At 49.6% G+C, this 72089-nt stretch overlaps 1 protein-coding gene across 1 annotated transcript; it reads left to right on the forward strand.

Annotated features, from left to right (window-relative positions):
* Positions 1 to 8468: 8468 nt before the first annotated feature.
* glod5 (glyoxalase domain containing 5) lies at positions 8469 to 26408 on the forward strand. Its single transcript, XM_038776014.1, has 4 exons — positions 8469 to 8610; positions 11115 to 11258; positions 23635 to 23790; positions 25502 to 26408. The coding sequence occupies exons 1-4, from the start codon at positions 8551 to 8553 to the stop codon at positions 25628 to 25630; spliced, it is 489 nt and encodes a 162-aa protein (XP_038631942.1). The 5' UTR covers positions 8469 to 8550; the 3' UTR covers positions 25631 to 26408.
* The last annotated feature ends 45681 nt before the right edge of the window (positions 26409 to 72089 follow it).

Below are 72089 nucleotides of genomic sequence, written 5' to 3' on the forward strand. Positions count from 1 at the left end.
TGACCGGAAATGCTGAATGCAGCAGGTGTACGGTTCCTTTAAAAAAAAAATTTTTTTTTAAAAATAATTATTATTCAAATTTTCAAATTTTCACAAAAAAGAAAACAATAACAGAAAATTCTAAGAACAAAAAAAAACAGACCCCCCCCCCCCCCCCACCGTCGTAAATACAAACGAGAAACAATAAATTAACGCCCGTCATTGGCAAAAAACAGATATTCAACCCAAAACAAAAACAAAGAGACAACCCCCCTCCCCCCCGGGTTGCTGCTGCTGCTGACCTTTTGTTTTTACTGTTCTGCCAGGAGATCTAGGAATGGTTGCCATCTCCTGTAAAACCCCTGGACTTACCCCCTTAGGGCAAATTTCACCCTCTCCAATTTAATAAACCCCGTCATATCGTTGACCCAGGCCTCCACGCTTGGGGGCCTCGCATCCTTCCACTGAAGAAGAATCCTCCGCCGCCTCCTGCACTCCTGGCTCCACTGCAACCCCAAATATTGCGAGTCCCCAGCCTGGATTGACCCTGGATCCTACCACCCTCGACACCGTCCTTGCTACACCCTTCCAGAACTCCCCCAGCGCAGGGCATGCCCAAAACATGTGGACATGGTTTGCTGGGCTCCCTGAGCACCTAATACACCTGTCTTCGGTCCCAAAAAACCGGCTCATCCTTGTCCCAGTCATATGAGCCCTATGCAGTACCTTAAACTGTGTGAGGCTAAGCCTCACACACGAAGAGGAGGAGTTCACCCTTTCTAGGGCATCCGCCTATGTCCCCTCCTCAATCTCCTCACCCAGCTCCTCCTCCCATTTATCTTTCAGCTCCTCCACCGAGGTCTCATCTACCTCCTGCATCACCTGGTACACTTCCGAGATCCTCCCCTCTCCAACCCATACCCCTGAGAGCACCCTGTCCTGGACCCCACGCGGCGGCAGCAGGGGAACCCCGCCACCTACCGCCTGACAAACACCCTTACTTGCATGTACCTAAAGGAGTTCCCCAGGGGGAGCCTGAACTTACCTTCCAGCTCACTCAGGCTCGCAAACTTCTCGTCTATGAACAGGTCCCCAGCCTCCTGACACCTGCCCTGTGCCAACTCAGGAACCCGCCATCAATTCTCCCCGGAACAAACCGGTGGTTCCCCCATATCGGGGACCCCATCGAGGCCCCCTACCTCCCCCCTGTGCCGCCTCCATTGCCCCCAAATCTTGAGGGTAGCTGCCACCACTGGGCTCGTGGTATATCTCGTTGGAGGGAGCAGCAGCGGCGCCGTTGCCAGTGCTTCCAGGCTAGTACCCACACAGGATGCCATCTCCAGCCTCTTCCATGCCGCCCCCTCCCCGTCCATTACCCACTTACGCACCATTGCTGCGTTGGCAGCCCAATAATACCCACAGAGGTTGGGCAACACCAGCCCCCCCCCATCCCTGCCCCGCTCCAAGAACACCCGTCTCACCCTTGGAGTCCCGTGTGCCCACACAAACCCTGTAATGCTCCTGTTAACCCCGCCTGAAAAAGGCCTTCCGGATAAGGACAGGGAGGCACTGGAACAGGAACAGAAACCTCGGGAGCACCGTCATCTTGACTGACTGCACCCTACCCGCCAGAGACAGCGGCAGTATGTCCCACCTCTTAAACTCCTCCTCCATTTGCTCCACCAGCCTTGTGAGGTTTAGCTTATGCAAGGCCCACCAGCTCCTGGCCACCTGAACCCCCAAGTACCTGAAGCTCCTCTCCGCCCTTTTCAGTGGGAGCCTCCCAATCCCCCCCTCCTGGTCCCCCGGGTGTACCACAAACAGCTCACTTTTCCCAAAGTTCAGCTTATACCCTGAGAAATACCCAAATTCCCGGAGAATCCCCATCACCACCGGCATTCCCCCCACCGGGTCCACCACATACAACAATAGGTCATCCGCATAGAGCGACACTCGGTGCGCCTCCCCACCCCAGACCAGCCCCCTCCAATCCCCCGACTCCCTCAGCGCCATAGCCAGCGGTTCAATTGTCAGCGCAAAAAGTAGGGGGGACAGGGGACACGCCTGCCTCGTCCCTCGGTATAGTCGAAAATACTCCGACCTCCTCTTATTCGGGGCCACACTCGCCATTGGGGCCTCATACAACAGCCTCACCCAACTGACAAACCCCTCCACAAATCCGAACCTTTCCAGCACCTCCCACAAGTACCCCCACTCGGCCCTATCATAGACCTTCTCCACATCTAGTGCCACCACTATCTCTGCCTCCCCTTCCACCGCCGGCATCATAATAACGTTCAAGAGCCTCCGTATATTAGTGATCAGCTGCCTCCCCTTCACAAACCCGTTTGATCCTCGTGGATAACCTGCGGCACACAATCTTCTATCCTCGTGGCTAAGATCTTTGCCAACAACTTGGCGTCCACATTCAGGAGTGAGATCGGCCTGTATGACCCACACTGCAGGGGATCCTTGTCTCGCTTAAGGATCAAGGAGATCAGCGCCCGAGACATCGTCAGGGGCAAAGCCCCCCCCCCCCCCCCCCCCCCCCCCTCGCCTCGTTGAATGTCCTAACCAACAGGGGGCCCAGCAGGTCTGCATACACCTTGTAAAATTCAACCGGGAACCCATCCGGCTCCGGCGCCTTCCCGACTGCATGATCCCTATCCCTTTAACCAGCTCCTCAAGCTCAACTGGTGCCCCCAGACCCTCCATCCGTCCCTCCTCCACCCTCGGGAATCTCAACCGGTCCAAAAAGCGCCCCATACCCCCCTTCTCCGCCGGAGGTTCGGACCGATATAGTCTCTCATAAAAGTCCCTGAAGACCCCATTAATGTCTACCCCCCCCCCCCGCACCACATTTCCTCCCCGGTCCTTAACTCCACCAATCTCCCTAGCCGCATCCTGCTTACGGAGCTGGTTTGCCAGCATCCTACTCGCCTTCTCCCCATATTCGTACACCGCACCCTGAGCCTTTCTCCATTGAGCCTCCACATTTCTGGTGGTCAACAAGTCGAACTCAGCACGAAGGCTGCGCCGCTCCCTCAGCAATCCCTCCTCCGGGGCCTCCGCGTACCTCTTGTCCACCCTCCCCATCTCCCCCACCAATCTCTCCCTTTCTCTCTGCTCCCCTCGCTCCCTGTGGGCCCGAATGGAGATCAACTCCCCCCTCACCACCGCCTTCAGCACCTCCCAGACAGTCCCCACCCGGATCTCCCCATTATCATTGGCCTCCAGGTACCTCTCGATGCATCCTTGAACCCGCCCCCTCACATCCTTGTCTGCCAGCAGCCCCACATCCAAGCGCCACAACGGGCGCTGGACCCTTTCCTCCCCCAGCTCGAGGTCCACCCAATGCGGGGCATGGTCAGAAATGGCTATCGCCGAGTACTCAGTGTCTACTACACCCGCAATCAGCGCCCTACTCAAAACAAAGAAGTCGACACGGGAGTAGGACTTATGCACATGGGAGAAGTATGAAAATTCCTTGGCCCTCAGCCTCGCAAACCTCCAAGGATCCACCTCTCCCATCTGGTCCATAAACCCCCTCAGCACCTTAGCCGCCGCAGGCCTCCTACCCGTCCTAGAACTGGATCGATCCAGTGCCAGATCCAGCACCGTGTTGAAGTCCCCCCCCATTATCAGGCCCCCCACCTCCAAATCTGGAATCCGGCCCAACATGCGCCGCATGAAACCCGCATCATCCCAATTCGGGGCATATACATTGACCAGCACCACCCGCTCCCCTTGTAGCTTGCCGCTGACCATCACGTACCTCCCGCCGCTGTCTGCCACCACACTCGACGCCTCAAATGACACCCTCTTCCCCACCAGGATCGGCACCCCACGGTTTTTTGCATCCAGCCCCGAATGAAACACTTGGCCCACCCATCCCTTCCTCAACCTGACCTGATCCGCCACCTTCAGGTGCGTCTCCTGAAGCATAGCCACGCCCGCCTTCAGCCCCCTCAGGTGGGCGAACACGCGGGACCGTTTGCCCGGCCCATTCAGTCCCCTCACATTCCAGGTGATCAGCTGGATCGGAGGACTACCTGCCTCCCTCCCCCGTCGACTAGCCATCACCCTTCCGTAGTCCGCCACGTGCCCGCGCCCCCCGCTCAGCCCGTTCCCCACAGCGACAGACCGCCATCCTGATCCCTTCTGCACGCTCCAACTCCTTCTTGGCCATTCCAGCAGCAACCCGGTATCCCCCCCCCTCTTCCCCCCGCCCCCCAACCCTCCCCATCCCCCCCCCCCCAAGCTAGGACCCCCAGCTGCGTAACCCCGGTCATTGTACTTCCGTAAGTCAGCCGACTCCTGCTGACCCCGGCTGCTCCCACCACCCCAATTACCCTCCCCAGTGTTCCTCAAACATTCCTCCAATGCCGACTCCGCCCCCTGCTTCTCCAGCGCGGGAGAGAGGCCCGCGCCCCCATCCCAATCCCCGCCCCGACCCAAAACCCGGGAAGACAGGCACATGACCCAACAGGGCCGCGAACCCCACCCAAACCCGTAACCAGTAAAATAAAAATCCCAACATGATATGATAAAACACCCAAGTAAACAGATAACAGTCCCGAAAAGCAGAAAAGAAAAGGCAAGACAGCGAAAAACAAAAAAATAAACATCGCCCAATAGAACTAAAAAGAGCGAAAGGATATAAAGGAGGACAAAGCCTCCGGGCTGCGTACAACGTTCCCCAGCCCCCAGTCCTCAGTTCAAGTCCAGCTTCTCTGCCTGGACAAAAGTCCAGGCCTCCTCCGGGGAGTCAAAATAAAGTTGGCAGTCTTCATAAGTGACCCACAGGAGTGCCGGCTGTAACAGGCCAAACTTGACCCCCTTCTTGTGGAGCACTGCCTTTGCCCGGTTAAACCCAGCCCTTCTCTTCGCCACCTCCGCACTCCAGTCCTGGTAGATCCTGATCTCCGTATTCTCCCACTTACTACTCCTCTCCCTCTTCGCCCAATGAAGCACACACTCACGGTCGACCGAGCGTTGAAATCGGACCAGCACCGCTCTGGGTGGCTCGATCGGCCCGGGCTTCCGCAGCCGCACCCGATGGGCACTCTCCAGATCCAGGGGTCCCCGGAACGACCCCGCGCCCATCAGCGAGTTCAGCATCATGATCACGTAGGCCCCCAAATCCGAAACTTCCAGCCCCTCCGGGAGGCCCAAAATCCGAAGATTCTTCCGGCGGGAGCAGTTCTCCATCTCCTCCATTCTTGCCAACCATTTCTTGTGAAGCGCCTGGTGCGACTCCTCCTAGGAGTACGGTTCCTTGAGCCTGAATGTAGTGTCACAGGAAGATCAAAGGAGTGGATTTGTTTATTGTCACGTGTATCGAGGTACAGTGAAAAGTAATTTTCTGTGAGCAGCTTAACAGATCATTAAGTACATGAAAAGTAAAGGAAAGAAAAGAAAATACATAATGGCTGTGGTGAACGACTGTACACCTGAATTAGGGGATGTAAAGTGGGACCTGTGTTACAGGTTCGCCGATAGCTCCCGTTGGCTGTCTCCGCCCAGTAGGAGGAGTATAAATATGCGTGTCCTCCATTGATCTGCCATTTCGCCAGCTGCAGCAGGAGGCCACGCATCTGACTGCAATAAAGCCACAGTTGTACCCAACCTTAGTCTCATGCATCAATAGGGCAACTCAAGGTACACAATGTAACTGCATAAACACCGGCATCGGGTGGAGCATACAGGGGTGTAGTGTTAATGAGGTCAGTCCATAAGAGGGTCATTTAAGAGTCTGGTGACAGTGGGGAAGAAGCTGTTATCGAGTCTGTTCGTGCACGTTCTCAGAGCTTTGTATCTCCTGCCAGACTTCTGTACCTCCTGCCCGATGGAAGAAGTTGAACGAGTGAGTAAGCCGGGTGGGAGGGGTCTTTGATTAAGCTGCCTGCTTTTCCCAGGCAGCGGGAGGTGTAGATAGAGTCAGTGGATGGGAGGCAGGTTTGTGTGATGGGCTGGGCTGTGTTCACGACTCTCTGAAGTTTCTTGCGATCTTGGGCCGAGCAGTTGCCATACCAGGCTGTGATGCAGTCAGATAGGATGCTTTCTATGGTGCATCTGTAAAAGTTGGTAAGAGTTAATGTGAACATGCCAAATTTCCTTAATGCCAGCCTCTGATTGGCCAACAGCTCTTGAGGATGGGTTTCTGCTCTTCTGAGGACTTGAGCATGTGAAAGGCCCGACATTGTCCAGGTAATTGCATGATTATTGCATTGGGCCTCTCGAAGATAAGTGATGGGGTGTTCCCATCAGTTCTTCAACTGATGGGCAGGACTCCCATTGCACACATTAAATTACATCCGAAAGGTGTGAATGAGACAGAGGGATTTCTGACTATAGGAATCATTTGTGTTTGGGGGAGTGAGGTGGCCAGTAGTGGATTCAGCATTGCGGTACCAAAAGCTTGACACACTCAGAAAACCTGAACCATGCTAAAATGATTCCACGCAGGTTTCTCTCAGAGCTGGGTGAACTAGTTGTAGGCTCAAGAAGTAAAACACAAGGATCATGTTGGGTTTCTAACTTCATGGGGATGAAATTTAACCCCAAATCCACTCTTCCAATTAAAATGTTGCCTGTATCCACGACCTAGGACTCATAGCCAGCACAAATTAAGGGATGGGCCACGGGAGGCAGAATTCCGTCACCACACCAACATTTATTTCCAATAACGATATTACAGGAGTAGCTACAAATAGTGCTGCTAGCAGTCCAGTCAACTTAAGACTGGCTCACAAAGCCTACACAGGTGCTTATATGCAGGGCCGGCCCAAGGTACCGGCAACTCGGGCAGTCGCCCGGGGCGCCATGTGCTAGGGGGCGCCAGAGACTCGGGTCCCGCGCATGCGCAGTTGGGCCGGTGCCAACCAGCGCATGCGCGGTGGCCGCCCTCCCCCAGGGCGGCCCCTCCCGCCGCCCCTCCCCCTCCGTCCTCCCCTCCGTCCGCTCCCTCGGCCCCGCCCCCGCCCCCCCCTTACCCCCCTCACCCTCGCCCTTGACCCCGCCCCCCCGCCCCCGCCCCCCCCTCGCCTCGGCCCCCCCTCGCCCCTGCCCCCCCCTCACCCTCGCCCCCGCCCCCCTCGCCCCTGCCCCCCCCTCGCCCTCGCCCCCGCCCCCTCGCCCTCCCTCGCCTCGGCCCCGCCCCCCGCCTCAGCTCCCCCCCCGACTCGCCCCCCCCGCCCCCCCCGCCCCGCCTCACCCCGCCCCCCCCCGGCCTGGCCCCGCCTCGGCCCCCCCCCACCCCGCCCTGCCCCCCCCCCACCCCCGCCCCGCCCACCCGACCCCGGTCCTGCCCCGCCTCGCCCCCCCCTGCCTCGGCCCCGCCCTGTCCCCCCTGCCTCGGCCCCGCCCCCACCCTCGGCCCCGCCCCCCCACCTCGGCCCCGCCCCACACCCCCCCGCCTCGGCCCCGCCTCAGCCCCCCCGACACCCCCCCGGCCCCGCCCCCCCACCTCGGCCCCCCCCCCCCCGCCTCGCCCCCCCCCCCGCCTCGGCCCCCCCCGCCTCGGCCCCCCACCCCGCCTCGGCCCCGCCCCCCCTGCCTCGGCCCCCCCCCCGCCTCGCCCCCCCCCCTCCTCGCCCCCCCCCTCCCGCCTCGGCCCCCCCCGCCTCGCCCCCCCCGCCTCACCCCCCCCGCCTCGGTCCCGCCGCCCCCCCGCCTCGGCCCCCCCCCCCCGCCTCGGTCCCCCCCGCCTCGCCACCCCCCGCCTCGGCCCCCCCCGCCTCGCCACCCCCCGCCTCGCCCCCCCGCCTCACCCCCCCCCGCCTTGGCCCCCCCCCCCCCCGCCTCAGCCCCCCTCCGCCTCGGATCCCCCCCGCCTCGGCCCCGGCCCCCGCCTCGGCCCCGCCCCCCCACCTCGGCCCCGCCCCCACCTCAGCCCCGCCCCCCCGCCTCGGCCTCGCCCCCCCCCCCGCCTCAGCCCCCCCCCCCCGCCTCGGCCCCCTCCCGCCTCGGCCCCCCCCGCCGCCTCTGCCCCGCCCCCCCCAGCCCCGCCCCGATCATTTTAAAAAGTCATTAGAAATACAAATGACTGACCACTTCATTTTTCACAGATTGCCAAAGGGCCAGCCACGGGACCCCTTATATTCAGATTGCCCTCAGTATCCAAAAAGGTTAGGTGGGGTTACTGGGATAGGGTGGAGTTGTGGGCTTAAATATGGTGCTCTCCACAGTGTCCGGTACAGACTCGATGGGCTGAATGGCCTCCATCTGCACTGTAAATTCTATGATTTCTCCTGGATGTTCCCTTAATTTTATTTAAAGCCCCTTTTTGATCTGCTTCCAATTAGCATTTATGGCTGATAGAAGAAAGGGGAATCGTGAAGGAGTTGACGAAACAAAGATTTGTGATTGTGAAAGTGCAATCAAAATTGGTAACTGTAAAGTTTCCCTTGACTATTTTGCTGAGCCGTGAGTACTGGGAAATGAATAGCGCGCCTTTGGCCTTGGCACCTGCCCGAGATAGAGAGTTCAGCCGGCTCTTACATTAGAGGAAATACGGTCAGTCACAGCTCAGGAAGTAAGAGCCGAACTGCAGTAGTTTAATGAAGCAAAATGGCGCTTTTAAAGAGTTTGCTTTGTACGGGATTGCGTTGTCATGGCGTTTACCGTCAGGTAATCTTACCTCACATTTATATTCAATAAAATGTTGAGCATAGAAAAGGCCTATCCTTGCTCTGGCGCCGTAACAACACAGTCCCCACTCAGTACACCCCTATCCCGCTGCACATCCTGGGGTTGGGACCACTGGTCTATGGAAAAGGGAGGTTTTGGGCGTGTGGTCTTGGCTGTACAAATCTTGGTTTGAGGACCATTTGTGGATTCTTTTTGTTTTGTTCCCAGGTAATAAAATCAGAAAGTGCTGGAAAAACTCAGCAGACCTGGCAGCATTTGTGGAGGGAGAGACAAACACGTTTGGGATCCAATGGCTCTTCAGTTGCATTGAGAAACTGGAGTAGTTTTCCTTCAGGCAGAGATGGTAAAAGGGAGAATGAATAGATGTGTTCAATATGATGAAGGGTTTTTATAGAGTAAATAAGGAGAAATAGTTTCCAATGGCACCTTAGCCAGAGAACACAGATGTAAGTGTGCAAAATAACTGGCGCAGACTGATCTGGAACGTGCCGACTGAAAGGTTGTGGAAGCAGATTCAACAGTAACTTTCAGAAGCAAATTGAATAAACCCTTGAAATTTGCAGGGATGATCTTATTGAATGGTGGAGCTTAGTGGAGTGTTTGTACATAGTGGATAGCCCTTTCAATGAGCTGGTAGATGCACAATGTGTCAATGGCCTCCTGTGCAGGAAATTAGTTTGCATTGGACACGTTAGTTAGATTATGAAATTGTTTCTTTCAGTAGTTGAGGAAAAAGAAAAAATGCATTTTGAAGTGGGATAGGATCACGATTTGAAAAGGGTTTGTGGAAGGAGCTGTGAAGGATGGGAGGAGATTGTTTCACTTGAAAGTTGTTAGATCGAGCGTCATCGGCCAAACAGCTTCAATTTGTGCTGTCATTTCTATATTGTCAATAGCCCATGTTTGGCTTCATGCGATTGCTCAGTTAATGAGCATGAACCATTGAGATCTTGATCAAAAACCTACATTTGTACAAAGCCTTTAGTCATTTAAAGAAAGGAAGTGGAGAGCCTTGGTGGAGAATTAAGTCAGGTGATAACTATCTTGGTTGAAGAGATAGGCCTTGAGAAGTTTTAAAAATGTAAACCGAGTGGAGAGGTAGTTGGTGAGTTAGTGTAGAGTAGGTCTGTTGTAGTTGAACCAGCCACCGTCGAGGGGAAAGTGCAATATAGATAGAGGAGTATGCTTTTCAGAACTTTAGCCTTTTCCACTATTTGATGATCTGTATAGAATCCCTACAGTGCAGAAGGAGGCCATTCAGCCCATCTGGCCTGCACCGAGCCTCTGAAAGAGCACCCCACCCAAACCCACTTCCCTGCTGCTTTTTGAGTGAATTCTACACTTCTAATTCCCTTTATGTGAAGAGATGTTCCCTCACCTCTTTCCAAAATGGCCTGGCTCTTATTTGAAAGTGATATCCTTGTTTCCTAGATTCTCAATCTTTTTTGAATCAAGGTGGGTAACCTCACCTTTCCCGGCCATGAAATCCATCTGCCACAATTTTAATTTATCAGTGCCTTTTTGTAATTTATGCTTCCATCTGCAGTACTTATAATACATCAATCTTTGTCATCAGCAAGCTTGGATGCATGGCTTTCTGTGTGTTATCTATATCAGTCAGAAATATAGTCAATAGTGAGGCAACAGTACAGATCTTGGTTAGGCATTACGAGTCGCCCCTTTCAAATTCAAGTGCACACCCATTATCTGCTCTTGACACCTTATTGGATAAAAGCAAACTATTGCGGATGCTGGAATCTGAAACCAAAAGAGAAAATGCTGGAAAATCTCAGCAGGTCTGGCAGCATCTGTAGGGTGAGAAAAGAGCTAACGTTTCGAGTCTAGATGACCCTTTGTCAAAGCTCTTATTGAATCCTTTCTGAAAACCCATGTAAATGACATCCATAGGAATTCCTCTTTGTACGACCTTGGTCGTTTACAAAAAATCAGATTTGTTGGACACTATCTCCGATTAGTAAATCGATGCTGGATGTCTCTATTCAACTCCAATTTCTCTAAGTGGTCAATCTCTGAACTCAATTATAGATTCCACTAACTTTCTGAAACAGATGTTAGACTCATAGATTTTAATTCCACGGTTTCTTTCACATTCTTTAAAGTTTCCTTGATATACAATCACCTTTCTTCATGTTGACAAAAATCCCCCAACATTTGTTAGCACAGCTTTTTGTGGAAGTGTTTAACCTGATGATAGCAGCTTGATTTCCGTTATCCACAGCTGAGATTCCCTGCTTCATAGTTAAATCTAGTTCTGTACATCGCTTCATTCAACAACAGTTTGGGCACAGGAACACTGAAGGTATGCATTCCTCAAGATGCATTGTTACAAGGGAACTTTGAATAATTGAATGTAGCTAAGGTGCAGGCCATCTACTGTCCATCTCTAAGGTGAGAAATGATGTACTGAAGCACAGTTTTATCATAGTGTCTTACTTTCTTTCTAATATCCATTTATTACATAGTGTTTGATCCAGTTCAGACAGAAGAACACTACCTCACCAATCCAGATCAAAGGATTGGATCATCTAGTTCTGACAGTAAAAAGCATTGAAGATACTGTGGCATTCTATTCTCAAACCTTAGGGATGGAAGTTGTCACTTTCAAGGTAAAATCACACTTCATGTTTACTTGTTTTATTTTCACGTGTAAGCAATGGACTCTCAACAAGTCTTGATTTTTTTTTTCTAAAGTCAAATATATCCAGAAAGCATTTTCCACATTTAGGAGCTCTTCCACCAGTTCACCCTCACTGTCTTAGAAATGTTTCACATGCTAGGTCATGCTTTGCTACGATTTTGACCATGCAGCTTGGGGGATGGGGGTGGGATGTGGGGGCATAACTTAGCATAAAGGGCATGATGGGCCATGAGGTGGCACAGATGGGGCACGGGCATGTGTGGATGCTGAGGAATGGGGACTAGAGGACGTTTCTGTCTTTACATTAACTGGCACGAGGTGCCACAGCACCATGGCAGGCCTTTCAAACAGGCCGTACTAGCTTCCCTGGTGGCCGACTCCCATCTCTTTTCTGGGTAAACCAATCAGGATACCCTGATTAATCTCCCTGTGGGACCCGTGCAATATGAGCTTCCCCGCTCGTGGGTGGATGCTTAAAAAGGTATAGAGCCGGCCTCGACAGGGACCGGCATGTTGGTTGTCCCAATGGGACTTTACTCTGTATATATATTTGCTGCCATGGGCAGACTTTTCATGACCATAAATAAAACAACGTTCACCCTACCATTCAGCTTCCTGGATCTTAATACGGGGGACAGGGTAAAATACATTTTAATTCTAATTCTGGACATCCCAGCCACTCTGGAATAGTGTCATGCAGCAACATGTTGTACAGACGTTTGAAAAACACTGCTCTTTGGGAAGTTAGTGGCATTTGACGCAGGCCTGGAAGATTGGGCTGAGTGAATGAGGTACTTTTAACAGGCTAACGGCATCAGTGGAGAGAACCGAGAGAAGGTAATCCGCCTGGCTGTCTGTGGGGTCCCAACCTTTGGCAGAATTAAAAGCCTCACATACCCGGCTACACTGGATTCAAAATCTTTTGACGAATTGGTATCTAACCATTATGACCCAAAACCATCCGTGATCATGCAGTGGTGCCGATTCAATACTGCTGTGCGGACTCGGGGAGAGTCACTTATGGATTTCTTGACTTGACTCCAATGGCTGGCTGAGCATTGCGAGTTTTGTCTATCGCTTTTAGAGATGTTGAGGGACCGGCTGGGGTGCAGAATTATTAACATTGGCACACAGAGGTAAGCTGTTGGCGGAGCCTACTCTTGATTTGAAGGGAACCATTGAATTAGAGATGTGTTGCGAGAACATGGAGAAGGGATCTCAGGAACTCCAAGGTTCCATGGACTACAGTTTCCATAGTGTTGCTCGATCTCAGTACTGGAATCTTGCAGCTTCCCAGGGCAGTGCTCAACTGGCCAGGTCACTGCTGACACTCCAACTAAGATTACAACTGCGCGGAGCGCTTCCGGTGGCGGCGATGTCCGAGTGAGCCGCACATTCGGCGGGCTCTCACTCCGGCGGGGCTTAACAGCTGATTCCCCGCGATAGCGGGACCACGGGGGCGGCAAAAAGGCTGCCGGGAACAGAAGAGGAGAGCGGGCTGCAGCAGATGAAAGTGTGGGAGGCCAGCAGGTGAGGAGGAAGGAGAGAGAGAGAAACGGAGACAAGGAGGAAGCTGACCTGAAAGGTAAGATGGCGGACCCACGGACCTTCCTTCCTCCAGGACAAAGAAAAAAAGTTTGGAGTTGCTGAGGAGGGACACCTTGGACCCACTTCAGATGCCCAGGAGGTAAAATTTAAGGAGCTGGGCGAAGGAAGGTGGCAGCGAAGGTGCTGAGGAGCGGGCTGCGGCACATGGAACAGCGGGATTCCAGAAGGCAGAAGAAGAAGGAGAAAAAGGGACAGAGACAAGGACCTGAAGAAAATTACCTGGGACCTAAGATGGCGGACACACGGACCCCGGATTCAGCAATCCAGCTGGCGCTGGATAACATGCTCCAGGTAATGAAGTCCAGTTTTGAAGCGCTGAAGCGAGACAGCTTGGACTCAATCCAGAAAGCGGTGGATCAGCTGAACCAGAGGCTGGACGCCCAGGATGTTAAAGTTAAGGAGCTGGGAGAGGCAGTGGAGGAGCAGGCGGATGCGCAAACGGTTGCAGCGCTAGAAGTGGACGGCCTGAAAGAGCGGCAGAGAAGACTGCTGGACAGAGTGGAGGAGCTGGAGAATAGAGTCCGCAGGAACAATCTGAGGATGGTCGGCCTCCCGGAGGGGGCTGAGGGAGCTGATGCTGCAGTGTTTGTAGCAGACCTGCTGAAGCAGCTGATGGGGGCCGAAGCCTTTCCGCGACCGCTGGAGCTGGAGGGGGCACACAGAGTGCAGGCAAGGCAGGGGCGGCCGGGCGGACCCCCCCCCCCCCCGCCCGATGGTGATTAGGTTCCACAGGTTCGTGGACAAGGAGCGGGTGCTGCAGTGGGCAAAGAGCGCCAGGAGCAGCACGTGGAACAACAGTGTTCTCCGCATTTATCAGGACCTAAGCCAGGAGGTGGCTCGACGGCGAGCAGCCTTTAAGAATGTCAAGGAGGTGCTGTTCAAGAAGCACGTGAAGTTTGGTCTGCTGTTCCCAGCTCGGCTATGGGTCACGCACCAGGGTCAACACCACTACTTCTCCGAGCCCGAAGAAGCGATGGATTTTGTGAGGGACCTGGGGCTGGTCCCGAAAGGAGGCCCCAAGGACGCGAGTTAGGGCCCGAGGATTTCTGTTGGAAGGAACGCCGAATGTGCCTGGACTGCTGCTCAACGGTTTGCTGGGCCAAAGGGGCCAAACGGAACATTTGAGACTCTTTCCTTTGTTCATGGACATTTATGTGCTTTTTCTCTTTTTTCTGTGTTTTTTTTTCTTTTTTTTTCCTGTTTGGGCTGGTTTGTGCTTTTGGTGCAACTCGCGGAAGACACTGGAGCCGGCTTGCCCCAGTGGGTGGGGAGGAGGACGGGGAAACAAGGGGAATGGGACAGGAAGGCGCCGGAGTGTTGAGTCACCGGGCTAGCAGATTGGCTAGTCAAGGAAGTCAGATGGGGGGGGGGGGAAGTTACAGCCAGTAGATGGCAGGGGTGGGGGTATCGGGGGATGGGGTTAGGGGAGGGGGGGGGTTGTTCTGCTGACGGGAGAGGGACTTGAAATAGGCACTGGAAAGGAGGTCGAGGGTGGAGGCAGCCAAAGGGCGGGCCAGGAATGGCGCGACGCACGGGTCAGGGGCCGGCCCGAGAAAGGCTATGGCTGACCGGTGGGGTGGGGGGGGTGGGATGTGCCCCCCGACCAGGCTGATCACCTGGAACGTCAAGGGACTGAATGGGCCGGTTAAGAGGGCGCGGGTGTTCGCGCACTTGCGGGCCCTGAGGGCGGACGTAATTATGTTGCAGGAGACACATCTGAAAGTGTCAGACCAGACCAGGCTAAGGAAGGGCTGGATTAGCCAGATCTTCCACTCGGACTTGGACTCGAAGTCCAGAGGGGTGGCAATCATGATCAACAAGCGCGTGCAATTTGAGGCAGAGGGCATATCCGCAGACAGGGGGGGCAGATACCTGATGGTACGGGGCAGACTGGAGGGGAGAAGAGTGGTGCTGGTGAATATATATGCCCCGAACTGGGATGACGTGGACTTCATTAAAGAGTGCTGGGGAAGATCCCGGACTTGGATTCTCGCAGGCTAATAATGGGAGGGGACTTTAACATGGTCCTTGACCCGACTTTGAATGATCGTGTCCCAGAACGGGTAGACTCTCAGCAATGGCAAGGGAGCTGAAAGGGTTTATGGAGCAAATGGGGGCAGTGGACCCCTGGAGAGAGGGACAGCCAACAGGAAGGGGCTACTCGTTTTACTCGCACGTCCATAAAGTATATTCCAGGATAGATTTCTTTGTACTAAGCAGGGACTGTATGGGGGAGGTAAAGAACACGGAATACTCAGCAATTACCATTTCAGACCATGCCCCGCATTGGGTGGACCTGCAGTTTGGGAGAGCGAGCTATCAACGCCCGCAATGGAGGCTAGATGTGGGACTGCTGTCGGAGGAGGGGGTCTGCGAGAGGCTGCGGAAATGCATAAAAAATTACCTGCAGGTGAATGACATTGGGGAGGTCTCAGCGGCGACCGTGTGGGAGGCGCTAAAGGCAGTAGTGCGGGGGGAGCTGATTTCAATTGGGGCCCACAGAGCCAAGGCAGACCGGGCAGAGATGGATAGATTGGTCAGGGAAATGGGTCGGATAGATGAAGAGCACGCGGAGTCCCCGGGGGAGGTTTTACTCAGGGAGAGGCAGAGACTACAGGCAGAACTGGGCGCACTATCCACGAGCAGGGCCGTGGAACAGCTTAGGAAGGCGAGGGGAGTGGTGTACGAGCATGGGGAAAAGGCTAGCAGACTGTTAGCGCAGCAACTCAGGAGGAGGGAGGCGGCCAGGGAAATAGGTAGAGTGAGGGACGAGGGGGGGCGCAAAGTGGAGGATCCGGCAGAATTGAATAGGGTATTCCGGGACTTCTATCGTAAGCTGTACACTTCGGAGCCGCCGGAAGAACCGGAGGGGATGAAAAAGTTTCTGGACGGGTTAACATTCCGAACAGTTGGGGGGGGCGAGTGGAAGAGCTGGGGGCCCCGATTAGAGTAGAGGAGGTATTGGGGGGCCTAAAGGCCATGCAGTCGGGGAAGTCCCCGGGGCCGGATGGATACCCAGTAGAGTTTTATAGGAAGTTCTCTGAGCTGGTGGGCCCGGTCTTGGCGAGGGTCTTCAATGAGGCAAGGGACAGAGGGACCCTGTCGCCGACAATGTCACAAGCCACCATATCTCTGATATTGAAGCGGGGTAAAGACCCGGAGGTGTGCGGGTCCTACAGGCCAATCTCCCTGATTAATGTAGACGCCAAGCTCCTGGCAAAGGTACTGGCGGGTAGAATGGAGGACTGTGTACCGGAGGTGATTGGGGAGGATCAAACGGGGTTCGTGAAAGGTAGGCAGCTGGCGGCCAATCTGAGGAGATTGCTCAATGTGATAATGATGCCCCCGACGGGTAGAGAGGTGGAGGTAGTGGTGGCAATGGACGCCGAGAAGGCCTTTGACCGGGTGGAGTGGGACTACCTATGGGAGGTGCTCGGACGGTTTGGCTTCGGGGAGGGACTGGTGGATTGGATCAAATTATTATATCAGGCCCCGAGGGCCAGTGTCAGGACCAACAGAGAAGTGTCGGAGTACTTTAGGCTGTTCCGAGGGACCAGAGGGCTGCCCGCTCTCCCCGCTGCTGTTTGCGCTGGCCATAGAGCCGCTCCTGTACGTGTCGGACCCAGTGGCCGGGATGGGAACTATACTGGGAATGCTGAGGGAGTTCGGCCAGTTCTCAGGATACAAATTAAATACGGTCAAGAGTGAAATGTTTGTGGTCCAGGCAAGGGGCCAGGAGAACAGATTGAGAGGGCTACCATTTAGGCTAGTTGAGGAAAATTTCCGGTATTTGGGAATCCAGGTGGCACGAGACTGGGGCAGGCTGCATAAGTTAAATTTGATGTGGAGATGCCGGCGTTGGACTGGGGTGAGCACAGTAAGAAGTCTTACAACACCAGGTTAAAGTCCAACAGGTTTGTTTCAAACACGAGCTTTCGGAGCACGGCTCCTTCTTCAGGTGAATGGAAAGGCTTGTTCCAGAAATGTTTTATATAGACACAGTCAGAGATGCCCGGAATGCGAGCACCTGCAGGCAATCAAATCATCAAAGATGCAGAGAGAGAGGTAACTCCAGGTTAAAGAGGTGTGAATTGTCCCAAGCCAGTTCAGTCGGTAGGCCTCTGCAAGTCCAGGCTTGTTGGTGGGGGCCGAATGTAATGCGGCAGGACTGTTCCCTTCCAGTTGGGGAACACTTCAGCAGTCAAGGACATTCAGCCTCTGATCTCCGGGTCAGCATTCTACAAGGAGGCCTTCAGGAGACGCGACAACGCAAAATTGCTGAGCAAAAACTTATAGCTAAGTTCCGCACGCATGAATGCGGACTCAACCGGGATCTGGGATTCATGTCGCATTACATTCGGCCCCCACCAACAAGCCTGGACTTGCAGAGGCAATTCTGGGACCTCTGCTCTTCGTGGTTTTTATAAATGACTTGGATGAGGAAGTGGAAGGGTAGATAAGTAAGTTTGCTGATGACACGAAGGTTGGTGGTGTTATAGACAGTGTCGAGGGCAGATGCAGGTTACAACAGGACATTGACAGGATGCAAAGCTGGGCTGTGAAGTGGCAGATGGAGTTTATCCTTAATAAATGTGAAGTGATTAATTTTGGAAGGTCGAATTTGAATGCTGAATACAGGGTTAGAGGCAGGATTCTTGGAAGTGTGGAGGAACAGAGGGATCTTGGGGTCCACGTACATAGATCCTTCAAAGTTGCCACCCAGGTTGAAAGCATATGGGTGTTGGCTTTCACTAACAGGGGAATTGAGTTTAAGAGCCGCGAGGTTTTGCTGCAGCTTTATAAAACTCTGGTTAGACTACACTTGGAATATTGTGTCCAGTTCTCAATCGCCTCATTATAGGAAGGCTGTGGATGCTTTGGAGAGGGTGCAGAGGAGATTTACAAGTACGTTGCCTGGACTGGAGGGCATGTCTTATGAAGAAAGGTTGAGGGAGCTAGTGCTTTTCTCACTTGAGCAAAGAAGGAAGAGAGGTGACTTGATAGAGGTGTACAAGGTAATGAGAGGCATGGATAGAGTGGATAGCCAGAGACTTTTCGCCAGGGTGGAAATGGCTGTCATGAGGGGACATAATTTTAAGGTGATAGGTTCTTTACACAGAGAGTGGTGGGTGTGTGGAATGCACTGCCAACTGAGGTGGTGGAGTCAGAGTCATCAGGGACATTTAAGCGACTCTTGACCAGGCACATGGACAGCAGTAAATTGAAGGGATGTAGGTTAGGTTGATCTTAGCTTAGGATAAAAGGTCGGCACAACATCGTGGGCCGAAGGGCCTATACTGTGCTGTACTGTTCGATGTTCTATGTACTTGAGTTACTGGGTGGATAAAGATGGCTTGCACCCTGTGGAGGAAAATGTCCAGGCCATAGAAGGAGCCCAGACTCCACAAAACACCAGGGAATTGAGATAGTTTCTGGGAATTGAGAGTTTCTAGGATTTGCCAGTTCTTAGGGGAAGTTTATTCCAAAATTTGCCACTGTGCTGGCACCTCCACGTCTTGTTAAAAAAGAACCAAAAGTGGGCTTGGGTAGCTCCACAAGACGAGGCATCGCAGGATGAAAAGACAGCTGTTATCCTTCAAGCTGCTGGCCCACTATGATTGTCCTGATCGCTCGTTCTCACATGTGATCCCTCTCCATACGGCATTGGGCCAGTGTTATCCCATCAACGGGATGATAGCACAGAGCGTACCATTGCATACGCTTCCAGAACCAGGATGGTGCAGACATTCAAACGGGGCATGCGGAACCAGGTCAAAGGCTCCTTGGACATGTGACGAGCAAGGTTCCTTTTTCATTACAAAAGCAGGCCTGGACAGGGACCGGTGTATTGTTTGTCCCAAAGGGACTTTACTGTGTACAGATATTTGCTGCCATGAACAGAGCTTTCGTGACTATAAGGAAACAACTTTTCAGCCTACCTTTCGGCTTCCTGGGTTTAATAGGTAGGAAAAACGGAAATGCAGAATATATCTTAAATGGTGAGAGATTGGGAAATGTTTTTTTTTTAATAAACAATTTTATTGAGGTAGTTTTTGGCTTTGTAAACAGTTACAGACATCAACAGAAAGAAAGCAAAAAAGGCAAAAGTGTGCAAACATCCACGTACATTCAATACTTCAATCGTAACATACTGCCCAAGCCCGCTCCCCTCCCACCGGTACTACCCGCCAATTTATCCCTCCTACTCTACCCTACTTTATCTACTCTACTCTACCCCCCACCCCTGCTGACGCTCACTCTCCCGCAAAGAAGTCAATAAATGGTTACCACCTTCGGGCGAACCCCTGTACAGATCCCCTCAAGGCGAACTTAATTTTTTCCATATCCAGGAAACTCGACATGTCCGCAAGCCGCAACTCAGTCTTCGGGGGCTTTGAGTCCCTCCACGCCAATAGTATTCGTCGCCGGGCTATCAGGGAAGCAAAGGCCAAAACATCGGTCTCTTTCTACCCCTGGACTCCCGGGTCTTCCGAAATCCCCAAAATTGCCACCCCTGGACTCATCACCACCCTTGTTTTTAGCACCTGGGACATGACCCCCGCAAATCCCTCCCAGTACCCCCTCAGCTTAGGGCATGCCCAAAACATGTGAACGTGGTTCGCTGGTCCTCCTGCGCACCTAGCGCATTTGTCCTCTATCCCAAAGAATTTGCTCATCCGAGCCACCGTCATGTGGGCACATGTTGTGGTCGAATTTACCCTACTCAGGGCCTCTGCCCACAGCCCGTCCTCCATTTCCCCGCCTAGCTCCTCCTCCCATTTAAGTTTCAGTTCCTCCGTCTGGGACCTTTCCTCCCTCATGAGCACCTTATAAATATCAGAGACTCTACCCTCCCCTTCTTCCCCCCCCTAGAGACTATTCTGTCTTGGATCCCCATTGACGGGAGGCGTGGGAAGGATGGGACCTGTCTATGGACAAAGTCCCGCAACTGTAGGTATCTAAAATCATTTCCCCTTACCAGACCAAATTTCTCCTCCAAGCTCCTCAAACTCGCAAAGCTCCCTTCCAGGACAATATCGCCCACCCTTTCCATCCCCACCTGCCACCATGCTCGAAACCCCCCATCCATACTCCCAGGGGCAAACCGATGTTTGTCGCAGATTGGCGCCCAAACCGACGCCCCCATCTCCTCTACATGCCTCCTCTACTGGCCCCATATCCGCAGGCTCGCCACCACTACCAGGCTGGTGGAGTACCTGGCCGGCGGCAGTGGTAGAGGAGCCGTGACCAGGGCTGCCAGGCTGGAGCCCCTGCACGAAGCCGCCTCCACCCGCTCCCAGATAGACCCCGTACCCACCATCCACTTCCTTATCATAGCAATGTTGGCCGCCCAGTAATAATTAATCAGAGTAGGCAAAGCCAGCCCTCCCTCACTGTGGTTCCTCTCCAGCATCGCCTTCTTCACCCGCGGAGATTTTCCCGCGCAGACAAAGCTCATGATCATCCTATTAACGCTTTTGAAGAAGAACTGTGGGACAAAGATAGGGAGGCACTGAAAAGCAAACTGAAATCTAGGGAGGGTTGTCATCTTTAAAGTCTGCACCCTCCCTATCAGCGACAGTGGGAGCGCATCCCATCTCCGAAACTCTCCCTTCATTTGCTCCACCACCCTGGCCAAATTTAACTTGTGCAGCCTGCCCCAGTCTCGCGCCACCTGGATTCCCAAATACCGGAAATTTTCCTCAACCAACCTAAATGGTAGCCCTCTCAATCTGTTCTCCTGGCCCCTTGCCGGTACCACAGACATTTCACTCTGGGCCGTATTTAATTCGTATCCTGAAAACTGGCTGAACTTCCTCAATGTTCCCAGTATACTTCCCATCCCGGCCACTGGGTCCGACACGTACAGGAGCAGGTCGTCTGCATAAAGAGAGACCCTATGTTCTACCCTGCCCCTCACCATCCCCTTCTAGCCCTCTGCGGCTCTCAGCGCAATCACCAGTGGCTCTATGGCCAGCGCAAACAGCAGCGGGGAGAACGGGCAGCCCTGTCTGGTCCCTCGGTACAGCCTAAAGTACTCCGACACTTCTCTGTTAGTCCTGACGCTGGCCTTTGGGGCCTGATATAATAATTTGATCCAATTCACCAGTCCCTCCCCGAACCTAAACCGTCCGAGCACCTCCCATAGATAGTCCCACTCCACCCGGTTAAAGGCCTTCTTGGCGTCCATCGCCACCACTACCTCCACCTCCCTACCCGCCGGGGGCATCGTTATCACATTAAGTAATCTTCTCAGGTTGGCCGCCAGCTGCCTACCTTTCACGAACCCAGTTTGGTCCTCCCCAATCACCTCCGGTATGCAGTCCTCCATTCTAACCGCCAGTACCTTTGCCAGGAGCTTGGCGCCAACATTAATCAGGGAGATTGGCCTGTAGGACCCGCACGCCTCCAGGTCTTTACCTCGCTTCAATATTAGTGATATAGTGGCTTGCGACATTGTCGGCGGCAGGGTCCCTCTGTCCCTGCATCAATAGGTCTGCTACAAACGCTGCGGCATCAGCTCCCTCAGCCCCCTCCGGGAGGCCGACCATCCTCAGGTTGTTCCTGCGGGCTCTATTCTCCAGCTCCTCCACTCTGTCTAGCAGTCTTCTCTGCCGCTCCTTCAGCCCATCAACTTCTAGCGCCGCAACCGTCTGCGCATCCGCCTGCTCCTCTGCAGCAAGCAACAAGAAAGATAAATGCTTTGTTGATTTTATTACAAGAGGATTAAAGATATCAAGGGATGAAAGCAGTTCTTTTACCATTTATTTCTCTCTTGTCTTTCTTTATGTATATTTAACCCCCCCCCCCCCCATCTTATCCACCTTTCCTTACCCTTTCTCCCCTTTGCTTCCCCCTTCTCCTGCCCCCACATCTACATCTGTCACAGTTCACCCTCTGATGTTAGTTTCTCTCCTGTTTGGCCTTTCACACCTTTTTTTCTCTCTGGGGACTGCCATTAGCACTCCTTCCCCTTGGTTTCTGTGGCTATTAGCACCCCGTTTTCCTGGGTTTCTGCGGCTGTGACTCATCTTTCATTCTCACTCCATATTATTAATATTTCCTACTTTCTCTGTCTTTAGCTTTGGCAAAGGGTCATCTAGACTCAAAACGTTAGTTCTTTCCTCTCCCTCCAGATGCTGCCATACCTGCTGAGATTTTCCAGCATTTTCTCTTTCGTTAAAGATATCAAGGGATATGGGATCATATCGGAAACTGTTGTTGAGGTAGATGATCAGCTATGAACTCGTTGAATGGCGGAGTGAGTTTGAGGGGCTGAATGACCAATCCCTAATTCTTAAGAGCGGCTGGTTTAGCTCAGTGGGCTAGGCAGCTGGTTGTGAACAAGGCCAGCAGCGTGGGTTCAATTCCCGTACCAGCTGAGAATTCTGAATTTTCCCTCTGTGTACCCAAACAGGCGCCGGAGTGTGGCGACTAGGGGCTTTTCACAGTAACTTCATTGCAAGGTTAATGAACGCCTACTTGTGACAATTAAGGTTCTTTATTTACTTCTATTTCCTATGTTCCTATTGTTATTATTGCTATTGTTAAGGGTCTGTTTAGCTCACAGGGCTAATCACTGGCTTTGAAAGCAGACCAAGACAAGCCAGCAGCACGGTTCGATTCCCCGAACAGCCTCCCCGAACAGACGCCGGAATGTGGCGACTAGGGGCTTTTCACAGTAACTTCATTTGAAGCCTACTCGTGACAATAAGCGATTTTCATTTCATTTCATTTTATGACCTCAGCAGAAGTTAATTGCTGACAAACAAAATCCCAGAAGGAAATTTGGCTCACTGCGCCATACACTTTTGCTTGTACTCTGAAAATCAGAAGAAAACATAATTATCTCAGTAACACAAAATCCAGGAACACTTTTAGTATTTCAAAATTAAATGTGAAATGTTTATTAATAAGAAAAGAAAACGTAAGCAATCAACATTACAGTTACACAATTTAAAATACCCTACAAAAGTCGTTGCTTGGTTAGACCGACATTTAAACACCATCCAGGAAACACTACCTTATAGATGTTTTAACTATAGAAATCCAGTAATATTACCTCAAGGTAAAGCTGCTGTTGCTTTAATAAGGCATACCACTCAACCTCTCAAACTCACTGCCACTCTGCTATGGAAATCCAAGAGTTCAGAACAAGACTGCCTTCTGCAGCCTCAAGACTGGGATGGATGATTCAAACTGTACATCTTCCAGCCCAGAGCTATTCTGGAAAGGTCTTCTTCACACATCCAATCCCTCAGCTCTCAGAATTTCACCTGAAATATCCCTCTTACTTTGCATCTAAGATTCCATTGGCCTCAGAGCACTTCTTTAAACTTCTCCAAATATAAAACCCTTTCATGTTTTTCCAAGCCCACCACTTTTGGGCCAAATGAAATTTAATAACCTTCTCTTGTTTACTTGTGAAACCTTTGCAAGATGCAAATGTATTTGACTCCCTTTTGAAACTTAACAGCTGACAGCAATAGGTATCTCCTAATGCAAATTTCTAAACCTAGCCTATTTACATATGAAGCATTTGAGCAGGAAAATCGCCTTCCAAATGCATGCAGCTAACACTTATGGCTCTGGAGTAAAAGGTGAACCCATGCCCTGCTGATGTAGAGCTATAATTGAGCCAATGTTGTCACCTTATTCTTTTGAAAAAAAAAGAAAAAAGTTTTTTTCAAGAATGCTGATAACTATATTTTATGATAATGAAACTCTTACAACAGGGCAACCGCAAAGCGCTCTCATTTGGGAATCAGAAATTCAACCTGCATGAAGTCGGTAAGGAATTTGAGCCAAAAGCACACAAACCTACAGCAGGATCCATAGATCTGTGTTTGGTTACAGAAACGCCGATCCGTAAAGTGATGGAACATCTTAAGGTTAGTCAAACAGTATTTTATATGCGTGCAAAGTAAACTTAGAGGTTTTGAGATCTGAGAGCCTCATTACTCCAAATGCTTGGGAAATTCTCTAAAATGTTAAAGGACTGCAAGCACAGAGAAGGTTTTTGGAGCAAAGTTCCCTTGACCATAAAATCCATATATCAACTCAAGAGTTTGAGTTCTTGAATGCGCTGTTTGAATAGACACTCTATAGATTTTAAAGGTTTAAACAATACAACAGAAGTTTTATTTTTACATTGAAGTCGTTTTTCATGTATGATCTGTACGAGTTCATCACATTAGTTAGTGAGGTTTTCAATAAATTATCAGTTGGAAAACAAAAGTCAGAAATAAAGTTATAACCCCAACCTATTTGAAGCATTGAGCTGCTCTCATTTAGTGTTGGAAAACCTAATGGGAGTAGGAATCACAGAGTAACGAGTTCCCAATTTTACTGTCACTGAGGACGAGTTTCAAGATCTCTTCTTATAAATGGCATATAGAAATGAAATAATTCAAAAACTCAATATAAGCAGGAATCCTACTTTAAAAAAAATTAATTTAGAGTACCCAATTTATTTTTTCCAATTAAGGGGCAATTTAGCGTGGCCAATCCACCTAGCCAGCACATCTTTGGGTTGTGGGGGCAAAACCCATGCAAACATGGGGAGAAAGTGCACGGATAGTGACCCAAAGCCGGGTTCGAACCTGGGACCTCTGCGCCGTGAAGCATCAGAGCTAACCATTGCAACACTGTGCCCAGGAATCCTACCTAATGTTATTCCTGATATCATGAAACTTTGCTGTGGAAAACATGATTTACGTTTATGATGCTTTAAAAAATAATAATAATCTTTATTATTGTCACAAGTAGGCTTACATTAACACTGCAACAAAGTTACTGTGAAAATCCCCCAGTCGCCACACTCCGGCGCCTGTTTGGGTACACAGAGGGAGAATTCATAATGTCCAAATTCCCTAACAAGCACGTCTTTCGGGACTGTGGGAGGAACCGGAGCACCCAGAGGAAACCCACGCAGATACGAGGAAAATGTGCAGTCTCTGCACATTCAGTGACCCGAGCGGGAATCGAACCCAGGACCCTGGTGCTGTGAAGCAACAGTGCTAACCACTGTGCTATCGTGCTTATGATATATGCAGATGAAACTTTTCAGTAGTTACAGTTGTACAAGATTCTGCCTTGTTTCCACCATTCTCACTTCTACTAATCATTGGCAATACGGTGACACAGTGGCTAGCCCTGCTGCCACACAGCGCTAGGGACCCAGGTTCAATAACGACCTCGGGTGACTGCCTGTGCAGAGTTTGCACATTCTCCGCGTAACTGCATGGGTTCCCTCCGGATGCTCCGATTTCCTCCAACAGTCCAAAGATGTGCAGACTAGGTGTATTGGCCATGCTAAATTGTCCCTAAATGTCCCAAGATTGGGTGGAGTTACAGGTGGGGGATTGGGCCGAAGTAGGGTGTTCTTTCGAAGGGTTGGTGCAGTCTCAGTGGGCCGAATGGCCTCCTTCTGCACAGTAGGGATTCTATGTATCAAATTGAATATGTGTTTTTCGGAAGTGAGATGTGAATTTGCTTAATGAGCAACTGCGATAATGAAGATTGGCCATGTTAGTCATTGTTTTATCACGGTTTCTTGTAGATGAAAATGCTTTCCACTGATTCTTGATATTTTGTGTACAGGTATGTGGAGTTGGCATTGAAGAAGGTCCGATTGAGCGAACTGGTGCAGTGGGTCCTATCACTTCAGTCTATTTCCGAGATCCGGACAATAATCTGATCGAAGTCTCCAATTACAGTTCTGACCAATAGTAAAGTCAACAGTAAGGGCTGGATTCTCCGCATCCCGACGCCAAAATCGTGTTCAGCGACGGGGTGGAGTATCCATTTTCACGCACAAAATCGCGACCGGTGCCGATTTCGCTATTCTCCGGCCACCGAAAATCCATGCGCCGAGTATCCACTGACTCAAGCCATTGCCTGAGGCCCGCTCCGCTATTCTCCACCCTCGGCTGGCCGAATTCCCGACGGCGTGAATGGTCCTGCCATTTGGGAACCTCGGGTGGCGGCTGCAGACTCAATCCGAGGGAGGGCTGATTGGAGGGCAAGCGGGGCTTCATTCGGGACTGGGGGCTATGTGTGTGGGCGGTCAGGGGTGGGCGAGCAGCCGATGTGGGGCGTTATTTCGCCGGTCCAGGTCCGCAGGCTGAGTCTGCCATGGAGCAGAGCAAGGCTGCTGGAGGCCGCCGCTGTGCGCATGCGCAGCCTCTGACCAGAAGTGCGAGGGCCGTATTGGCAGCTAGAGCCTCGAGCTCTACGACAGCTGCCTGATAGCCCCCTGCAAGACACTGAATGTGTGGCCTTTTGACACCAATTTTCCTGGCCTAAAAGACCACAATTTTCTCGACGGCGTGAGGACATAGTCCCATAAACAGAGAATCCAGCCCATCATCTATATGAATGAAAAATATATGGATGAGCTAATCTAGCTGTTTTTGTACATTTAATGAATGTCTACCATACTAATGTCACAAACAATTTTCAGAAGTTACCTTTAATTGTCCTTGATTAAAGTTACTTGTATGTGTAAGTGTGGGTTTTGTTTTACTCTTGGAGTGAGTCAATCAATTTGAAATTACCCAGCAAGCAAACCTTTTGTATTTTTTTTAAAAAGAGAAGTTTAGTTTAGTTTTTACACCTTTTCCGTGTAAGTTACTGAAGTAAACAATCGCTGGAATTCTCCGACCGTTGGGATTATCTTTTCCCGCTGGAAGCACACCGAGCGTTGTGGGCTGGCCTCAGTGGGAACTCCCGTTGATAAGCGGTGGGAATATAGAATCCCGCTGCCAGCAAGCGGCACACCGCCAAGAGAAACGCGATTGGGGGACCGGAGATCCCACCCTATAGCTCACTTTCTCTCTCTTTCTCTCACATACATATAAACCTAGGTATAGATCAGTGGTTCTCAACCTTTTTTAACCCATGGACCCCTTTTCCTCTTAATTTTTTTGTGGACCCCCATAGTGAGTAATTAAGAAAAAAATGCAGATTTATTCAATGAGATCCCTGTGGTTGATGCTGCTCAGCGAGTTTTTTTATATTCGGCTCCATCGAGGTCAATGATAGTCGAAGATCACCCTTTTTCACAATGTCGAGTCTATTACGAGCTTTTGATAATAAGTGAAAAACACGACTAAATCCTGATTCAACAAGGTAAGATTATGGAAAAGCTATAACATAGAGCTGTGCTTTATCCCAGAGTAGTGGGTACTTTTTAGCAGTGTCATTTGGTTTCCATATATTATGCTTCCCATCTTTGAATTTTGCGTGCAATATTTCATCACTTTGTAATTCAATGAGGGTCTCCTGTAAATAACTGTTATTCATAACTTGAGTTAGGATGAAAAATCTGAAAGAAAAATAGTTTGAATCGAACTATGAACTTTATTAAACATATGAAAACTGCGTTCCAGGCAAAGCAAGGCATATTCTCTTTACCCATAAGTTTATGAATCCCAAGGGAGATTAGTGGGACAATTAGGGCCACAGCAAATGCACCTTTTTGGTTCTGAGCCCCTTCAGCCCTCAAGGTAAATTAGATAGATTATAATCTCTCTTTGACCTTTGCCAGTGCGAGAGAGAGAGAGAGAGAGAGAAAGGTGAATATTCATCATGAAAACAAACATCTAAGGTCGCTGCCTGCTACCTGAGAAAAGATGGGTGATTTTCACCTCCGTTTGTTCTAGGTAACTTTAAATTTACGACACTGTCAAATGTAAAGTTTTTTTCTTCTACTTGATTGCTATAAAAAATTCATAGCTACATGAATATTTCTACGTTTAGTATTTTAATATGGCGTAGATTACTGTAAAAATTTTATTCTCAGTAATAACAATTGTTCTGAAGTAGAATTGCTCTATGGACCACTAAAATATCACCGTGGACCCCCAATTCGGTATTTTTTTTGTGTGGACCCCCAGTAATGTTACATGGACCCCCAGGGTCCATGTGGACCCCGGTTGAGAACCACTAATAGATGAAGGTAACAATAAAATGGAATTGATCTCGATCTCTGTTTGGATATAGACCTATATTTCATAGTCACATTGTTACGTTGTCTGAAGTGAAGCCTTTGAAATTGCAGAGATGTCTCCACTCTTGTGATGGCTCCTATAGTTGATCTGCAGGAGGTTGGTTTTTTTCATGTAAGCTTGAAGGTGGAACCATGATAGACGGAGAGAGGAGGATCCTTATTTTTTTAAGGAGCTGCATCGTGACCCTTTCTTAGTCTTGATTACAATAATTAGATAGCTGTGCTTGTTGATCCCTCTCTCTCTGTGTGAAGTTCTGTTGTGGAGTTCTGTCTGCTTGTAGCAGTTTACTATATTTTTAACAGGCAGCAAAAATGTCCGCTGTACCATGTGACCTTGTAACATATTTTTCAAACTTTATTTCCTGGGACCCACTTTTGGCAACTGGCCGTACTTCGCAATCTACGCCAGCCGACCTTCGTGACACCCACCACGTTCGCTTGCCTTTCATGCAAAATGAAAGCTGCTTGGTCCTCAAAATCCCACTTGAACCAAGCTTTTAGGAGGAGAGGGCAATGTGCATATCAGGTGCAGACTTCAGCGAGTTCCTTTGTGATGTCTTCACCTTTATGAAAACGGAAAATCCAACCTCGCACATATTCGGTTGTTGTGAAGTGCAATAGCAACAAAATGCGTGTTTTACTCAGCACTGAGGATGATATGGAAATTGGTGGGGGAGTAAATAGTGAGGAGGATAGCCTTTGATTGCAGGAGGATGTAGACGGGCTGGTCAGATGGGCTGATCAGTGGCAAATGGAATACAATCTGGATAAGTGGGTGATACACATGGGGCAGGACAAACAAGGCAAGGGAATACATGATGGAAGGCAGGACCCTGGCAAGCACCAAGGATCAGAGGAACCTTGGTGTGATTGTACATCAGCCCCTTAAGATAGCAAAGCAGGTAGATACACCTCCCCCCCCCCCCCCCCCCCCCCCCCCGTTCGTGTCTGCTTTATGTGAGCCTGGTGGTTCCTATACAACCCCCCCCCGCCTCCCCCTCCCTTTCTATCCGTTATTGGCTTCAAACATGTCTAGAAACAGTCTGATTAATTGCCCCCATGTTTTGTGGAAGCCATCATCCGACCCTCGGATGGTGTACTGATCCTCTCCAGATGGAGATATTCTGACAGCTATGCCAGCCAGTCCACAGCTGTGGGTGCTACTGCTGATCGCCAGCCAAGCAGGATTCTCCAGTGTGCGATTAAGGAAGCAAATGCAAGGGCGTCTTCGCCATGTGAAGTTCTGCCTGGTCCGATCCCCCAAAGACTGCCACTCATGGGCACGGATCCACCCTCACCCCCACAACCTTGGACATCGCCTCAAAGAACCCAGCAAGTCTAGAGCATGCCCAGAATATGTGGGTGTGGTTGGCCAGGCCTCCTTGGCACCATTCACATTTGTCATCCACCTCCGGGAAGAACCTGCTCGTTCGGGTTCTGGTTAGGTGTGCTCTGTGCACCAATTTAAACTGCATGAGGCTTAGCCTTGCACAGGAGGAGGCGGAGTTGGCCCTGCTTAGTGCTTCGCTCCAGAGTCCCCACCCTACTTCCATCCCTAGTTCATCCTCCCACTTCTCTCTTGCTCCATCCAAGGTGCACCCCCTGCAGTTTTGACCTGCCTTCCCTAGTGTCGATACCATCTCCTTGGTCATAAGGCATTGGGACTCCTCCACATGGCCTTTCAATCCGAGGAATCTTCCAGATATTCCCGACTTTGTTTTTGCAGCTCCTACCATGGGCAGCATGGTAGCATGGTGGTTAGCATAAATGCTTCACAGCTCCAGGGTCCCAGGTTCGATTCCCGGCTGGGTCACTGTCTTTGTGGAGTCTGCACGTCCTCCCCGTGTGTGCGTGGGTTTCCTCCGGCTGCTCCGGTTTCCTCCCACAGTCCAAAGATGTGCGGGTTAGGTGGATTGGCCATGCTAAATTGCCCGTAGTGTCCTAAAAAGTAAGGTTAAGGGGGGGTTGTTGGGTTATGGGTATAGGGTGGATACGTGGGTTTGAGTGGGGTGATCATTGCTCGGCACAACATTGAGGGCCGAAGGGCCTGTTCTGTGCTGTACTGTTCTATGTATGTTCTAACAACTGAGGCATGGCCGAGTCCAGAAGCCTGTCATGTGACTGGGCCTCAGCAGATTACTGGCCTGGGACATCCTTGGGACTTCCGCAACCCTCAGCCCATTGGGATTTCCTCCATTTACTGTGAGCCAGCTTTCTCTGAAAAAAAACAGACGGGTCGGGTGTACGCATTTCACACGCCAGAGCAAATGGTAAGGAGTCCTGGTATGTATGGTCGGTGAGTAGGAGCAGGGATGTGACGAGGAGGACAGTTGAAGGGGAGATTACAAAATGTGTGGGAGAGCGCATGGTGGTGTCCCTTAAGCTGGCAGTGAATGAGCTCCCTGTGGATGTGCGATGGGTGTGTGAGTGGTGACAGATGAGAAGAGTGACTTATGTTACTTACAATGGGTGATTGTGCTGTTAGAATCACTGCAGACTGGTCTTGAGGTTCAGATATTTTATTGCAGCTGTCTCTATAAATAATACAATCAATGACACAGGTTCTTCTGGAAATTCTCTTCACAAGCTAATTACCACACTGATGAGTGGTACATTGACAACTTACCCTGGCATAACGGAGGTGATCATTTGCCCTCTTGAGGCACTGGATGCCCGTCCTCTTCTGCAGAGAGCTGGCACTTTCCAGGGCAGCCGCAGTCTCCCATGTGGGGTGGGTGACCTGTGGGTCATCTCCCCGTTTGTGGGTACAAGCTGTGCTGCCGTTCCTCCGCGACATCCAGCATTCTGCCAGGGGATGGCTCACTGAATCTGGGGGCAGACCTCTTTGGAGACATTCTAATCAGCTGATTTTGAACAAGGGCTGTGGAGAGTTGAGGTCTTTAAATGGGGAGCCCTGTTGCTTGAATCCTGCCAATGAGGATGGCACATAGCACAGTGGTTAGCACTGTTGCTTCGCGATACCAGGGTCCCAGGTTCGATTCCCGGCTTGGGTCACTGTGTGCGGAGTCTGCACGTTCTCCCAGTGTCTGCTTGGGTTTCTTCCGGTGCTCCGGTTTCCTCCCACAAGTCCCAAAAGACATGCTGTTAGGTGAATTGGACATTCTGAATTCTCCCTCACTGTACCCAAACAGGCGCCGGAATGTGGCGACGAGGGGCTTTTCACAGTAACATCATTGCGGTGTTAATGTAAGACTACTTGTGACAATAAAGATCATTATTATGATGACGGGGCGGGCGAATCAGAGGTCGTCCGCCATGGAGGCAGGGCAAAACCCATGCAAACTTTTCTAAATGGTTAAAAACACGAGATGAAACCCCACCGCCACCACAGCAGGCTAATCACCACTTTTCCCACCCGAAAAAACACAGCCAAAATAATGAGACTCTTCCACCATCATACCACTGAGGATTCAACCTGCTGTAAGCTGTCTAAGTAATAGTCTCTTTATGAAAGCACAAATGTTAGAACTGGTTATCCACACCTCTATTTTGCCCTCGTTCTTGGAAAACTTCCTCCAAAGTATAAACGAGCACTTATGGTTTAATGATTGTCCGAGGAATTTCATGTTATTTTATACTTCAATAATTGACTCATGAACTTGCCCTTTTGTACTGCTCTGGTTTATCTCAGCTGGTGGCAGCATTTCATCTTCATTCAGTCTCAATGCCCCAGGCAGAGTTCCTTCCTCCTCGTTAATGTTTTCAAAACCAATGCTGTGAAATGTAGTTGCGTAGTCATGAGTAAGAAGGAATTTCATACACCACGAGCATTTCTTTCGAACTTTATGGGCGCGTTTCTCCCAAAAAGTTTCTAAGTTGATTTGTGGCAGGATTTTCAGTGAGTTTCCCACCGGCTCTGCCAACACTATTCAGTGACAAAGAACAATACAGCCCTCCAAGCTTGTACGGGCCATGATACCATCCTCGGCCAAAACCCTCAGCACTTCCTAGTGCCATATCCCTCTATACCCGCCCTGGCCATGTATTTGGCGAGATACCTTTTGAATGCCGTTAATGTATCACACACTTACAGGGCCCTGTGTAGTTTCTCACTGGTTTAGCCCACATTAAGGGCGCGATTCTCCAGAAAGAATTTCCAAGTGTTGTCGTGAGCGGAAACTACAGCGAGCTGCCCGCCGCTCGGCCCAGCGATGCCGGCAATGCTATTCAATGTTAATTTGTCCACTTAACGAGGCCTCGTGGGCCTCTCACCGCGCATGAAGGTTCACCAGCTGATTCGCCAGCACTGTGCTCACCAGTCCCTCACTAACAAAGCCAAGCAGCACTTAGGCTGCACTTGCTCTGCCAGCCCCAACCAGCTTACAACAATGGCACCCAGGAGACCGGCCCCAAGATTCGGGCATGCAGATCTGGGGAGGCAATGAAACATCTTCCCCCAAGGGTTCCAGAGGGTCAGCCATTGGGCAGCCAGCGCTGCCTGGGACAGGGTGGCGGGGCTGTGACTGCCAGGCGTGTGACCAGGAGGACTAGCCTCCAATGCCGGAAAAAAGTCAACGACCTACACAGAGCATCACGAGTGAGTCAACACCAACGCCAGCCCACACTCCGAGGCCTTTCCGCCCCACATGAGCATCCCCGCCCCAGCTTTTCATGCAATCACCAAACGTCCCTCCACCCCCCTCAGCCTTCAATCCCCTCAACCCTTCCTTCACATCATCCTCCCTTCAACTCCCCCAACCCTTCCTGCACATCCCCCTCACTCTTCAACCCTCTAACCCATCCTTCACAACCCCGCCTCTCCCTCAAATCCCTTAACCCTTCCTTCACAATCCCTCTTTCCCTTCAAGTCCCCTGCCCTTCCATCACACCCCACCTCACCACTGCTTGGAGGAGGTTGCAGGCACAGGAGATGTCGCCGGCAATGTGTGGCACCAAGGCCAACAAATGCTAGGGTGGCGATTGCAGTGGAGAGCCTGGTGCATGACGTTGGCACCATTAGTGAAGGTGTCCAAGGGTTCGGACAGTCGGTGACGGCCATGGCTGAGGGTCTCGGCAGAATGTCTGATTCGCTGAGTGACGTGACCCTGTACAAGGCTGAACTTGATGAGGTTCTGCGGGGAAATGTCGACGCTCAGATGGGAATGGCCGAAGCACTGCAGAGCCTGTCCCAATCGCAGGTGAGCATTGTTGAGGTCCTGCAGAACATGGCCCAGCTACTGAGGAGCATTACCGAGGGCGTCGACACGATAGCGCAGACCATGGGGAACCGGCAGGACTGGCGGAGCCAGATGATGCAAGGGCAGCCGGGACCGAACCAGCTGCGCCCCCACCCGTCCCAAGGTGAACCCAGGGCCCTGTGGGCACTGAGCGGGAGGAGTGGGTGCCAGGTGCCAACATGGACACATTTCCATGGAGTGGCGAAGGTGGCCACCAGCTCCCCCGAGTTCCACCAGTTTGATGACATCCGGACTGGGCTCCTGCCAGCCTGGCAGTGACATCTGGGTACCAGTGCCCACGTTCCAGTGGGCCACCCTGCATTGACCCTGATCCCCCTGAGGTCTCTGACGGCCAGGGAGACCCCCCTCCCCCACCTTGGGTGCCATATGTTTGTGTGGACCAGTGCTGAACGACCTCCAGCTGCGGCCTTTCTGGGGAGGCCGGAAAATCAAGGTAGGCCGGAGATTCTGGGTAAGTTCGTCGAAGTCGGTTTAAAACCGGCTTCGGCACTCGCCGTATGGTCCTGCCCCTTTCTGGACCCTGACTCCGACGTCTCGCGGGACTTGGTCGAATCCCGTGAGACATGAAGACTGCCGAGAATCCCGTGAGTGGGCTCTCCCGGCATTCGTTCGGCGCACCTTGCTCAAGGGAGACGGTGGATTGGTATAATTTGTTCTGTAACATTTGTTAATATTAAGTTATAAAAACAGCAAAAGATAAGACAATTAAGCCACTTGAAAAGAAATAAGGCATTTAGGAAAATATTGTCCAGAAAAAAGATAGTTACGAGCAAACAGAAAAACCACGAAAAAATGTATTGGGAATCAACAGCAAATGTTATGAAACAAAACCAGAAAATACTGGACAATCTCAGTAGGTCTGACAGCATTTGTGAAGAGAAAAGGGAGTCAACATTCCGAGTCTGGACGACTCATTGTGAAAGATTGTTTCAGATTTGCAGTAATTTGCTTTTGTTTGCAAATGTTATAACTTTGTTTGTTTATTCATGGTGTAATTCGTTTGGGTTTTTCCATCCTCCTTTCGTCTTCTAAAAATTGGGTCAAGGCCAGTGAATGTATCTTTCACATGTCACCCCTCCCCCCCCCCCCCCCCCCCCAACTCCACTGTTACTCACACTTTCCTTCAACAGTCACAATGCTTTCATTCCCTTACTAACAATCTCTCTGAACCACATCATAATCTCGCCTCTCCTTAAATGCATAGCACTATTGCAAGTTTCACATTCACATCTCAGTTTGCATACAGTGTGTAGCCATCTGGGATGGCCACGTCCCGATTATAAAATGGACACTTTGCAAAGAATGCTCTCTTGGCCTTGGCTCTCAGCGAGGAGAGACCTGCCTAGCAGCTGCACAAGAACAAGTAAGCCCAAAGTCAACGCATGCTATGAGACAGACACTTATCTACTATTCCATACCAGCTCAACCCCAGCAGCCTCAGAACAGGACAACGGCCATTGTTCCTCTGACTGAGTGGGCGCCCGAAGCTAAGTATAGGCTTTAGTAGTAGTGATAGTTTAGTTGGTAGAGTTTTGTGCTATTTGACTGTGTGTGTAAAAAAATGAGCATTGATTTTGAACTTACTAACTGGTGTATCGAGTCTTTGATCTGTATTCGGTTTTGAACCCTGTGGTGGTATCAAAAGATACCTGGCGACCCTTGAGCAAACGTAATTAGAATTCAGGAAGGTGACCATATTAACCGCCATAAACAGAACCAATTAAAGAGAGAACACAATTAGCAGCAAGTGACAGCTATTCAACTATAGCAGTCACGTCACCCAAACACATCGAACCACATTGACTGTCACATTTCACTCTCTCTTGCAGGGCAAAATGGCCCATTATAGGTGGAAACGGTGGCTAATCAGCGGGGAAATGAAATTTGCTTATTGTCACGAGTAGGCTTCAATGAAGTTAGTGTGAAAAGCCCCTAGTCGCCACATTCCGGGACCTGTTCAGGGAGGCTGGTACAGGAATTGAACCGTGCTGCTGGCCTGCCTTGGTCTGCTTTAAAAGCCAGGGATTTAGCCCAGTGTGCTAAACCAGGAATACATGGTGTGGGGAGGGGGGCAAGGAGGCTGAAAGCACGGCTGCATGCGCTGACCTGAATGGAGGAGGCAGTGCTGGAAATAATTAGATCTGCTGTCACTGAAGCAATGGTCAGTGCTAGAGTGGAAACCATCTAAAATGATGATGTGCTTCTGTCTAATTCACCTTCTCACATCTACCTTTCCCCACATCCCACAATCTGATTGATTTACAATCTGGGGGATGGTGTAACCATGCTGCTCTTACTTACCTCCCCTTCCATTACCTCCCCTTCCATTACCCCAACTCTGCCCTTCTGTCTTTCTGCTTTCAGATACCCAAGAACTGGACTGGCCAAGTAGAGTGATACAACCAGGTGAGATGGAGTGAAACGGCTCCCCTCTATTCAATCCCCTCGGTTGGTAACAACAAAGGTTTTTTATTCCTTTTATTTTCTTCCTGGGTGTTTTTTTCCAATCCAAATGTATTTTTTACTGTCTATTTAGTGAACAATAAGATGAGGTTTTCTTGAGTCGCAGAAAGTGCAAGTTAATTAGTTGCTGAACCCAAGGAAGAAAATAATAAAGACATGGGGCAGGATTCTCCATTGGCTGGCGCTGAAATCAGAAAATGCGATTGGGTGGAGAGAACAAAGAACAAAGAAAATTACAGCACAGGAACAGGCCCTTCAGCCCTCCCAGCCTGCGCCGATCCAGATCCTTTATCTAAACCTGTCTCCTATTTTCCAAGGTCTACTTCCCTCTGTTCCCGCCCATTCATATATCTGTCTAGATCAGGGGTGGGCAAACTTTTCCGTGCAAGGGCCACATTCAGAAATTCACAATTCACAAAGGGCCGCATAGTATATTAAGTAAAATAATTACTTCACCCGGTTATGATTCTGGGCGCCTGATATAGAACATAGAACAGTACAGCACAGAACAGGCCCTTCGGCCCTCGACGTTGTGCCGAGCAATGATCACCCTACTCAAGTCAACGTATCCACCCTATACCAGTAAGTAACCCAACAGCCCCCCCCCATTAACCTTAAAAAAAATTTAAAAAAAAAAAAAATTTTTAAAAAAAATTTTTTTTTTTTTTTTTTTTTTTAATGACTTGGTGGGCTGCAGAAATACCTTTGGCGGGCCGCATGCGGCCCGCGGGCCGTAGTTTGCCCACCCCTGGTCTAGATGCTTCTTAAATTATGCTATCGTGCCCGCCTCTACCACCTCCACTGGTAAAGCGTTCCAGGCACCCACCACCCTCTGCGTAAAAAACTTTCCACGCACATCTCCCTTAAACTTTCCCCCTCTCACCTTGAAATCGTGACCCCTTGTAACTGACACCCCCACTCTTGGGAAAAGCTTGTTGCTATCCACCCTGTCCATACCTCTCATAATTTTGTAGACCTCAATCAGGTCCCCCCTCAACCTCCGTCTTTCCAACGAAAACAATCCTAATCTACTCAACCTTTCTTCATAGCTAGCACCCTCCATTCCAGGCAACATCCTGGTGAACCTCCTCTGCACCCTCTCCAAGGCATCCACATCCTTCTGATAATGTGGCGACCAGAACTGCACGCAGTATTCCAAATGTGGCCGAACCAAAGTCCTATACAACTGTAACATGACCTGCCAACTCTTGTACTCAATACCCCGTCCGATGAAGGCAAGCATGTATGCCTTCTTAACCACTCTATCAACCTGCGTTGCCACCTTCAGGGGACAATGGACCTGAACTCCCAGATCTCTCTGCACATCAATTTTCATTGACCGTATAGTCCGCTCTTGAATTTGATCTTCCAAAATGCATCACCTCGCATTTGCCTGGATTGAACTCCATCTGCCATTTCTCTGCCCAACTCTCCAATCTATCTATATTTTGTTGTATTCTCTGACAGTCCTCCTCGCTATCTGCACCTCCACCAATCATAGTATCATCTGCAAACTTGCTAATCAGACCACCTATACCTTCCTCCAGGTCATTTATGTAGATCACAAATAACAGTGGTCCGAGCACGGATCCCTGTGGAACACCACTAGTCACCCTTCTCCATTTTGAGACACTCCCTTCCACCACTACTCTCTGTCTCCTGTTGCCCAGCCAGTTCTTTATCCATCTAGCTAGTACACCCTGAACCCCATACGACTTCACTTTTTCCATCAACCTGCCATGGGAAACCTTATCAAACGCCTTACTAAAGTCCATGTATACGACATCTACAGCCCTTCCCTCATCAATTAACTTTGTCACTTCCTCAAAGAATTCTATTAGGTTTGTAAGACATGACCTTCCTTGCACAAAACCATGCTGCCTATCACTGATAAGTCTATTTTCTTGCAGATGTGAATAGATCCTATCCCTCAGTATCTTCTCCAACAGTTTGCCTACCACTGACGTCAAGCTCACAGGTCTATAATTCCCTGGATTATCCCTGCTACCCTTCTTAAACAAAGGGACAACATTAGCAATTCTCCAGTCCTCCGGGACCTCACCCGTGCTCAAGAATGCTGCAAAGATATCTGTTAAGGCCCCAGCTATTTCGACCCTCGCTTCCCTCAGTAACCTGGGATAGATCCCATCCGGACCTGGGGACTTGTCCACCTTAATGTCTTTTAGAATACCCAAAACTTCCCCCTTCCATATGACAACTTGACCGAGAGTATTTAAACATCCATCTTGTCCCTCTCCTTTGTGAATACCAATGCAAAGTACTCATTAAGAATCTCACCCATTTCCTCTGAGTCCACGCATAAATTCCCTCTTTTGTCTTTAAGTGGGCCAATCCTTTCTCTAGTTACCCTCTTGCTCCTTACATACGAATAAAATGCTTTGGGATTTTCCTTAATCCCGTTAGCCAAAGATATTTCATGACCCCTTTTAGCCCTCTTTATTGCGCGTTTGAGATTCGTCCTACTTTCCCGATATTCCTCCAAAGCTTCATCAGTTTTGAGTTGCCTCGATCCTACGTATGCTTCCTTTTTCATCTTAGCTAGTCTCACAATTTCACCCGTCATCCATGGTTCCCTAATCTTGCCATTTCTATCTTTCATTTTCACAGGAACATGTCTGTCCTGCACTCTAATCAACCTTTTCTTAAAAGACTTCCACATTTCAAATGTGGATTTACCCTTAAACAGCTGCTCCCAATCCACATTCCCTAGCTCCTGCCGAAATTTGTTATACTCTGCCTTTCCCCAATTTAGTACTCTTCCTTTCGGACCCCTCTTGTCCTTGTCCATGAGTATTCTAAAACTTACGGAATTGTGATCGCTATTCCCAAAGTAATCACCAACTGAAACATCAACCACCTGGCCGGGATCATTCCCCAATACCAGGTCCAGTATGACCCCTTCCCGAGTTGGACTATTTACATACTGCTCTAAAAAACTCTCCTGGATGCTCCTTACAAACTCTGCTCCATCTACGCTTCCAACACTACACGAATCCCATTCAATGTTGGGGAAGTTAAAATCTCCCATCACAACCAGCCTATTGCTCCTACATTTTTCTATAATCTGCCTGCATATTTGTACCTCTACTTCATGCTCGCTTTTGGGAGGCCTGTAGTAAAGTCCCAACAATGTTACTGCACCCTTCCTATTTCTCAGCTCAACCCATATTGCCTCAGTGCTCGAATCCTCCATTATGCCCTCCTTAATCACAGCTGTGATATCATCTCTGACGAGCAATGCAACTCCTCCACCCCTTCTACCTCCCTCTCTATCCCTCCTGAAGCATCTATACCCTGGGATATTCAGTTGCCAGTCCTGCCCTTCCCTCAACCAAGTCTCAGTAATACCAATAGCATCGTATTCCCAGGTACTGATCCAAGCCCTAAGTTCATCTGCCTTACCTACTACACTTCTCGCATTAAAACAAATGCACTCAGACCACCTCCGATGCCAAAATCGCAGCTGGTGCCGATTTGCTGCCAAATCGCAATTCTGTGTCACATCTACAGCGGAGTCAATGCGGTCAGTAAACATACGTACAGTAAACCAATTTGCATATCATTAGCGGGCCTGATCCGGTATTGTCCATGGCCTCCGCGATGCTCCAACTCTGATGAGCCGAGGTCCCGACGGCATGGTTCACTTGTGCTTTGAAAAATCATGAACCTGGCGCCATGGCTGCTAAGGGAGAGAGAGGGGATACGGAAAGTGTCCAACATCCCCATTGTTTGCTGACAGTTGTGCCACTGGCCAGGGGGCTTCTGCCAGGGCCAGGGGGAGTAGTGGGGTGTGGACAAGAGGTGGGCTGTGGGGTTGCAGTGGACGGGCATGGAACCCCATTACCACAACCTGCCAGACAGCCATGCATCTGTGCATGCCACTGTCTGACCACAGTGAACTTAGGGCCACAGGTCGTATAGGTGTCCCCTCAGGCCACCCCACTAAGTGTCCCTGGCCCCAGCCGACCCATCAGTTGTATGGGCTTGATCCACCACAACTAATGCCACGTTGTTGGCTGGGATGGTGTGTGTTTATGCGGCTGCAGCTGGTCAGCCTCCCAAGTGTCATTCACGGACTCGGCGAATCCCACCGTTTCTCATTGGGATCAATTGTGTTCCACATGGCGGTGGTTCTAGCATTCCACAGTCGCTGAATTGGTCCAGGTTCGGTGCCAGTTTTGCTGTCGTGAAGGTCCACGAATTCTGTGCTGGCGTCAACCCTTAGGGCTGGATTCTCCAGTTCTGTCGCTGTGTCCGCAAGATCCGTCTGGTCTTACGGCTGGAAAGTCGTCGGTGCCCCCGCACCGATGCTCCGTCCGGTGGGGGGCTAGCAGCCGCGCCAAGTAAAGCTCCCGGCTTTGTCTCCTGATACGGATGCAGAATGGCAGGGTCCATGGGCACGCATTCGAACGGCAGCGGCCTGCGGCGGCCTGTGGCTGCTGCATCGTACAACATGCTCGAGTACACCGTTTATGAGGGGGCAGAGTTCGTTAAAACGGCTCCGATTCCGGCATAAAAATGGCGTCTCCAGTCGATCGCCGAACGCGTTTGCGGCGTCAAGATTGGAGAATCCCGCCCCATGTCTCAGAAATAGAGAATCCCGTCTCAGAAATTTTTAAAGCAGTTTGTGCTATCTTATTTCAAACGACAAGAGCTTCAGTTGAAGGTATTTTTTTAAATTATTTTTCAAAGAATAAAGAGCTACGCCTTCATGACAAGGGGTACAGAAGGCTGAAGGCCAAGGCGAAGAACAGACTGACGGGAAAGAAGGACCACCGTTCAATCTGACACGCACAGCCAGCAGCTCAGGTGCGTGCAGTGCACAGGTTTTAGTGGGATCTCACGTTGGTGAGACAGCAGGCAGAAGTGAGTTGAAGCCAAGGCAGGGAAAAAGAATGGGCATGGTTGCTCATGGATATGAGTGAGGTCTTCAGCAGGATGCCTTACAGAAAAAGCACGGTGACATGAACACTTAAATACTCGGCTCATTGGCGGGCCTGCCAGAGAGCCAGCTGTCACTGCCAAGGAGAGTGGAAAAATCCATCATCAATCAGCAGACATCACCCAGAGCTACAAGCCCAATCTTGTCCACTGCGGATGTGGTGTCAACTCCATGTGCGCTCTTGCAGAGCTGGCCATGTAGTGTCTGGTGGCCAAGATTCAGCTTCCATTGCAGCACAAAAACAATCTGAGTGTTATCATGGAAGGGCAGACTGAAGTCATGAGATCTATTATGTTGCCATGGAAGCCCATCTTGGTGGCATGCTGGCTCCAAATTCCGCCATCATGGCTGTGGAAGCCAGTGCATTTCACTAGAGGTGGCACAAAAGAGATTTATGAGGATGTTCCCAGGAATTGAAAGTTTTACCTATGAGAACAGACTGGTTAAACTAGGGTGGTTTAGAAAGGAGATTAGAGGAGCTTCTTAGAATCTCTACAGTACAGAAGGTGGCCATTCGGCCCATTGAGTCTGCACCGATCTTTCAAAAGAGCACTCAACTTAGGTCCACTCCCTCGTCCTATCCCCGTAACCCAACCTAATCTGCACATCTTTGGACTGTGGGAGGAAATGGGAGCACCAGAGGAAACCCACATAGGCATGGGAGAACATGCAGACTCCGCACTGAGAGTCACCCAAGGCTGGAATTGAACACGGGTCCCTGGTGCTGTGAGGCAGCAGTGCTAACCCCTGCAAAGGCATATTAAATGATGAGGCCGGGGTCGTGATTGGGTGGATAGGAAGGACCTATACCTTTTCGCAGAGAGAGGCCAATAACCAGGAGGCTCAATTGTCAGAAGACTTGGAGGGACTGAAGTAATAGTTTTTTCACCCAGAGGGTGGTGAGCTCCGAAATCCACTGTCTGAAAGTGTGCTACAGTCAGAAACTGATCACATTTTAAAAATACTTGGATAAGCACTTGGTATGCTTTAACCTACAGGGATACGGAACAAGAGCTGGAAGGTGGGATTAGACTGGATTGCTAATTTTTGGTTGGTACAGGCAGGTTGGGCTGAATGGCCTCCTGTGTTCTGCAACCCTTTCTATGTTTCTGTGAAATTCCCCCACAGCAAAAGGCTTCTAAGATAGACACAAAACAAAAGCTGTTTAATATTCGCTACTGTGAAATCTGGAGCTTTTAAAATAAATGATCTTTTAATTGAAATGAAAATGAAATGAAAATCGCTTATTGTCACAAGTAGGCTTCAAATGAAGCTACTGTGAAAAGCCCCTAGCCGCCACATTTCGGCGCCTGTTCGGGGAGGCTATTTGCTATTACATCACTGTTGTTTGATGATCAGAATGATGGATTGTTCTACTTTAAACTTATCTGGAATAAACTATAACATTATTGCACTTGTGTCAGATACAACTCAGCTGGGATTACATCTGCCTCTAGCTTTAAGATTGTGGGTTGGAAACCCATTGTGCATTTCACTTAGGCTGCGATTTTCCAGCTTCCCACAAAACCAGCAAGTTAAATCAGGTCACCAGCTGGACACCAACTACTTGGCAGTGATAATGGATCAGCTTTGGGCAGATCGCATGCCCACTCTGCCAACTTCAAGTTGTCTTCAGTGCTTTCTAAAAATATCGGTACTGTCTGCAGCTGTAGTCTCACATTCGATGGTTTGAGCCTTGGGAGCAATACCAGTTAAGTTAATTTATGTTGAAGAATAAGGAAACACTTGGGTTTTCCCCTGCCGGTTTTCCCATTTCTTTGTTATGCCCCTGTAATCTGTTACTTGTCAGGGAGGGACACAGATCTTTATCCTGAAACATTGCTCTTGGTAGTGCGCTCTCCCAGCATTCACCCACCGTATCGTGCTCAAGGGAGAGCGGATATAATTTGTTCTGCCACATTTGTTAATATTAAATTATAAGAACAGCAAAAGATAAGACAATCAAGCCACTTGAAAAGAAATAAGGCATTTCGGAAAATACGAAAAAAGATGCAAACAGAAAAAAACATGGAAAAATTCATTGGGAATCAACAGCAAATGTTATAGAACATAGAACGATACAGCGCAGTACAGGCCCTTCGGCCCACGATGTTGCACCGACATGGGAAGTCAAAAACTAAAGGCCATCTAACCTACACTATGCCATTATCATCCATATGCTTATCCAATAAACTTTTAAATGCCCTCAATGTTGGCGAGTTCACTACTGTTGCAGGTAGGGCATTCCACGGCCTCACCACTCTTTGCGTAAAAAACCTACCTATGACCTCTGTCCTATATCTATTACCCCTCAATTTAAGGCTATGTCCCCTCGTGCTAGCCACCTCCATCCGCGGGAGAAGGCTCTCACTGTCCACCCTATCTAACCCTCTGATCATTTTGTATGCCTCTATTAAGTCACCTCTTAACCTTCTTCTCTCTAACGAGAACAACCTCAAGTCCATCAGCCTTTCCTCATAAGATTTTCCCTCCATCCCAGGCAACATCCTGGTAAATCTCCTCTGCACCCGTTCCAAAGCTTCCACGTCCTTCCTATAATGAGGCGACCAGAACTGTACGCAATACTCCAAATGCGGCCGTACCAGAGTTTTGTACAGCTGCAACATGACCTCATGGCTCCAGAACTCAATCCCTCTACCAATAAAGGCCAACACACCATAGGCCTTCTTCACAACCCTATCAACCTGGGTGGCAACTTTCAGGGATCTATGTACATGGACACCGAGATCCCTCTGCTCATCCACACTGCCAAGAATTTTACCATTAGCCAAATATTCCGCATTCCTGTTTTTCTTTCCAAAGTGAATCACCTCACACTTCTCTACATTAAACTCCATTTGCCACCTCTCAGCCCAGCTCTGCAGCTTATCTATGTCCCTCTGTTACCTGCAACATCCTTCCACACTGTCTACAACTCCACCGACTTTAGTGCCGTCTGCAAATTTACTCACCCAACCTTCTGTGCCCTCCTCTAGGTCATTTATAAAAATGACAAACAGCAACGGCCCCAGAACAGATCCTTGTGGTACGCCACTTGTAACTGAACTCCATTCTGAACATTTGCCACCAACCACCACCCTCTGTCTTCTTTCAACTAGCCAATTTCTGATCCACATCTCTAAATCACCCTCAATCCCCAGCCTCCGTATTTTCTGCAATAGACGACTGTGGGGAACCTTATCAAACGCTTTACTGAAATCCATATACACCACATCAACTGCTCTACCTCGTCTACCTGTTCAGTCACCTTCTCAAAGAACTCGATAAGGTTTGTGAGGCATGACCTACCCTTCACAAAACCATGCTGACTATCCCTAATCATATTATTCCTATCTAGATGATTATAAATCGTATCTCTTATAATCCTCTCCAAGACTTTACCCACAACAGACGTGAGGCTCACCGGCCTATAGTTACCGGGGTTATCTCTACTCCCCTTCTTGAACAAAGGGACCACATTTGCTACCCTCCAATCCTCTGGCCCTATTCCTGTAGCCAATGATGACATAAAAATCAAAGCCAAAGGCTCAGCAATCTCTTCCCTGGCTTCCCAGAGAATCCTAGGATAAATCCCATCAGGCCCCGGGGACTTATCTATTTTCACCTTGTCCAGAATTGCCAACACTTCTTCCTTACGCTCCTCAATGCCATCTATTCTAATAGCCTGGGTCTCAGCATTCTCCTCCACAACATTATCTTTTTCCTGAGTGAATACTGACGAAAAGTATTCATTTAGTATCTCGCTTATCTCCTCAGCCTCCACACACAATTTCCCACCACTGTCCTTGACTGGCCCTACTCTTACCCTAGTCATTCTTTTATTCCTGACATACCTATAGAAAGCTTTTGGGTTTTCCTTGATCCAACCTGCCAAAGACTTCTCATGTCCCCTCCTTGCTCGTCTTAGCTCTCTCTTTAGATCCTTCCCCACTTCCTTGTAACTATCAAGCGCCCCAACTGAAACTTCACGCCTCATCTTCACAAAGGCCTCCTTCTTCCTCTTAACAAGAGATTCCACTTCTTTGGTAAACCACGGTTCCCTCGCTCTTACCCTTCGTCCCTGCCTGACTGGTACATACTTATCAAGAACACGCAATAGCTGTTCCTTGAACAAGCTCCACATATCCAGTGTGCCCAACCCTTGCAGCCTACTTCTCCAACCTACACATCCTAAGTCATGTCTAATGGCATCATAATTGCCCTTCCCCCAGCTATAACTCTTGCCCTGCGGGGTATACTTATCCCTTTCCATCACTAACATAAAGGTCACCGAATTGTGGTCACTGTTTCCAAAGTGCTCACCTACCTCCAGATCTAACACCTGGCCTGGTTCATTACCCAAAACCAAATCCAATGTGGCCTCGCCTCTTGTTGGCCTGTCAACATATTGTGTCAGGAAACCCTCCTGCTGTCAGGAAACATGAAGCAAAAACAGAAAATACGGGACAATCTGCGTAGGTCTGACAGCATTTGTGAAAAGAAAATGGAGGTAACATTTCGAGTCTGGATGACTCATTGTCAAAGCTTGTTTAATTTTCCAGCATCTGCAGTAAATTGATTTCATGTGCAAATTCATGAGGAAATTCGTTTTGGTTTTCCCATCCTCCTTTCATCTTCTGAAGATAGGGTCAAGGCCAATGAATGTATCTTTCACATGTTGGATTGGATTTGTTTATTGTCTCGTGTACCAAGGTACAGTGAAAAGTATTTTTCTGCGAGCAGCTCAAACAGATCATTTAGTACATGAAAATAAAATAAAATAAAAAGAAAATACATAATAGGGCAACACGAGGTGACATATCGCGCCAACTGCACTAGTACTCTCACACTTTCCTTCAAAAGTCACAATGCTTTCATTCACCTACTAACAATCTCTGTGAACCACATTCATAACCTCGCCTCTCCTTAAATGCACAGCACTGGTGCAAGTTTCACATTCTCATCTCATTTGCACCTAGTGACAGCTATTCAACTAGAGCAGTCACATCACCCAAACACTTCAAACCACATTGACTGTCACATTTCACTCTCTCGTGCAGGGCAAAGTGGCCCATTATAGGTGGAAACAGTGGCTAATCAGCAGGAAATGCATGGTGTGGGGAGGGGGACAAGGAGGCTGAAAGCACGGCTACATGCGCTGACCTGAATGGAGGAGGCAGTGCTGGAAATAATTAGATCTGCTGTCACTGAAGCAATGGTCAGTGCTGGAGTGGAAACCATCTAAAATGATGATGTGCTTCTGTCTAATTCACCTTCTCACATCTCCCTTTCCCCACATCCCACAATCTGATTGATTTACAATCTGGGGGATGGTGTAACCATGCTGCTCTTACTTACCTCCCCTTCCATTACCTCCCCTTCCATTACCCCAACTCTGCCCTTCTGTCTTTCTGCTTTCAGATACCCAAGAACTGGACTGGCCAAGTAGAGTGATACAACCAGGTGAGATGGAGTGAAATGGCTCCCCTCTATTCAATCCCCTCGGTTAGTTACAACAAAGGTTTTTTATTCCTTTTATTTTCCTCGTGGGTGAATTTGTCCAATCCAAATGTATTTTTTACTGTCTATGCAGTGAACAATAAGATGAGGTTTTCTTGAGTCACAGAAAGAGCAAGTTGATTAGTTTCTAAACCCAAGGGGGTAAATAATAAAAGACACAGGGCAGGAATATGCAGGAATATACAGTGAATCGTATAACCCTCGAGAGTATTGACAGAGTGATCTTGGTGTACAGGTCCGCAGTTCACTGAAAGGTGCAACACAGGTGGAGAAGGTAGTCAACAAGGCATACGGCATGCTTGTCTTCATTGGTCAGGGCATTGAGTATAACAATTGGCAAGTCATGTTGCAGCTGTATAGAACCTTCCATTCTGGTCACCACACTACCAGAAGGATGTGGAGGCTTTAGAGAGGGTGTAGAAGAGATTTACCAGGATGTTGCCTGGTATGGAGGGCATTAGCAATGAGGAGAGATTGAATAAACTTGGTTTGTTCTCACTGGAACGATGGAGGTTGAGGGGCGACCTGATAGAGGTCTACAAAATTATGAGGGGCATAGATAGAGTGGATAGTCAGATACTTTTTCCCAGGGTAGAGGGGTCAATTACTTGGGGGCATAGGTTTAAGGAGCAAGTGGCAAGGTTTAGAGGAGATGTACGAGGCAAGTTTTTTACACAGAGGGTAGTGGGTGCCTGGAACTCGTTGCCAGAGGAGGTGGCGGAAGCAGGGACGATAGTAACGTTTAGGGGGCATCTTGACAAATATATGAATAGGATGGTAATAGAGGGATACGGACCCCGGAAGTGTAGAAGATTTCAGTTTTGACGGGCAACATGGTCGGCGCAGGCTTGGAGGGCCAAAGGGCTTGAACATGTGCTGCACTTTTCTTTGTTCTTTGATATGGACCCTGGAAGTGCAGAAGATTTTAGTTTAGATGGGCAGCATGGTCTGCGCAGGCTTGGAGGGCCGAAGGGCCTGTTCCTGTGCTGTACAATTTGTGTTCTTTGTTCTTTGTTCTCGGATTCTCCACTGGCTGAAGCTGAAATTAGGAAACGCAATTCAGTGGAGAGTAGGTTCCAATGCCAAAATCGCAGCCGGCGCCGATTTGATGCCAAATTGCAATTCTGTGTCACCTTGACAGCGGCATCAATGCGGTCCGGAGACGCACGTACAGTGAACCCATTTGCATATCATTAGTGGGCCTGATCCGGCATTGTCCATGGCCTCCGCGATTCTCCACCTCTGATGGGCCGAGTTCCCGACGGCATGGTTCACTTGTGCTTTAACAAATCATGAATCTGGCGCCATGGCTGCTAACGGAGAGAGAGGGGATACGGAAAGTGTCCAACATCGCCATTGTTTGCTGACAGTTGTGCCACTGGCCAGGGGGAGTAGCGGGGTGTGGACAAGAGGTGGGATGTAGGGTTGGGGTGGATGGGCACGGAGCACCATTGCCACAACCTGCCAGACAGCCATGCATCTGTGCATGCAACTGTCTGACCACATTGAACTTAGGACTACAGATCGTATAGGTGTCCCCTCAGGCCACCCCCCCTAAGTGTCCAATGGCCCCAGCCGACCCATCACTTGTATGGGAGTGCTCCAACACAACTGATGCCACGTTGTTGGCTGGGATGGTGTATGTTTATGCGGCTGCAGCTTGTCAGCTTCCCGAGTGTCAATCACGGACCCGGTGAATCCCACCGTTTCTCATTGGGACCAATTGTGTTCCACATGGCGGTGGTTCTAGCCCTCCACAGTCACTGAATCGGTCCAGGTTCGGTGCCAGTTTTGCTGTTGTGAAAGTCAACGAATCCTGTGCTGGCTTCAACACTTAGGGCTGGATTCTCCAGTTCTGTGGCTATGTCCGCAAGATCCGTCTGGACATAAAACCAAAAAGTCGCCGGTGTGCCCGCAACACGATGGTGGGGGACTAGCCGCACCACATAAAGCCCCTGGCTTTGCCTCTCGATACGGATTTAGAATGGCCGGGTCAGTGGCTGCGCATGCGTAGGCTGCCGCACCGTACAACATGGCACGGGCCGCGCGCGGACCCGGCCTGTCAAAGGCCTGTAATCCCCTCGCAACCCCTGGACCACCCCCCACCACTCCCCCAGCCAAAGCCAATGTGTCTGCAGACCGACTCCCCCCCACCCCTCACCCCACCCCCCCCCAACCGACACAGTCTGCAGCCTTCAGGCGAGGTCCCCGAAAAGTGAGAGGAACGTGCCCCGCGCCGTCTGGGACTCAGCCCATTGGGGGCGGAGCATTGGGGGAGGGCCTCAGGTAACGTCCTGAGGCCTTCCCGATGGCATGCGGAGTAGCCCTTTTTCAGGGGCAGAGCATCGTAAAAACGTCCCCGACTCCGATTCCGGCGTGAAAATGGAGTCTCCAGCCTATTGCCGAACACAATTGTGCCATCAAGATCGGAGAATCCCGCACCATGTCTCAGAAATAGAGAATCCCGCTGTAGCCACCTGGGGTGGCCACGTCCCGATTACAAAATGGACACTCGCAGAGAATGAAGGGAAAAATGGACAATACTGAGAAAGCAAGCAGGTGCAAGGTTTGTCTGTTGATTGGAGTTTGCAGCTCCCAGACAAGACCGATACTGCAAAACCATTAGCATACTAATGAGCCATCTCCGGGGACAAAAGAGAAACATATTAGCAAACGATACCAAAGCAGACACCCCGGCGCCAGAGGAGGCTAGAACAAAGCAGGCCTAGGGCCCGCCCAGCAATCAGGGCAGCCACCCCTTTATTGGAGGTAATCGATACCAATGATCAGGATACGGTCCAATTAATTGGGACCAAGTTCAAGGACAGCCCAAAAGCACGCAAAGCCCCCTTTGGGTATAAGAGGAAGCCCCCAAGAGAGAATTGTTCTTCTTGGCTTTGGCTATCAGCGACAAGAGGCCTGCCTAGCAGTTGCACCAGAACATGTAAGTCCAAAGTCAATGCACGCTACGAGATAGACGCTCCTAGCTACTATTCCATACAAGTTCGATCCCAACAGCCTCAGAACGGCCATTGTTCCTCTGACTGAGTGGGCACCCGAAGTTAAGTATAGGCTTTAGTAGTAGTGACAGTTTAGTTAGTAGAGTTTGTGCATGAGTATATTTGACTGTGTGTGTAAATAAATGAGTATCAATTTTGAACTTACTAACTGGTGTATCGAGTCTTTGATCAGTATTCGGTTTTGAACCTTGTGGCGGTATCGAAAAGATACCTGGCGACCCTAGAGTACGCATAATTAGAATTAAGGGCGGTGACCATATTAACCACCATAAACAGAGCCAATTAAAGAGAGAACATAATGAGCAACATTTACTGGGGACACCTGACGGGACTCGATTTAGAAGAGGCCTAACCACTCCGAGAGAACCCAAATTTGAATTGGAATCCAATTAGAAACAGAAAAACCACAAACGTTTGAGCAATATTGATCAAGCCTCCAGAATTCGGAAGTGTGTCAATGCATGCGTACTAACGGTTATAAAGTAAACCTGAGAGATTTGTTTGCGTAAAACTGTCGGAAGTTTTGTTGGCCGGAAAATAACGTAAGCCGTACCCGTGTTTACATCACCACTTTATCACCTCTTGTTCCAAATTCAGTAGAGAACCTAAATAGAGAAGATGGCAATAAAGGCAATGGAACGCCTTATGAACCCCCAGGAATTTTAGGTCGCAGCGACCAGTAGGGTGGGACAGTGTCCCATTTGAAAAGAAGAGATCAGGAAATATCTCAAAGGGAAAGGATGGCCCCTTTGGAGTTAATTCTGCGCTAATGAGGAAACAGGTCCCGGGAGTATAGGACGTACTTGGTGGGAGAACCTGTCAGAGATACACAAGAAGAGCTTGGGAAAAGCTCGCAAGCCGATGGCAATCGTGTCCTGTCTGGCACAATTGCAAGGCACAGAGGAGGTCGTGAGGTCACTCCGTAGAGAGATAGAGGAGAGAGATAGAACCAGTGAGGTAGACGTGAGTGAGGTAGAGAAGGAGAATAAAGAGTTCAGAGAGCAGTTAGCAGCGTAGGACAGAGAGGTGGATGATGCCAAGAGGGCACACCAGTCTTGTCTTGCGCGTTTAAGTAGCTTCCAGACGCAGTATGATAAGGCCTACCAGGACACACAACGTGCGGTCTTGGTAAGACAAGAGACCGAGCAGCAGGTAGAAAAATTGCAGAAACAGTGCAATTATTTGAAAGCAGCTCTATGAGCACTCCATACTTCCACGACGGAACAAAGGCAGAGCTCCATAGACCATGCAAAGTGCCGGAAGCAAATTGCAGAATTGCAATGTCGTTCAAAATGCATTTCAGAGTACATTCGGACCCCAATTAGATCAGGAAAGCTGCCTCGATTGGCAGGAATTGAATGAAACGGCCCATAGATATGTACAGGGGACATATATTATGGGAGGTCTCTGGTGGAAGTCTCTGTAATGGGGGTGTCTCTGGTAGGGATCTCTCTTATTAAATAAAAAAAATGGGCAGCACGGTAGCATTGTGGATAGCACAATCGCTTCACAGCTCCAAGGTCCCAGGTTCGATTCCAACTTGGGTCACTGCCTGTGCGGAGTCTGCACATCCTCCCCGTGTGTGCGTGGGTTTCCTCCGGGTGCTCCGGTTTCCTCCCACAGTCCAAAGATGTGCAAGTTAGGTGGATTGGACATGATAAATTGCCCTTAGTGTCCAAAATTGCCCTTAGAGTTGGGTGGGGTTACTGGGTTATGGGGATAGGGTGGAGGTGTTAACCTTGGGTAGGGTGCTCTTTCCAGGAGCCGGTGCAGACTCGATGGGCCGAATGGCCTCCTTCTGCACTGTAAATTCTATGATCTATATGCAGGAGAAACCCCAGAAAAGGCGAGCACCCCAACCCCCCACTGAACAGGCAGTACATACCCCCATGAACCCGGTAACCACACACCGCAGGGCCGCAGCAGAAGGAGATGCAGATTTACTCCACACAACCCCCTTAACCGTGACCCAATTACGGGACACATGTGGAAAAATTACACCGTTCCTCCCCACATCAGACCCCCACCAGTTTTTCACAAAAGTTAAACAACAGGCCACTTGTACGGCCTGGACGAGAGAGAGTAGGTAAAGCTCACAGTCTTAAGCCTCGACCCTTCAGTCGTGGCAGCCCTTCCTGACCCACAGAATGTAGGAGGCACACTCCAAGAGATGCACACAGCGATACTTGATGCAATCAGCTATAACAGAGGAGACCCGGTAGAAGGCCTAAACAAATGTAGGCAAAAGAAGACAGAGCACCCCACAGTGTTTGCTGGACGTTTGTGGATTCACTTTACCGCAGTTTTTGGAGAATTAGCCCGACATGCATCCAGTTAGAGCGCACTAGAACCCCGCATGGGTAAATGGGGGCAGGAACAGCCCTCCCCAGCCCAAATCCCAGGAGTGTTACATGTAGGACACTTTGCACGAGAGTGCAATGCACCACAGAAGGAGCAGAGAGTCCAACAGACAGGCACCCTAAAAACGAATAGGGCAAAGCCTATTCACAGCGTTAGAGCCCGTTCAGACAATGGAGACATGAACGGCACCGACTGACGGTGTTCGGGCTCCCCAACTTGGGTCTGCGACATCCTTTGGAACAAGTCCGGTAGACCGGTCGTAGCAGGCAAAGTCCGGAGACAGCCCATAGAATTTCTTTGGGACACAGGAGGGTCCCGCACCACACTCAATTCCTCCACAATGTTTCAGAGAGACACGTGGCCCACAACAGACACCATCACACTCAGCGGCTTTACAGGTCATTTACAACAGGGACACATCACAGCCCCTGAAGCGGTACAGATAGGAAACATAACCACCAGGCACCCTATAGTGTTAGTTGATCTGCCCCATACAGCAGAACATATCTTAGGGATCAATTTCATGAGCTCCCACAACCTGTCCTTTGATCCAGTTAACAAATGTGTTTGGAAAATGGCAAAGGCAGCACGAGCCCCCACCACACTCACAGTTGGAGAGTACGAGAATAGAATAAGCTCAGTAGGAGACTTCTGGTTCGACCCGCGAACCATTAGTTCTGACAGACAGGTTAGGGCAGTCCTGCATGAACACAAAGCAGCATTTGCACAGCACACGCACAACTGTGGCAAACTGGCTGGCTCTGTGAAAATCACAGGTCCTGACCCCAGACCCCAGAAGCAGTACGGATTTCCCCAAGAAGCAGAGGGAGAAATCTTGAAAGTAATAGATAGTTTTACTAGACCAAGGCATCCTGAGATCAGTAGCCTCCACCAACAATGCCCAAATTTGGCCCGTCAGGAAACCAGATTGATCATGGCGACTGACCATTGATTACCTGGAACTGAACAAAGTAACCCCAGCAGCAGCTCCCACCGTAGCCACGGGTCCCGAGACCAGGCTCAAACAGGGACTCCAGTCAAAATTCTTTTCAGTTTTGGACATCAGCAACGGCTTTTGGTCCATTCCATTGGCTAAAGCGTGCCAGCATAAATTTGCCTTCACAATCAAAGGACAGCAGTATACATGGACGTGCCTTCCACAAGGCTTCCACAACTCCCCTCCATTTTCCACCGACAGCTGGCAAATGGATTAGCTAAATTTTCATGCCCCGATTGTCTGGTCCAGTATGTAGATGACTTGCTACTACAGACAGACACAAAGGGAGAGCACATTTCGCTTCTCGACAAACTCCTGGGACTCCTGAAAGAAATTGGTTGTAAAGTTAATCCTAAAAAGGCCCAGATTTTGCAAGAAAAAGTGATATACTTGGGTACAGTTATCACTCATGGTAAACGCGAGATCGAGCAAAAGAGAATTGACTCAATCATCAAATTGCCCCTTCCTGGTCATTTCTAGGACTGGTTGGCTACTGTAGATACCATATTGACGGTTTTGCCATGAAAGTAGTGCCTCTATCTGAACGTCTCAAGAAGCAGGCACCTTGGGAATGGCTTCCACAGCATACGGATGCAGTGGATGCTTTAAAGAGTGCACTCAGCACAGCCCCCGAACTACATGTCCCAGATCCACTTTCCCTGTACGCTATTGAAGTAGCAAGCGCCGACCGAACCCTTTTAGCCGTGCTCCTCCAGGAACGCCATGACCAATTACGACCCGTAGCACACGCCTCACGCATTTTAGACCCTGTCGAGCAAGGATTTTCTGCCTGTGAAAGGCACCTGCTCGCTGTTTTTTGGGCAGTACAATACTTCGCATACATAACAGGACTCAACCATCACCATCCTCACTGAACACACCCGAACACAGCTATTGTTAGACGGCCGACTTAAAGATGGCACAGTCAGCCAAATCCGCGCAGCCCGTTGGACCCTTCTTTTACAGGGACGGGACATTACAGTTAAACGAACCAAGACACACACTTTCCTTGCCGATAATTTGCAGTACCCAGGCACCCCTCACAAGTGTGAGATCGTCACCACACAACACAACCCAGGCCCATTTATTCCAAAGACACCTCCCAAGAAAATAGGTAGTACAACCCAGAGACCCCAGCCCACAGACATGTGCGCACCCCTGAAGATTTATGTAGATGGCTCCTCCACAGTTTTGAATGGAGGAAGAATAACAGGTTGCAGAATTTATGTAGAGGACGCGCAGGGACGCGCCCTAGAAGAGATTTCCCTAAAGTTGCCAGGACGCTAAGGCTCGCAGGCAGCAGACCTGGCAACGATCACATATATTGTAGACCACACCGACTCGTTCCCGACCCCAGCAGACATCTATTCGGACAGCTTGTATGTCTGCAATAGTTTGATGGAATTCCTACCCTTGTTGGAAACAAGAGGATTTGTTTCCGCAGATGGAAAACCCCTACCCTCAGCCCCATTACTCCGACACATCTTAGAGAAAGCAAAAGACAGGAAATATGGACTCATTAAGGTTTGCAGTCATCACCGCTCTTCCCCCACTGTGGGAGGAAACCGGAGCATCCGGAGGAAATCCACGCAGACGTGGGGGGGAAGGTGCAAACTCCACACAGAGAGTCACACAATGCTGGAATTGAGCCCGGTCCCTGGCGCAGTGATGCAGCAGTGCTAACCACTGCTAAGGTGTATCAAATTATGAGGCTGGGGTTGAGATAGAGTGGATAGGTAGCACCTATACATTTTCGCAGAGAAAGATCAATAACCAGGTGGCGCAGATTTAAAGAGATTGCCAGAAGGCTTGGAGGGAATCGAGGAATCATTTTTTCACCCAGAGGGTGGTGGGCTCTGGAATCCACTGGCTGAAAGGGTGGTAAAGGCAGAAACTCTGATCACATTTAAAAAGTACTTGGATAAGCAGAGGTGCTTTAACCTACAGGGACACGGAACAAGAGCTGGAAGGTGGGATTAGACTGGATTGCTAATTTTTGGTTGGCAAAGGCAGGTTGGGCTGAATGGCCTCCTTGTGCTGCAACCCTTTCTATGTTTCTGGGAAATTCCCCCACAGCAAAAGGCTTCTAAGATAATCACAAAACAAAAGCTGTTTAATATTTGCTACTGTGAAATCTGGAGCTTTTAAAATAAATGATCTTTCATTTGAAATGAAAATGAAATGAAAATCGCTTATTGTCACACGTAGGCTTCAAATGAAGCTACTGTGAAAAGCCCCTAGTCGCCACATTTCGGCGCCTGTTCGGGGAGGCTATTTGCTATTACATCACTGTTGTTTGATGATCAGAATGATAGATTGTTCTACTTTAAACTTATCTGGAATAAACTATAACTTTATTGCACTTGTGTCAGATGAAATTAAATGAAATGAAAATCGCTTATTGTCACGAGTAGGCTTCAATGAAGTTACTGTGAAAAGCCCCTAGTCGCCACATTCCAGCACCTGTCCGGGGAGGTTGGTACGGGAATTGAACCGTGCTGCTGGCCTGCTTGGTCTGCTTTAAAATCCAGCGATTTAGCTGAGTGAGCTAAGATTACATCTGCCTCTAGCTTTAAGATTGTGGGTTGGAAACCCATTGTGCATTTCACTTAGGCTGCGATTTTCCAGCTTCCCACAAAACCAGCAAGTTAAATCAGGTCACCAGCTGGACACCAACTGCTTGGCAGCGATAGTGGATCAGCTTTGGGCAGATCGCATGCCTACTCTGCCAACTTCACGTTGTCTTCAGTGCTTTCTAAAAATATCGGTACTGTCTGCAGCTGTAGTCTCACATTCGATGGTGTGAGCATTGGGAGCAATACAGAAATCCAGTTAAGTTCATTTATGTTAATAACGATGATGTGGAGATGCCGGCATTAGACTGGGGTGAGCACAGAAAAAAGTCTTACAACACCAGGTTGCTGCACTATCAGTTGACCACAGATGCGAAGTTGTAGTCCGAAACTGAAGGCTTTAATAGACAAGATGTTTCCCCAGCAGCTCAGGTACAGAAAGGAAACTGTGGGGAACACATGGGCTCTTCTACCCGCCTTACTGGGCGGAGCTACCTTACAGATCTAACCAATGGGTGACTAGTGTTACATACCATTGGGCCAATGAGCAGCAAGCCTTCTCCACCAATGGTCTCTCAGCATTGCTAGTTACCATAATACCTCTAGTCATACTACCACATTCACCCCTTGTTGACAAAAGAATCCGGCGGGGGAGGGGGGTGTGGCGACTCGGTCGCCCGACCATAACTGGTGGTCTGCCCGGGTTGAATAGCCTACTGGTAGTATGACTATTAAGGTACTGCGCTACCGACTTCCGGTGTGCACCATGGAGTGAGTGGTCACACACACACGGCAGCTCCTGCTAAAATCACAGAAAAGAGCTCTTTTTTAAGCAATATGGAGTGGAATTTTTATGAAAAAGTATAGGTGGAATGTTGGAGTAGTTTTTTCACCCAGGAATGATATGTTTCTTGGTTTCCAATCCCGCAGAAACAGTGTAGGATTTGGCTGGGGCTGCAGCAGAGAGACAAAGCCTATTCAGCAGGCAGGCGGGGGAAGGGCTGTGTTAGAGGCCTCAAGCTGACCTGAGGGCCCTTGTGGAAGCTGGATTCTAGCAGCAAAGGGAACAACTGGAAAATATCTCACCAAGGGCTCTTTTAAGTGCCCGCAACGGCGCTGATTTGATTTTTCCCCAGGTGGGAACGCAGCCTCGGCTCTTGGCGGCCGGTGGATGGGCTGGACTAGAAGTGGAGTGACCAGAAAATCAACTTTGCAGCAGAAGAAGGTGCGAGGCAAAAAGGACAAGATGGCGGCGGGCGGGGAACCGGCAGCGTGGCAGCAGTGGGTGAGGGAGCAGCAGGAGCTGCTGCTACGCTCCTTCCAGGAATTAAAAGCTGAGATCCTGGAGCCGTTGAGGGCATCGCTGGATAGGCTCGGGGCGACTCAGACGGCTCAGGCTGCGGAGATTCGGGAGCTGCAGCAAAAGGCTTCAGAGAACGAGGACAAACTCCTGGGCCTGGCGGTGAAGGTGGAGTCGCACGAGGCGCTTCACAAAAAATGGTTGGCAAGGATGGAGGAGATGGAGAAACGCTCCCGCCGGAAGAATCTGAGGATTTTGGGCCTCCCGGAGGGGCTGGAAGGTTCGGATTTGAGGGCCTACGTGATCCTGATGCTGAACTCGCTGATGGGCGCGGGGCTGTTCCGGGGACCCCTGGATCTGGAGAGTGCCCATCTGGTGCGGCTGCGGAAGCCCGGGCCGATCGAGCCACCCAGAGCGGTGCTGGTCCGATTTCAATGCTCGGTCGACCGTGAGTGTGTGCTTCGTTGGGCGAAGAGGGAGAGGAGTAGTAAGTGGGAGAATACGGAGAACAGGATTTACCAGGACTGGAGTGCGGAGGTGGCGAAGAGAAGGGCTGTGTTTAACCGGGCAAAGACAGTGCTCCACAAGAAGGGGGTCAAGTTTGGCCTGTTACAGCCGGCACGTCTGTGGGTCACTTATAAAGACCGCCAACTTTATTTTGACTCCCTGGAGGAGGCCTGGACTTTTGTCCCGGCAGAGAAGCTGGACTTGAACTGAGGACTGGGGGCTGGGGAACGTTGATATCCTTTCGCTCTTTTTGGTTCCATTGGACGATGATTTTTTTTTTCGCTGTCTTGCCTTTTCTTTTCTGCTTTTCGGGACTGTTATCTGTTTACTTGGGTGTTTTATCATATCATGTTGAGATTTTTATTATTTCACTGGTTACGGGTTTGGGTGGGGTTCGCGGCCCTGTTGGGTCATGTGCCTGTCTTCCCGCATTTTGGGGCGGGGCTTGGGATGGGGGGCACGGGCCTCTCTCCCGCGCTGGAGAAGCAGGGGGCGGGGTCAGCATTGGGGGAATGGTTGGGGAACACTGGGGAGGGTAATTGGGGTGGCGGGACCAGCCGGGGTCAGCAGGAGTCGGCTGACTTACGGAAGTACAATGACCGGAGTTACGCAGCTATGGGGGGCCCTAGCTTGGGGGGAGGATGGGGAGGGTTGGGGGGCAGGGGGAAGGGGGGGGGATAACGGGTTGCTGCTGGAATGGCCAAGAAGGAGCTGGAGCGTGCAGAAGGGATCAGGATGGCGGTCTGTCGCTGTGGGGAACGGGCTGAGCGGGGGGCGCGGGCACGTGGCGGACTACGGAAGGATGATGGCTAGTCGACAGGGGAGGGGGGCAGGTGGCCCTCCGATCCGGCTGATCACCTGGAATGTGAGGGGACGGAATGGGCCGGGCAAATGGTCCCGCGTGTTCGTGCACCTGAAGGGGCTGAAGGCGGACGTGGCTATGCTTCAGGAGACGCACCTGAAGGTGGCGGATCAGGTCAGGTTGAGGAAGGGGTGGGTGGGCCAAGTGTTTCATTCGGGGCTGGATGCAAAAAACCGGGGGGTGGTGATCCTGGTGGGGAAGAGGGTGTCATTTGAGGCGTCGAGTGTCATGGCAGACAGCAGCGGGAGGTACGTGATGGTGAGCGGCAAGCTACAAGGGGAACGGGTGGTGCTGGTCAATGTATATGCCCCGAATTGGGATGATGCGGGTTTTATGCGGCGCATGTTGGGCCGGATTCCAGATTTGGAGGTGGGGGGCCTGATAATGAGGGGGAATTTCAACACCGTGCTGGATCCGCCACTGGATCGATCCAGTTCTAGGACGGGTAGGAGGCCTGCGGCGGCTAAGGTGCTGAGGGGGTTTATGGACCAGATGGGAGGGGTGGATCCTTGGAGGTTCGCGAGACCGAGAGCCAGGTAATTTTCATACTTCTCCCATGTGCATAAGGCCTACTCCCGGATCGACTTCTTTGTTTTGAGTAGGGCGCTGATTGCGAGAGTAGTAGACGCTGAGTACTCGGTGATAGCCATTTCTGACCATGCCCCGCATTGGGTGGACCTCGAGCTGGGGGAGGAGAGGGACCAGCGCCCGTTGTGGCGCTTGGAGGTGGGGCTGCTGGCGGACGAGGATGTGAGGGGGCGGGTTCGAGGATGCATCGAGAGGCACCTGGAGGCCAATGATAATGGGGAGATCCGAGTGGGGACGGTCTGGGAGGTGCTGAAGGCGGTGGTTCGGGGGGAGTTGATCTCCATTCGGGCCCACAGGGAGAGATTGGTGGGGGAGATGGTGAGGGTGGACAGGAGGTACGCGGAGGCCCCGGAGGAGGGATTGCTGAGGGAGCGGCGCAGCCTTCGTGCTGAGTTCGACTTGTTGACCACCAGAAAGGCGGAGGCTCAATGGAGAAAGGCTCAGGGTGCGGTGTACGAATATGGGGAGAAGGCGAGTAGGATGCTGGCACACCAGCTCCGTAAGCGGGAGATTGGTGGAGTTAAGAACCGGGGAGGAAATGTGGTGCGGAGGGGGGTAGACATTAATGGGGTCTTCAGGGACTTTTATAAGAGACTATATCGGTCCGAACCTCCGGCGGAGAAGGGGGGGATGGGGCGCTTTTTGGCTGAGATTCCCGAGGGTGGAGGAGGGACGGATGGAGGGTCTGGGGGCGCCAGTTGAGCTTGAGGAGCTGGTTAAAGGGATAGGGAACATGCAGTCGGGGAAGGAGCCGGGGCTGGATGGGTTCCCGGTTGAATTTTACAAGGCGTATGCAGACCTGCTGGGCCCCCTGTTGGTTAGGACATTCAACGAGGCGAGGGAGGGGGGGGGGGGGGGCTTTGCCCCTGACGATGTCCCGGGCACTGATCTCCTTGATCCTTAAGCGAGACAAGGATCCCCTGCAGTGTGGGTCATACAGGCCGATCTCACTCCTGAATGTGGACGCCAAGTTGTTGGCAAAGATCTTATCCACGAGGATAGACGATTGTGTGCCGCAGGTTATCCACAAGGATCAAACGGGGTTTGTGAAGGGGAGGCAGCTGAACACTAATATACGGAGGCTCTTGAACGTTATAATGATGCCGGCGGTAGAAGGGGAGGCGGAGATAGTGGTGGCGCTAGATGCGGAGAAGGCCTTTGATAGGGTTGAGTGGGGGTACTTGTGGGAGGTGCTGGAAAGGTTCGGGTTTGTGGAGGGGTTTGTCAGTTGGGTGAGGCTGTTGTATGAGGCCCCGATGGCGAGTGTGGCCACGAATAAGAGGAGGTCGGAGTATTTGCGACTATACCGAGGGACAAGGCAGGGGTGTCCCCTGTCCTCCCTACTTCTTGCGCTGGCAATTAAACCCCTGGCTATGGCGCTAAGGGAGTCAGGGGATTGGAGAGGGCTGGTCCGGGGTGGGGAGGAGCACCGAGTGTCGCTCTATGCGGATAACCTATTGTTGTATGTGGCGGACCCGGTGGGGGGAATGCCGGTGGTGATGGGGATTCTCTGGGAATTTGGGGATTTCTCAGGGTATAAGCTGAACTTTGGGAAAAGCGAGCTGTTTGTGGTACACCCAGCGGACCAGGAAGGGGGGGTTTGGGAGGCTCCCACTGAAAAAGGGGAAGAGGAGCTTCAGGTACTTGGGGGTTCAGATGGCCAGGAGCTGGTGGGCCTTGCATAAGCTAAACCTCACAAGGCTGGTGGAGCAAATGGAGGAGTTTAAGAGGTGGGACATGCTGCTGCTGTCTTTGGCAGGTAGGGTGCAGTCAGTCAAGATGACGGTGCTCCCGAGGTTTCTGTTCCTGTTCCAGTGCCTCCCTGTCCTTATCCCGAAGGCCTTTTTCAGGCGGGTTAACAGGAGCATTACGGGGTTTGTGTGGGCACACGGGACTGCAAGGGTGAGACGGGTGTTCTTGGAGCGGGGCAGGGATTGGGGGGGGGGGGGGGGGGGGGCTGGCGTTGCCCAACCTCTGTGGATATTATTGGGCTGCCAACGCAGCGATGGTGCGTAAGTGGGTAATGGACAGGGAGGGGGCAGCATGGAAGAGGCTGGAGATGGCATCCTGTGTAGGTACGAGCCTGGAAGTGCTTGCAACGGCGCTGCTGCCGCTCCCTCCGACGAAGTATACCACGAGCCCGGTGGTGGCAGCTACCCTCAAGATTTGGGGGCAATGGAGGTGGCACAGGGGGGAGGTGGGGGCCTCGATGGGGTCCCCGATACGGGGGAACCACCGGTTTGTTCCGGGGAGAATTGATGGCGGGTTCCTGAGTTGGCACAGGGCAGGTGTCAGGAGGCTGGGGGACCTGTTCATAGATGGGAAGTTTGCGAGCCTGGGTGAGCTGGAAGGGAAGTTCAGGCTTCCCCCGGGGAACACCTTTAGGTACATGCAAGTAAGGGCGTTTGTCAGGCGGCAGGTGGCGGGGTTCCCCCTGCTGCCGCCGCGTGGGGTCCAGGACAGGGTGCTCTCGGGGGTATGGGTTGGAAAGGGGAGGATCTCGGAAGTGTACCAGGTGATGCAGGAGGTAGACAAGGTCTCGGTGGAGGAGCTGAAAGATAAATGGGAGGAGGAGCTGGGTGAGGAGATTGAGGAGGGGACGTGGGCGGATGCCCTAGAAAGGGTGAACCCCTCCTCTTTGTTTGCGAGGCTTAGCCTCATACAGTTTAAGGTACTGCATAGGGCTCATATGACCGGGACAAGGATGAGCCGGTTTTTTGGGACCGAGGACAGGTGTATTAGGTGCTCAGGGAGCCCAGCAAACCATGTCCACATGTTCTGGGCATGCCCAGCGCTGGGGGAATTTTGGAAGGGTGTAGCAAGGACGGTATCGAGGGTGGTAGGATCCAGGGTCAATCCAGGCTGGGGACTCGCAGTATTTGGGGTTGGGGTAGAGCCGGGAGTGCAGGAGGCGAAAGAGGCCGGTGTTCTGGCCTTTGCGTCCCTAGTAGCCCGGCGGAGGATTCTTCTTCAGTGGAAGGATGCGAGGCCCCCAAGCGTGGAGGCCTGGGTCAACGATATGGCGGGGATTTATTAAATTGGAGAGGGTGAAATTTGCCCTAAGGGGGTCAGTGCAGAGGTTTTTCAAGAGATGGCAACCATTCCTAGATCTCCTGGCAGAACGGTAAAAATAAAAGGTCAGCAGCAGCAGCATCCCGGGGGGGGGGGGGGAGGGGTGTTGTCTCTTTGTTTTTGTTTTGGGTTGAATATCTGTTTTTTGCCAATGACGGGCGTTAATTTATTGTTTCTCTTTTGTATTTACGGCAGGGGAGGGGGTTCTGTTTTTTTTGTTCTTAGAATTTTCTGTTATTGTTTGCTTTTTTGTGAAAATGTGAAAATTTGAATAAACATTATTTTTTTTAAAAGAGGTACTGCGCGACCTTCGTACTGCATCTGCCCACTGGTCCATAACTATTTACAAAGACATAATACAGTTTCGCAATTACACCATTTGTCATGTACATGTCACATTAAAAGGTTTATATACAGTTCATAGCGACACAATCAGACGGTTGGGGGCCTTGGTTGTCCTTTGCGATTGTTGCAGCTTCGGTGAAGACGTCGGTGGAGGTGTCTGTGACTCCAGGAACGTGGATCCAGTCCCCGTAGCGGCTTCAACACCCCTAGATGGCGCTGGTGAGGGTGGCTGACCTGGGGAGGGGGCATCCCGACCTCCAGATGGCACTGGTGGGGAGGTTGACTGACCAGGGAAGGGAGCGTCTGTAGGGTGCAGCGGTGGGCGGGGGGGGGGGGGTCCAGGCAGGGCCGGTGGGGAAACCGGTTGTCCAGGGCAGGGGGCGACAGTGAGGTGCGCCGGTGGGGGGGGGAGGGTGGGGCTGGTTGCGAGGGTGGGGATCTGGCGGGCACCAGGTCCCGTAGGGAGACCGTGTCTTGTCGGCCTTTGGGGTACTCCATGTACGCGTACTGGGGGTTAGCATGGAGTAAATAGACCCTCTCGACCAACGGGTCCGACTTGTGCGCCCGCACGTGTTTCGGGAGCAGGATCGGCCCGGGGGCTGCCAGCCAGGTCAGGAGCGAGATCCCTGAGGAGGACTTTCTAGGGAAGGCAAGGAGACGTTCATGAGGCGTTTAATTATTTGCAGTGCAGAGCAGAGATCGGATGGAGTGGAGTGCATTGAGGAGGAACTCCTGCCAGTGGGGGACTGGACCGTAGGGTCAGTAGGACAGTCTTCCAGACCGTACCGTTCTCTCTCTCGACCGGTCCGTTACCCCGGGGGTTATAACTGGTCGTCCTGCTCGAGGCAATGCCCTTGCTGAGCAGGAATTTACGCGGTTCGTCGCTCATAAAAGAGGACCCCCTATCACTGTGTATGTAGGCGGGGAATCCGAACAGGGAAAAAGTGCTGTGGAGGGCTTTGATGATGGTGGGTGTGGTCATGTCGGGGCAGGGGATGGCGAATGGGAAGCGGGAGTACTCGTCAATCACGTTGAGGAAGTACGTGTTACAGTTGGTAGAGGGGAGGGGACCTTTGAAGACCATGCTGAGGCATTCAAAGGGACGGGAAGCCTTTATCAGATGCGCTTACTCCGGACAGTAGAAATGCGGCTTGCACTCCACGCAGATGTGGCAGTTCCTAGTGACTGTCCTGACTTCCTCGATGGAGTAGGGCAGGTTGCGGGTCTTTACAAAATGGAAGAAACGAGTGACCCCCGGGTGGCAGAGGTCCTCGGAGGCAGTCCACTTGTGTTTTGGCACATGTGCCGTGGGACAGGGCATCGTTTAGCTTCCCAGGACGATACAGGATCTCGTAGTTATAGGTGGATAATTCGATCCTCCACCGCAAGATCTTATCGTTCTTTATCTTGCCCCTCTGTGCATTATCGAACATGAAGGCTACTGACCGTTGGTCTGTGAGGAGGGTAAACCTCCTGCCGGCCAGGTAATGCCTCCAATGTCGCACAGCTTCTACTATGACCTGTGCTTCCTTCTCGACCGAGGAGTGGCGGATTTCGGAAGCATGGAGGGTACGCAAGAGGAAGACCACGGGTCTGCCCGCTTGGTTGAGGATGGCCGCCAGAGCTACGTCGGACGCGTCGCTCTCGACTTGGAAGGGGAGGGACTCGTTGATGGCGCGCATCGTAGCCTTTGCAATGTCTGCTTTGATGCGGCTGAAGGCCTGGCAGGCCTCCGTCGACAGGGGGAAGGTAGTTGTTTGGATGAGAGACGGGCTTTGTCGGCGTAGTTGGGGACGCACTGAGCGTAATAAGAGAAGAACCCGAGGCAGCGCTTCAGGGCCTTGGAGCAGTGAGGGAGGGGGAACTCCATAAGGGGGCGCATGCGTTCCAGGTCGGGGCCTATCACTCCATTTCGCACTACGTAGCCGAGGATGGCTAGGCGGTCAGTGCTAAACACTTATGTTACGTATAACATTTATCCTTGTTATACATAAGGTTAAGGATTTTCGCGGTCTGGAGGAATTTTAGGAAGTTGGTGTCATGGTCCTGCTGATCGTGGCCGCAGATGGTGACATTATCATGTTCGATAATACCTCGAGTCATACTACCACACAGGTTTGTTTCAAATCACTAGCTCTTTATATTGTCTGCAGCTATTGTCGCAATGCAAAAGTACCAATTCTGGAGGTAATAGAGAATGCCTAAGATGTTAATTAATGTTTTCTCTGTTGCTCTATCCCAGAGGATAACAATAGAATTCTACCAAGAGTAATGTTTCAGGATAAAGATCTGTGTTTCACCCTTACAAATAACAAATTACAGGGACATAACAAAGAAATGGGAAATCGACACGGAAAAACCCAAGTGTTTCCTCATTCTTCTGTTATTAACATAGTAAGAAGTCTTACAACACCAGTTAAAGTCCAACAGGTTTGTTTCAAATCACTAGCTTTCAGAGCACTGCTCCTTCCCAGGTGAATGGAAAGGTAGATTCCAGAAACAGTTATATAGTCATATTGCATCTTTGACTTTGTCTACATAAATGTTTCTGGAACCTACCTCTCCATTCGCCTGAGGAAGGAGCAGTGCTCTGAAAGCTAGTGATTTGAAACAAACCTGTTGGACTTTAACCTGGTGTTGTAAGACTTCTTACTATGTTAATAACAGAAGAATGAGGAAACACTTGGGTTTTTCCGTGTCGATTTCCCATTTCTTTGTTATGTCCCTGTAATCTGTTATTTGTAACAGTGGTGGGGGCAGTGGCGTGCAGAGGTCTGGTGATGCCCGGGGCAAATCTTGATTGTATGCCCCAAAGACTCAAGTATAAGGCCTAATATACTGAGAAATATTATGAGAAAGGAAAACATTTTGAATACATAAACACAGATGAAACATGAAATAAACGCTTTATTCGATTTTAATATAAATCAATCAAATTTATTAAGTTCTTTTCCCCAAATGATACCTCCTGTCACAAAACACCTGAACTACTTCACTTTTTACATCAGCTGTGAGAAATCCTTTTTCAATGCTTATTAAAGCCAGGTTGGTCAGTCGCTCCTGTGACATAGAAGACCTCAGATATGTTTTTATTAATTTCAGTTTTGAAAATGACCTTTCACAGCTTGCGACTGAAAATGCGATTGTAAGCAGTAATCTGTATGAAACACACAGCGTCGGAAAGACATCCTTCCCATACTGCAGTAAAGACTCCAGAGCATCTTTAGGATCAGGGGGAACTCTATTCCCTCCAGCTCGAAGGAGCATCACAAAATCAATAATTTTGTCATATAACTGAATTGCAACCACATCATTGTCATAATAATTTGTAAAGTCTGAACATTCCTTTTTTAATTTCTCTCTTTCTTGTTCATCTTCAATCACTCCTGAATTCAAGTTCAGAAGAAAAGAAAATCGGTCACTGAGTCTTTGAAGTCGGACACTGCGGTCTTCAATTTCAGTTTTTAATCTGTTCACAATCTCTACCATTACTCTATTCATTTCTTCTTGTGCCGTCAGTCCACTATCTCTTGCTGACTCTCCAGGCATTATTCTTCTTCTCCTTGTTCGTGCAATTGGTATTCCCCAATTTTGACAATATTCATTGGCTAAATCTATTGCATTGTGGATAATTTCATCATTCTTCAAATTCAAGATATGAATAAGTCCTCTCAGATCACAAGAAGCTTCATGGAACCCCATTTTCGGATCCTGCAAACGTTTTGAGACTTTATCCACTGATGATAAAACTGAGTACCAAAAATTTAATAAAGCTATAAACGGGAACTGTTGAATAGAGTTCAGTAGCGATCCTGCATCAGATTTAGTTTCCCTTGAAAATTCTCCTTCCAGCAGGTGTTGAAGGCTTGCAATAACGTTGTCACACTCTTCGTGGATTACTTGCACAGCATCATGGCTGGAACTCCATCTTGTGTCACACTGTCTTTTCACAGTCCGAGTGACAAATGATTTTAACACTTCCCAACGAGAAGTAGATGAAGAAAAAAAAGTAGAGTTTTTCTAGAATGCCAAAAAATTTAACAACAACAGGTTGCACCTCACTTGCATGGACACAGGACAAATTGAGGCTGTGGTTCTCGCAGTTCACAAACACAGCTTTTGGGTTAACTTCAAGAATTTTTTGTTGAACACCTCCTCTCACTCCAGCCATAACTGCTGCGTTATCATATGCTTGACCACGACAGTCATTCATGGAAATTTTGTCTTCTTCCAATTTTTCCTGAATTTTATTTACTAGGCTGACTGCATCTTTCTTGTTGACTTGAAAAAATCCCAGAAATGTCTTCTTTATTTCTACTTTTCTGTTTTCATCAATATGAACGTAACGCAGAATTTCAGGAACCTGATCTTCATGGGCAATATCTGGAGTTGAATCCAGCATTATGCTAAAATATTTTGCGTCCTTAATTTCGGAAATTGTATTTTTCTTGACAGTTTCACCAAGAAGATTGATTATTTCATTTTGAATTCTGTTGGACAAGTAGGTGACACTTTTTGGTTTCTCTTTCCCTGTCTGCAAGTGTTTTGCTAAGATGTCATCATATTTGGCCAAAAGTCTGATTGTTGCTAGAAAGTTTCCTGTATTTTCACTGACTGTCTCCCCTGGCTCTGATAACCCAGATATTCCTTCTCCTCGATGTCCACGATAGGCCAGATTCTGTTTTGCCAGAAAGGATATAACCTCGACAATCCGTTCAGTTATAGCTTTCCATCTTTTCTTTTCAGCAGACGTTTGCTGTTGAAGTTCAGCATCTATCGTAGTTGAATGATGGAGTCGAACTACAAGGTTCAGGTGTTCCCTCATGTGAGCTCTATGAGAAGGGCTTTTCTCATGGTCAGGTATTGTTGGATTTAATTTTCTCCAAGTGGAGAAACCGTCAGCCTTTCCAAAGTTTGACACAGACAACAAATGCTCCTTTGAAAACAAAAAGCAAACAAAACAGTAGCATGCTTTCCGATATGGAGAGTATAACAACCATTTTCTCTCCACAATTTCTCCGTTTGTGGAAACTTTATCAAACCACTGTTTGGAAAATGATCTCCCATCCTTCTCAGCAAATGGACCACTTTTATTCTGATATCTTTCAGGGCCATGTTGTAATATTGTCATCTTCAAATGATCTGGAATCGGTTTCTTCAAACAGCCAAAATCGCTTCTTTGCAAAAATATGCAAATATCTTCTTTATTTTCTTCACATGGATCATCATCCTGACAACGAGACTGAGGAGAGAGAGTATTATGTTCTGACCGAGCTGAATCCGTATCAGAAAAATCCTTCTCTGCACCCACATCATCTTTTACTTCTCCAGGTTCTCCTACTTCTTCTTTACTTCTTTTTATCCATGCATCTAATGCCCCCCTTTGATGGGACTCTTCTTCGACTCTGGCCCTCTTTTTTTTCCTGTTCTGTGCTCCACTCGGTTGTACACGAAATACTCGTAACATTTAATTTTCTATCTCAAAAACCGTAAAACGCATGAGAAAATGGGAAGAAAATGGTAAACAATCGGTCAGTTGCAGACGGATAAACCATATTTCATTTCTTTGTTCCTTCGTATCAAATTATTTCACACTGATTCTCCACTGATAATTTTGTGCAATTTATATCATAGACTTGCAAATTAGTGGTATCTGTATTCGAATATTAGCATGTTAAGGAATAAATGTCTCCTATTCCGAGATTAAATGCCATAGCAGTCCTCTGATCATCCAGGCTTCACTCTTACTACATCCCACGTAAATATTTCATTAAATATCGCCAAAAAACCTATAAAAACCGTAGTTGCACCTGTTCTAGAGATATTCACTGACCTGAGTAGGTAAAAGAACTAATCTAGATGCACAAAAAGCTGAAGAAAAGACGAGTTATGACTCGAGGAAACGCAGGAACGAACAGCCACGTCTGCTTGTTGCTTTTGATGGTTGCACCACGTACATCATGCGCATGCGTGTGGGGGAGATGGGGAGAAGGACCATTTTCTCTAGACAGAAAGGGTACACCATGTTAAAGGAATAAAGGGCTAACAACTGCCTCTGCAGTGTGGTGAGCCTCCAAAAATTGATTTATCACCGCTGAAATTTTAAAATTACTATCTTATTTCCTTCTCTGGGGCAGCACGGTGGCCTAGTGGTTAGCACAACCGCCTCACGGAACTGAGGCCCCAGGTTCGATCCCGGCTCTGGGTCAATGTCCGTGTGGAGTTTGCACATTCTCCCCGTGTCTGCGTTGGTTTCGCCCCCACAACCCAAAAAATGTGCAGAGTAGGTGAATTGGCCACGCTAAATTGCCCCTTAATTGAAAAAAATAATTGGGTAATCTAAATTTAAAAAAAAAAAATTTTTTTTTAAAAATTTTTTTTTTTTTTTCCTTCTCTGATTGGATGCCCCCATCCAATGGATGCCCGGGGCCAATGCACCGTCGCCCCCCCCCCCCACCCCCCTCTGCACACCACTGGGTGGGGGCACAAATGGGTGCAGTGTTGCAGGCACAACTGCATGTGCTGACCCCATGGAGAAGACGGGGCTGGGAATAATAGAATGATTAGAGCTGCCATTACTGAGGTAACTGTCAGGGGTGCAGCTGAAACCCTGCAGAATGAAGAAATGTCCCTGTCTAACTCATACAAGCAAGGAGTAGAGGTAGGCTATTCAGCTGCTCGAAACTGCTCCACTATTTAATAGGATCGTAGCTGATCTGATAGTAACCTCAAATCCCACTTACCCTCTCACTTACCAAGAATTTATCCACCACTGCTTGGTAGCGCAGTGGTTAGCACAGTTGCTTCACAGCACCAGGGATCCGGGTCCGATTCCCGGCTTGGGTCACTGTCTGTGCGGAGTCTGCACGTTCTCCCCGTGTCTACGTGGGTTTCCTCCGGGTGCTCCGGTTTCCTCCCACAAGTCCCGAAAGACGTGCTGTTAGGTGAATTGGACATTCTGAATTCTCCCTCCATGTACTCAAACAGGTGCCCTAACGTGGCATTTTCACAGGGGATTTTCACAGTAACTTCATTGCAGTGCTAATGTAAGCCTACTTGTGACATTAATAAAGATTATGAAAGATTATTATAAAAATATTCAAAGACTGCTTTTCTACCGCCTTTTCAGCAACACTGCCCAAAGATTCATGACCTCTGAGAGAAATTTTTGCCTCATCTCCATTTTAAATGGACAACACTTTATTTTTAAACAGTGACCCCTAGTTCTCTGACAAGAGGAAACATCCTCTCCACATCCACCCTGTGAAGACTCCTCAGTATCTTGTGTGTTTTAATCAAGTCACTTCATATTCTTCCAAACTCCAGCGAATACAAGCTTAGCCTGTTAAACTTTTTGCTCATAAGACAGCCCACTCATCCCAGGTAAATGGTAAATTTTTCTGAACTGCTTTTGATGTATGTGCAAGCTTCCTTAAGTAAGGTGATCAATACTCAGATATTACTCCAAATGTGTGGTCTCACTCGTACTCTGCACAACGGAAGCATAAGCTCCCTACTTTTGTAGTTAATACTCTCACAATTCTTTTAGCTTTCCTAATTACTTGCTGTACCTGCACACTAGCCTTTTGTGGTTCATGGACAAGGGCACCCAGATTCCTCTGCATCTCAGAGCTCTGCAATCTGTCACCATTTAGATAAGATGCTTTTAAAAAATTCTTCCTGCCAAAATGGGCAATTCTTCATTTCCCAACATTATACTCCATTTACCAGATCTTTTCCCACTCATTTAACCATTTATAGCATTTTTGTGACCTCTTTATGCCCTCTTCACAACTTACTTTCCTACCTATCTTTGTCTCATCAGCAAATTTGGCAACCATCTCTTCACCAAGTCATTTATATAAATTGTAAACAGTTGAGGCCGCAGCACTGTTCCCTGTGGCACATCCCTCATTACATCTTACCAGGCTGAAAAAAAACATTAATGCCTACTTGTTGCTTCCCGTTGGCCTGCCAACCTTTTATTCCTACCAACATGTTACCCCATATATCACAAGCTCTTATTTTCCACAGTAATCTTTGATATGCCACTTTATCAAATGCCTTAAAACTTAAGTACAGTACATCCACTGGTTCCCCTTTGCTCACAACACACGTTACTTCCACAAATAATTCCAGTAAGTTGATTCAACATGATTTCCCTGTCACAAAACCTAGTTGATTCTGCTTGATTACCATAAACGTATCAAAGTGCCCTACTATTACTTCTCTCACAATTGTTTCTAACATTTTCCCCATGACAAATGTTAAGCTAATTGACTGGTAGTTTCCTGCTTTCTGTCTCCCTCCCTTTTTTAATAATGGAGTTACATTTGCTATATTTCAACCAAGTGGGACCCTTGGGAAAATTGGGACCCTTCCCAAATCTAGGGCATTCTGGAAAATTAAAACCAATATATCAACTAACTCACTGGACATTTCTTATAAAACCCTTGGGTGAAATCCATCAGGACCCGAGTTCTTGTCAGCCCATAGCTTGAACAATTTACCACTTCTCTGATGACTAATTTTCCTGAGTTCATCCCTTTCTTGCATTTCCTGCTTGCAGGAAGCCTTGTGTTACAGTGGCTGTGCCTCTACCATTGGATTAGAAGCTCTGAGTTGTAGTCTACCGCCAGGACTTGTTGACCGTGGAAGGAGCTTTCCATGTGGCTCAGATGCTGATAATCAGCTTGGAAATCCTTCCACCACTTCCCCCATTATTCCGTAAAGGGCAATAAAAATGTATATGAGTGTGAAGATACGTTAACAATAACATTTCCTGGCTTATAGCTGCTTCTGTAGCTGGAGGATGTTACTCATATCCTCCATAGTGAAGACTGATGCAAAGTACCTTCAAATGCAATTCATCTGCCTTCTCAATTCTCCAAACTCACTTTCTATAGGACCAATGTTCACTTTGTTAATTCCTTTCTTTTTAAACTATTTATCAAAACTCTTACTATCTGTTTTTATATTTCTGGCTATCTTTTTCTCATTTTCTATTTTTCCCTCCTTATTAGTCATCCATTTCTGTTCCTTATAGTTGGTCCAAGCTTCTGACTTGACACCAGTCCCTGCCATAAGTCCCTGCCACCTGACCCTGCCATCTATCCCTGCCATCTGTCTTTGCCACCTACTCACCCCCCCCCCTTCCCCTTCATCCCACAATCTCTTATGATTTACAATCAGCAGATTATGTAACAATACACCTCTTACTTTTCTCCTCTTTCCTCATCCCAATCCTGCCTTTCTACCTTTATGATTTCAGACACCCAAGAACTGCCTTCTGGCCAGGTAGGGGTGCAGGAGGCTGAAGGTTAAGGTGAAGAACAAATAGATGAGGAAGAACCACTATCACTCCACCTGATACTTAGAGCCAACAGCTTAGATACTTGCACTGCAAAGGTTTTAATGGGAAGTATAGAAGCGGGATCAGCACACATTGGACGCTGATCTGAAAAGCGGAAATGGGAATTATGGGCATACAGAGACTGGTGTAGGTGAAAAAATGAAAGAAAAATGAAAATCGCTTATTGTCACGAGTAGGCTTCAATGAAGTTACTGTGAAAAGCCCCTAGTCGCCACATTCCGGCGCCTGTCCGGGGAGGCTGGTACGGGAATTGAACCGTGCTGCTGGCTTGCTTGGTCTGCTTTAAAAGCCAGCGATTTAGCCCAGTGAGCTAAACCAGTGAGCATAGAGGAATGGAATGGAAAGGGCTTGCTTCCTAGGTGAGGTGATGGAGTTGGGTTTGAGGAGGACAGTCAATCAAGGTAAGAAAATGAGGGGCCTAAAGGGCAGTGTCAGTATTGTCCAAATGTGGGTCCATCTCAAGCTGTTGGCTGGCAGAGTCCTGACAGAGGATTGAGATCAACTACAACATATCAATTTTGCCCACTGAAATTGCTCTCAAGTAATATCCTTCACAATGCACAAAACGGCCTGCAGGTTCAGCCAGGTTCCACAGAGTGGTGAGTACAACACTGGGCATTAACGTTAACATTCAATAAAGAGTGTTTGATCAGGAAGGTGTTTAATAGGCCTTCAGTGGATGCAGCATTGCCAGCTGATGCTGCTATGTTTTGTATGTATGCCGCTGACAGTTAGAATTTTAATGATAATTGCATGGGAATTGGCAACGAGAGACAGAGCAGAAGTGGCGCACAGTTGCAGTTATGGAACATCAGGAATGGTGCGCTGCTGACAAAATCCTGACGGTTAGTCAGCACGCACAAAGTGCATGAAGGCAAGGCAAGCAAGTAGGATAAGGTAGGTGCCACCTCCCCAGTTGGCATGTTGTGCATTAATTATGCTGCAAAGGATTTAGATGAGGACGTCAATAAGGTGACTTACAGAAAACAATTGATACCATGTGTACCGAAATGCT

The sequence above is a fragment of the Scyliorhinus canicula genome, chromosome 17 (assembly GCF_902713615.1).
Source record: "Scyliorhinus canicula chromosome 17, sScyCan1.1, whole genome shotgun sequence".
Classification (NCBI taxonomy): domain Eukaryota; kingdom Metazoa; phylum Chordata; class Chondrichthyes; order Carcharhiniformes; family Scyliorhinidae; genus Scyliorhinus; species Scyliorhinus canicula.

Excerpts from the sequence above, each read along its gene's own strand:
- glod5 (XM_038776014.1), top strand. The coding sequence starts at position 8,551 with ATGGCGCTTTTAAAGAGTTTGCTTTGTACGGGATTGCGTTGTCATGGC. Across the intron at positions 8,611-11,114 it reads GTCATGGCGTTTACCGTCAG|TGTTTGATCCAGTTCAGACA; the intron begins GTAATCTTACCT and ends TTTATTACATAG. Across the intron at positions 23,791-25,501 it reads AAGTGATGGAACATCTTAAG|GTATGTGGAGTTGGCATTGA; the intron begins GTTAGTCAAACA and ends TTTTGTGTACAG.